This window comes from Pristiophorus japonicus, chromosome 15 (genome assembly GCF_044704955.1).
Source record: "Pristiophorus japonicus isolate sPriJap1 chromosome 15, sPriJap1.hap1, whole genome shotgun sequence".
Taxonomy (NCBI): Eukaryota; Metazoa; Chordata; class Chondrichthyes; family Pristiophoridae; genus Pristiophorus; species Pristiophorus japonicus.
Window position 1 is genome coordinate 74,843,735 of NC_091991.1, and position 66,322 is coordinate 74,910,056.

At 45.0% G+C, this 66,322-nt stretch overlaps 1 protein-coding gene across 1 annotated transcript; it reads left to right on the forward strand.

Moving 5' to 3' along the window:
- Nucleotides 1-5,446: 5,446 nt before the first annotated feature.
- Nucleotides 5,447-42,543, forward strand: LOC139281556 (cadherin-related family member 3-like). The gene is made up of 12 exons (XM_070901720.1): nt 5,447-5,512; nt 6,464-6,622; nt 8,264-8,366; nt 14,504-14,602; nt 17,474-17,712; nt 22,732-22,903; nt 24,066-24,313; nt 33,737-33,912; nt 35,437-35,450; nt 35,551-35,585; nt 37,189-37,237; nt 41,857-42,543. Exons 1-12 carry the CDS (start codon nt 5,447-5,449, stop codon nt 42,150-42,152), a joined length of 1,656 nt encoding a protein of 551 aa, XP_070757821.1. The 3' UTR covers nt 42,153-42,543.
- The last annotated feature ends 23,779 nt before the right edge of the window (nt 42,544-66,322 follow it).

A 66,322-nucleotide genomic window follows, 5' to 3' on the forward strand; every position in this document is an offset into this window, starting at 1 on the left:
CCTCTTTAACGGAGGGGAGAGAGCGTGGTGACATACACGCACTGTGACGTCACCACCGCTTCACCACTGACTGACAGTGGCAGAGTCCTGGTCCTGACCCGTATTCAGTCCCTCAGCCTGACTTCCTGTTGATCTCCTGCCCCCACTATGACCGACTTCCGGTCATACTTTGAAAAAATGTTGAAGTCCTGAAAATCGATCGGAAGGCCACCTAATGGATCCCAGTGCTAAAAACAGATAAAAAGTCATAGGTGCGCCAGCTTTCTGGCCTACCTGCATTTCAGCCCCATCATCTAATGCTCCAACGGTTCCCAGCAGGGATTGCTCTTGTTAATTTTCACAATGCCTTATTTCCAATACTGTTTAGAAGTTTATAAAGCAAATTATTATTCTAAGTGCATTGTGGTGGTTTTCTGCTCCAGTTACAGGTGAGCTGATTGTATCAGCAATAATTGACAGAGATAACGGACCTTTCAGGAATGTTCCAACTCAAGAGTTTGAAGTCACCGCTAAAGACAGCCCTTCTGGAGGGCATATGGCCTCGATGACTGTAATAGTTATCATAAGAGACATCAACGATAACCAGCCCTTCTGTTTCCCACATACACACAGGTACCTTGCAAATTAATTCCTTTGTTACTGCAAATGTTGCTAAAATTAGAAGAATTCAGCTAGGTGATGGTATTGCACAATGGGAAACTGGCCAATTACATGGGGAGATTTGTTGTGTGCGCGATGAGTGGCAAGACTGGAATGGACTTCCAGCTACAGTGTATGATTTTGTTTCATATGGTTCTTTACTATTTTTAAATTAAAATATTGAATGGGGCGGACTTGTATTGCAGGGCAAGATATAGAAGAACACTGATGGAAGCCTGTAACTGAATCACCTGTCTACCTGGCAGATGATGTGCAGCACAGGGACACCAAAAACAGAGTGAAAAACACACACATCCTTTACATTTAAATGGCTACAAAAAATTCTTCACAAATACCATAGCACATTGAGATAGTATCATACCATGGGGCACACTGGCAACGTGGATGCAAACTGGGGCAAATCACCCAGATTATTGGATGCTCAGGCTTGTTATGTGCCTCTTCGCATGGCATCGTGCGGTGCTGAGGAACTGTGCACCTGCTGTGTGCTAGGCTCTCATGAAGGCCACGGAAATTATTCAACTGAGAACTGCATAATGCCTTCAGAGTGTCTGAATGATGTTCCAATTGCTTAGCCCCCATATAAAATGGCACTGGCCGATAGCCTGTTCAGACATGTTGGGTCCTCGAAAAGGGGCAGCAATGCCAACTTATGTGCTGCCCTTTTAGGTTTCACATTGAGCAGTTCACGCCTCATTGAAGTTGCACCCTGTCTCCAATCTCTGAATGGTTATCAATGGAACCCCATTTGTCCAGAACCTCAAAAGCATCCACGGGTATCCAACCTGGCCTAAAAGTCTGCTGGTCCTGGAGGAAGAGGAGGTGGCAATAGAGAAATGCATGGCAGATGCATTCACATCCTAGGTGCCTAAGAAGTAGTATCCGTACACTGCCACCACGAATAATGGCCCTGGCAATTGTACCATGACATTTCCAAGGGAATCTGCGTGTGAAGACTATGGGAAGCAGTTACAGAACTTTGTAGTCACCTGGAGCCAGACCTTGAATCTATTGAATGAGAGATAGCTCTGTTAGAGGCTGTCCACTTGGGTTGCATTTTTTACCAGTAGTTCTTTCTAGGTAACAAGGCAATAATGTCAGTCAAGTCTCACAACCAGCATGTACGTGGCCTTATGGGCCTCTACCATGGGACAGAGAGGGTTTCCATTTCATGAATGTGCAGCTAGTCTGTGACCATTGATACAGAATCATGTCCCACTAATGCCCACTAACTTGACAGTTATCAAGATTCTTTTATTTTATGAAAATCGACAGTTTTACCATTATTTCAAGGGGTCTATGTGACCAAGGCTATCCTCTGACCCTTTTACATCGCCCACAGACATGACTTGAAAAGAGATGCAATAAGGTACATGGTGGAGCCGAGCATTAGATATTAAAGCAAAGGTTCCAAAGTCTTGGTCGATCTTGGAGAGCCTTGCAATATAGCCCAACAAAGACATCCAAGATTATCATAGCAACTTATACCTTGCACAACTCTATCCTGCAAAGAGACATTTCCATAAATCAAGTTGAAAAGTGGAGCCAGTGGCAGAAGAGAATCCTGAGGTGTTTGTAGAGCCAATTGGGAAAAACTCTTAAGGTGTACCTTAATAGACATTTATTTAAGTGGCTGCATCATCCAATGCACAAAAGTCATTGCACATATGCCCAATACACTGCTGGGAACCTGCCATTGCCTTAACCATACATTAAAACCCATGAAAAGCATGGCATTTCTCCACACATGCCTTATTTTATTTTGCCTCAAACCAAACTAAATGTCATGACACATTAGAGTATCTATTAACCCAAATATTATTAATCTGAATAGTGTATTTTATCTTGCTGCTTCCCCAATGTGGAAGTGTATAGTGCGCTTTTTCTACTTTCTAACCATTCGGCTTCTTCCAAGTATTTGCCAGTGGGAGGAGGAAGTAAGATGCATGCCTACTGTGTGTCGGTGTTTGCTTCTAGGGGTGGCAGTGGTCCAGTACCCTTCTGTGCTAGGTCAGTCTCATGTAGTAGGAACCATGGGTCTTTGCTGCTCATGAGCTATCTGACACATCTGGAGTCATGTGAGCAGGGTGGCACAGATCTGGCAGTATACCAAGAGACATCATTATCTTGCCAGCTCCAATATTTTGTTGCTGCTGGGCAGTCCCTCAGCATGTCCAGAGAGTAGGTTGCTGTGTAACAGCGAGGTTGCTGAAACCCTGTGTTATGGCTATCTAACTCTGATTCCCCAACACAGTGAAGATTGGAGTCCAATGTTACTATAGCTCCAATCAAGCCACTCTTAATGGAAACTATTCAGAGCTTAGAACTTCAGCCAAAGGGTGGGAATGGGCAGCTCTGCTGCAGAGGGCCATAGAGTACCCACACTCTCCTTGATGGTCTACAGCTCAGTCAGATGGTAATACAGCATTGCATAGATGCAGATTGTAGATCCCTTGATAGATGTCCCAGACTCTGCAGGCCACATGGCACAATCTGAAACAATTGCTTGAAATGCTGGTGCTAAGCCAGCAAATTGCATTTGTTGGTCACTTTTGACTCAACAGCTGCTGGATCCCACAAGTGGCATTGTGGCTAGCAGCGTGAGGCTTCACCAATGTTCACATCACTTGCTCCTCCTTATTTATGCTCAGTGCTTCACCTCATGCTCCCTCTTGAAATTTAACGTCAATATATCTACAGTGCTTGCCGTTGTTGGAGTGAGTGACACAGGATGCTGTTAGCTGTTCGGTTCCAGACAACCGATGGCCTCTGCCACCATATTCACTTACAGGATGAAGAAAAACATATTTTAGAATGTTGTCACTAAGCCAGCTGTTGAAACGTGTTGTGCTGCAGGACCACAGAGTATGCTTCTCACAGTGAGCGAGGTAGATCAAGAATTAAAAGAAAGGTTGGGTGCCAGTGTGAGGTTGGGGAGGCCTTTTCCACGACTCTCATTATCGTCTGCAGCTCTAGAATTTGGAGTCTCCTCTCCTCATAAGCAGCTAAAAAATCTGAAGTGTGTGGGACCCCTTTGCTCTGCATATGACGCCACCTGTTATGTTCTCTCCTACAACAAATGTTCCCGCTAAGCTGCATGGCTGTGCCACGGTCTGGAGGTCCCATGCAGGCTGCTCATCGGCTTTTCAACGGAAGAAACCGTGCACGCGGGAAAATTTGAATGGGCCGTGCAGTCAGTCCACGCAAAAAATAAATTTAAGGGGAACATTGCCTGCAAGTATACAAATAAAGAGAAATAAAAGCAGAAAGTACTAGAAGTATACATCAGGTCAGTCAGCATCTGTAAAGAGAAAAGACGGATTATGAGACTTCAGGTGTGTATCCTTCATCAGAATTGAGATAGGGTACTTCCCAGCAAAATCATAATCAGTCTTTTTGCTTTATATATGCTGACCGACCTGTGTACTTCCAACATTTTCTGTTTTATTTCAAATTGCCAGCATTTTTCCTTGTTCTTTAGTTTTTCCTTGTTCTTTAGTTAAAAAAGGGACATATGTGGGTGTAAGTAAAATAAGGTGTGTGTCACTCAAGTTGCCCAACCCACCGGCCAGCTTAAGCGAGTCTATGGACATCCAGCTTGCCAGCAGCTTGCTTCATGTTTGTAGCTTGTAAGATTTAACGGGCAGCAGTGCATGTGTATTTTTATGGCAGCAACATAGGGTGCCCTTCAAAAACATTGGCATGTCTGTGCCTATAGAAACCAGATGTTGCACCAAGATTACAGGGTAGTGCTGATGGCAGGCATTGTAGGGCAATATTGTAAAATCAGGCAAATAGGAGCACACTTTTAAAATTCTTTTATTTATTAATTCCTGGGATGTGGGCGTCGCTGGCAAGACCAGCATTTATTGCCCATCCCTAGTTTCCCTTTAGAAAGTGGTGCTGAGCCGTCTTCTTGAACCGCAGCAGTCCGTGTGGCGAAGGTGCTCCCACAATGCTGTCAGGGAGGGAGTTCCAGGATTTTGACCCAGCAACGATGAAAGAGCGCTGATATATGTCCAAGTCAGGATGGTGTGTGACTTGGAGGGGAACTTCGAGCTGGTGGTGTTCCCATGTGCCTGCTGCCCTTGTCCTTGTCCTTCTAGGTGGTAAAGGTCACGGGTTTGGGAGGTGTTTACCGTAGCATTCTTTCAGAAATCCGCAAACTTTGTCCTCAAATGCACTCACAATGGAACACAGTGGAGGCTACATTCACCCTTTCAGCAACTTCTATCCAGACTGATTGGGTGTGATTTTAAAAGTTCCTTCCACTCCAAATGGTAACCCCTCTCTGCGGGAGGACCACCTGTCGTGGAACCTCCAAAGCTATATCTTCAAGACAAACGATAGTTCTCCTTTGGCGGAGCCAATTCTCCATCTTCAATAGCAGGATTGCATCAAAGGCTATCATGAACCCTTTTACAGCTACTGATTTTGGATATCTCATCCCTTAACTCCTCAGCACATTGGACATGTGCCAGGAGCATTGCTAATGATGTTAATTTGTTGACCTCACTTTCTAGTGGGACATTAGCTAAGCACAAAGCACCGAAGGAACAGCAGCCCCACCAACCGCACGATGGAACCACAATATCGGCTCCCCCTCAAGAGAGGTGGCCAAGCTATCAGTTCTTTCAAGATCATACCTGCAGCACCATAATGGTTGCTGGACTTGTAGTTAGACTCATTATGAAAGATCTACAGCGCCTCAACGTACTATATTAAAACAACTTGGGCTGGATTTTCTGCTGTTGTCTGCCTCTGTTTTCACCCTGGAAGGGTGGCAATGGCGGCGGTGAGCTCTCCTGGGCAGGCGGCTGTTTCCAGCACCCCGCCGGGTTTTTGGGGCCAGGTTTGGTGGGGCACAGAGCATTACTACCCGGTAGAGGCAAGCCGGTGTGCAATGCCCCTGGTTGCGACACCGGCTCGATCTTTGACTCCCGCTCGACACATAGTGCTGCGTAGCGCCGCCTGGTGGGACCGCCTGTGAAAGCAGACGTTCCAAGCTGTAGCGGTTACAGTGAGATAATTAATGCCGACCTCAGGTAAGTGTAATTGTGTTTTCTTTTCTTTTTTTTGTGATTTATATTGTGGTGGCGGGGCTATGTATTGCAAATATTTTTCGGGGTTTTTTTACTCTCTAGACCTCTGTTAGAGTGCTCCTTGGCCAGCTCTTTATATCAGGACTTTCCCATGCTCAGCTGGCCGAGCACCCTAAGAGAGGTGTGCAACACTTCCCTTAACGCTCCACCCCACTCTCAGGGCCCAGCTGCCCAATTTTTATGACTGAGGCACAAACATTTTCCAGGCGGTATCAGGACCACCCTGCCGTCATTAACACCCCAAAATCCTAAAAGCCAAAAATCCAGCCCCTTACATTTATATAGAACCTTTAACGTAGTAAAGCATTATTACACATTAATAATGTATTATTAATACAAACCATTGAACCAAAAGATGAGCAATGAAATTTCTGCCTATGATATTCTGCCTCAGTCGATATTTTTGCCTGGGATTGCTTTCCTTGATATCCTGAGTTAACCATCATATGCTGTGGGAAATCTGATGGCCCTTGTACTCCAAGTCTTTTTGCACTTCCTTTGAACGCTATGATCCATTTTGTGAGATCCCTGCCCATGTTCCCTTGTGTCTGGCTGCACCGCACCCTGTTTTTAATGTCACCTACTATACAAGATTCGTAATGTCAGAGATACATATAAATCAAGGAAATTCATAAGGATCTTAAAATTTGGAATTCAGAAAAAGACAAAACTGCTTAATTTGTCCTTTGTTTAGCATTCAGGTACCAGAAACAACTGAAAAGGGTGCAACGATTGTTACCATATCCTGCAAAGATAATGACGCGGATGTTGCAAACAGCCAGTTCACTACTTCACTTCAGCCTGGTCTTAGGACTGGTGAAAGATTTGCTTTGGATGGGAAGAATAGTAGTACTATTGTGGTATGAGAGTTTCAATTTCTATACATACTGGATAAATGCTGAATCAGCCATTCTATCAAGTTAGTAAATAACAACTTCATAGCAAAAAAAGAACCACTTAAAAAAAACACAAATGAATTGCTATGACAACCCAGCAAAGCTTGCCTGATGGCTCACTGGCAAACGCACCTCCTGATGTGATACTGAGCCATGGTACACAGAAAAGGTCTTGGTACATTCTGTGTTAGCGAGTGTCAACCGAGATAGAGATTGGAACACCACATTTGGCAGCTGTGTACCAGCTTGGTGGGAGGCGTAATATATGCACCTGTGAGTAGGCCAATGGGGCACAGGTTCAAACTAGTAACTTTAGGATTGACATCAGGAGGTTGTTGACATTTATCCCATTGTTTTATGTATTAATTACTACTGTGCATTGACTGGACAGATTGAACGTTGAGTCTACTAAGATCCCAAGGACTCTTTCAACTTCATCCTTGGCTACCTCGTTCTATTCATCAATATTTCTGTTGGCAATTTTTCTTTTCCTATGTACAATATTTGAAACTTTCTGCATTTAATTTCATCTGCTATTGTTTGACCCACTCACATTCTGATTATCTCACTCTGTCATTTCTGGGCTACCTCTTTCAATTCCTTTCTAGTTTGGTTCCATCTGCTAATTTAACAAATTTTTATTGAGTCTCAGAATCCAAGTAATGGTCGCAACACACAGTCCTGAGTCACCCCAGTTAGAACTTCTCCCCACCTTACATTACCTAAACAGCACCTGTTTTTTCTACCTTTCACCCAGTTTCTTATCCATACCCAAGTATTGTCTTGTATCCTCGCAGCATTGACTTGATTAATAATAGTCTGTGAAACCTATCAAATGCCTTTTGGAACTCAAAGTATACAACATTGTAGAGTTTACTGGTTGCCACTCCTTCAAAGGTTGGTCATGCAGGATCTTTCCTGTGTCATCATCATCAGAGGCAGTCCCTTGAAATCGAGGAAGACTTGCTTCCAATTCAAAAGTGCGTTCTCATGTGACTGAATAGTTCAATATGGGAATTACGTCTCTGTCGCAGGTGGGACAGACAGTCATTGGAGGAAAGGGTGGGTGGGACTGGTTTGATGCACGCTCCTTCTGCTGCCTGCGCTTGATTTCTGCATGCTCTCGGTGACGAGACTCGAGTTGCTCAGCGGCCTCCTCGGATGCTCTTCCTCCACTTAGGGTGGTCTTTGACCAGGGACTCCCAGTATCGGTGGGGATGTTGCACGTTATCAAGGAGGCTTTGAGGGTGACCTTGTAACGTTTCCTCTGCCCACCTGGGGCTTGTTTGCCATGTAGGAGTTCCAAGTAGAGCGCTTGCTTTGGGAGTCGCGTGTCAGGCATGCGGACAATGTGGCCCGCCCAACGTGTAAAGCCATGTTGACTGCTGTTTACCAAGATGCTATTGCTCTTGTTCCCCAGCTTCACTCCTGATAATCATTTTCATTGTTTTACATGGAATTGAAATAAGACTAACATTTTGAACAGTATATATATGAAACTCAGAAATTCAAGCACAAATGCCAAGGCATTTTCATTTAGTTGTTCAGCTATTTCAGGGTACAGATGTCTCCATTACAACCAATGCCCTCATTCTGTTCTGGTAGGTTATTGGAGTCTTGGACTTTGAAACAATTACCAATCTTGAGGATGACAATGTCTATGTAATGTCGGTAGTTGTCACAGATATTGCACCGCCACATTACCAGGGTAAGTGACTACCTTAATGAAACAAAAGGAACACATTCCACGATTGGAATATTAATTCCACAATTCAGGAAAGAAATTCCACTAAAGGGAATTTATTAATTTTCAACAATTCTGTACAGATCTTCAATTTTGCTTTACAGTAGTTTTGAATTTTTTTGGAAAAGTTATTTTTATGTGGAGAGACGAGGGAAGTTGGGATTGTTCTCCTTAGTGCAGAGAAGGTTAAAGGGAGATTTAATAGAGGTGTTCAAAATGATGAATGGATTTGATAGAGATGGGGCGAAACTGATTCCTGAAAGGAGAGGAGGAGAATATTTTTTACTTAGTGAGTAATTATGATCTAGAATGCATTGCCTGAAAGGATGGTTGAAGCAAATTGACTTAAAATAAAACAATAGAGCATGGTTATAAATCAAATACTCTGGATGTCATGCATGTTATTAATTCATTTTTAAGACATTATGATTTTTCTTTTAAAATTACCTTTGGGCTGGGAAATCATCTGATAAGTCATTGATTCATTTATTCAACATTATTGGCAGAGTAAAGAATTTTAGGTTGTAAATGTTTGGAACCTTTATAAAATAGATAAACTATTAGATTTTAGTCATTCGCAGCCAAATCGTTTTAGTTTCTTTTAAAGTTGGTTTTCTAGGTATATTATTCTTTGAAGCAAACATTACAGTAATAACAAAATTAAAGACAGAAATGTTTTTAAATATAACCGTAATTTGTGGTCAATGGTGAAGCAAAGGCGTTTGCCAATGACCCCGAAGAAAGCTGCCCACAAAGATCTTGCGATCTCTGTGGTGAGAAATCTTGCTTTATCGATGTGCAATTGAGATGAGTGTAGGGGAATTCCCTAGTGCGAGCTGCTGTGATATCAAGAAGCTGTCTAAGCAGCCAATCGCAATGCAGAATTCTCATAGACAGTGAACCAGGAAGTGAAGAAGCTCCTTTTATTCTGACTTTTAAAGAATGTTACAGGAGAGAAAAACAGAGAATGGGGCTCTCACATGGGGAAACGATAAACCTGAAGTAAATATGAACAAACTTTAAAAAAATGTTAATTTTTAAAATTGTATGCAAAATTGGAATTTTTATTATAATGGAGAAATTTGCACAAAATTTAAATTAGTATATCAGGGCCATGGGGCTAGAACCTGCACTTTTTTTTACATGCTTAATGCCCACTTAACGCCCATTTTACTGCTGAAATGACATATAAAGCCCATTTATCACCCATTTTGGCACAAAATGGAAACTGACGGACATTTTTAGGAAATTTATTGCCGAGCATTACTTTTCCCATGTGCGCCAGGAAAAAGTATTCCTGCCCGCCCACTTTTTTGGAGCGGAATCATCAGAATGGGTGAAATCAACGGCCATAATATTGCCCAGCGTTACATTCCGCATGGATTTAGCACCGAGATTCAATATTAACGCCCGCCCACTTTTTTTTATCGTAAAGAGCATATTTACCGAAACTAGCGGCCATGAGATCGTCCAGCGTCAATTTCACCACCTCGCACACATATCGCCCACAATATTGCTTGCCCCAATAAAGTGGAACTAACCGGAACTAATCATAGCTTTATGGACGCCGTGTTCTAGATCACATGTCGTATCATTTCAAAGGCTGCCGTGCTTCAACCTCGGCGGAGTTTGGATGTACTCTGCAGGTCGTTGAAGTTGATGTGAACATCTCTAAAAACATCTTGACCACACTGTGACCGATTGGAATTGAACAGATGTCTTCGTCGGGACGTTCCTTGTTTGTGACCAATCGGTGGAAAACAGAGAGCTACTGCAAAGGGGCCTTTCCTTTCTCACCCTCTCTTGGTGACCAATTACATGCAGCAGACTCGACGTCGCCGAAGGAATGCTCCACTGCATTATTTGCCCAATGTAAGACATGACAGACAGATGAGGAGGACCAGACATTACACCCCCCGCAAGTACAAGGAGAAGCATTCTTACCTCAACTTGCCCGACACCACCTGCCTTCGGAGACTGCGCTTCCACAAAGAGGTTATCACTGAGATATGCCAGCTGATAAGGGCTGATCTGCAGCCTGCCAGCACCATCATTACTGCACTGTCCATTGAGGTCAAAGTCACCGCGGCACTGTCGTTCTACACCTCGGGTTCTTTTCAGGCCACAGCTGGCGACATTTGTGGATTTTCTCAGCATACCACACATTGCTGCATTAGGCAGGTCACTGAAGCCCTGTACGCATGCAGGAGGGACTTGATCAGCTTCCCTATGACCAGGGCGGCACAGAGTGAGAGGGCTCTAGGATTCTCCAGAATTGCAAACTTCCCCAAGGTGCAGGGAGCAATAGACTGTACGCACATCGCGATGCGGGCACCATTTCAGGATGCAGAGGTTTTCAGGAACCGCAAGGGATTCCACTCCCTGAATGTCCAACTGGTTGTCGACCACCAGCAAATTATACTGGCAGTGAATGCTCAATTTCCGTGCAGCATCCATGATGCTCACATCCTGCGTGAGAGCACTGTATCTGACTTGTTTAACAATCAGCCACAAGGTCAATGCTGGATGCTTGGTGACAAAGGATATGGCCTCGCCATCTGGCTGATGACCTCCCTGCGTGACACCCACAACAAAGCCGAGAGGCGATACAATGAGAGCCACAGAGCAACTCGAAATATCGTGGAGAAAATCATTGGAGTGTTGAAGCAGCGCTTTAGATGCATGGACCACTCAGGAGGTGAGTTCCAATACCACCCTGAGCAGGTAGTTCAATTCGTGGTGGTGTGCTCCATGATGCACAACTTGGCTGTCAGGAGGGGACAAGAATTGCCTCTTGAGTCTGACAGTCCACCTCACCAGAGAGAGGAAGAGGAGGATGAGGAGGCAAATGCTGACATTGGCCCAGACAATCAGGCTGACGCTGAAGCCATGCCCCTGCTCACCTGTAGACCGCATGGAAGGGCCCGTGGTGGCATGATAGCTGCAAGAGCCTTACGTCAGGAGCTTATCAATGATCGCGTCGCCTGAAAGAACGTTGGTGTTATTTACAAGGCTGACACACTGTTGGGTGTGCAGGTGATACATCAATGGTGGGCTTCACCTTGGTGACAGTTAAAGTTTAAGTTGATTGAAGTTAAGTGTGATTATACCCTTTGATGTTGAGGAATCACCAGCGTGTAACAGTGCAGCTATCTGAGCCAATGTGCTGCAAGGTTTTGTTAAATAAAAAACATTTAAACCGAACGGTAGTCTGAAATCATCAGTATTTCCGTACAAACCAACCCTTGCCCCCTGCTCCCCACTCCCCTGTTTCTCCTCCCCTCCTCTACCCCTTCCCCTTCCCCTTCTGACTCCAAGACTCCAATGTTTCATTGGGGGAGGGGTGGGGGAGGGCGGTGACGGACGAAACGCTGCTTGGACAGATACGGGAGAAGACGGTCCCAAGGTGGAACGTGCTCCGAGCCAGAAGCAAGATGTTGCTGCTGGTTCTCGTGTGGTTGGCAATGGGGGTGCGGCACCTTGGGGTGCAGTGCAGCACTCCGGGACCACTGGGAGCCCTCTGCCAGTGCTCCTGGCTACTAGCTCCAGGGCCTCCTCCATCCCTTCCATGTAATATATATTATTTGTTGGACAAAAACTTGGTGTCAACTATGTTCTTGGTGCTTAGTAGGCTTTTTGCTACTGGTGAATCTCCCTCGTGCCTCCCACAGTAGCCAGACAAGCACACTCCACAGCCACATATGCTTTCACTGCCTCTGAGCTGCCTCTCTCTCTGTCTCCTCTTCTGCGCATGTCATGATGACCCTTGACCTCCTGAATCGCGGGAATTGAGCGTTGCCATGCCGTTGCTAAGGATGGCCACACTTTATGACAGAAGGTCAAAAAAATTTAATGCTACCGCCCATTTCATATCGCCCGCGGTAACGCCCATTTTCAAAAATGGAGACTAGGTGCTTTGAGAATGGGTGAGAAGTCGCCGATCTGAAAACCCTTTTTGACCGCCTACGCCGGAAATAACGCCCATTTTTGGGCGATAAACACAAAAGTGGAGGTTCTAGCCCATTATGTTTGTTTAGCGGTTGTTAAAACCTCAGTTACACCTAATCCAACAAGGTCTAACTTTTAATAGGGTATTTAATAGCAATATTAATGCAGAAAAGCCCACATTTCCGTCACTGGTAATTAGAGGAAAACTCTCCACTGGCTGGAGTCATAACTAGCACAAAGGAAGATGGTTGTGGTGGTTGGAGGCCAATCATCTCAGCCCCAGGATGTCCATACAGGAGTTTCTCAGGGCAGTGTCCTCGGCCCAACCATCTTCAGCTGCTTCATCAATGACCTTCCCTCCATCATAAAGTGGGGAAATTCGCTGATGATTGCACACTGTTCAGTTCCATTCGCAACTCCTCAGATAATGGAGCAGTCCATGCCCGCATACAGCAAGACCTGGGTGACATTCAGGCTTGGGCTGATAAGTGGCAAGTAACATTCGCGCCACAAAGTGCCAGGCAAAGACTATATCCAACAAGACTATATCTAACTGCCGCCCCTTGATGTATTAATGTTACATCAGGATGTCAAGGCCTTAGAGAGGGTGCAGAGGAGATTTACTAGAATGGTACCAGGGATGAAAGACTTCTGTTACGTGGAGAGACTGGAGAAACTGGGGTTGTTCACCTTAGAGCAGTGACGGTTAAGGTGAGATTTCAGAATCGTGAAGGGTTTTGATCGAGTATGTAAGAAAAACCTGTTTCTAGTGGCAGAAGGGCCAGTAACCAGAGGGCACAGATTTAACGTAATTGGCAAAAGAACCAGAGGCAACATGAAGGGAAAGAAATGTATGCAGTGAGTTGTTGTGATCTGGAATGCACTGCCTGAAAGCAGATTCAATAATAACTTTCAAAAGAGAATTGGATAAATACTTGAAAAGGAAAAATATGCAGGGCCATGGGGAAAGTGCAGGACAGTGGGACTAGCTGGATCGCTCTTTCAAAAAGGTGGCACAGGCATGATGGGCAAAATGGCCTCCATCTGTGCTGTATCATTCTATGATTGACATTTAACAGCATCACCGAATCCCCCAAAATCAATATACTAGGGGGTCACCATTGACCAGAAACATAACTGGACCAGCCACATAAATACTGTGGTGACATGTGCGGGTCAGAGGCTGGGTATTCTGTGGCGAGTGTCTCACCTCCTGACTCCCCAAAGGCTTTCCACCATCTACAAGGCACAAGTCAGGAGTGTGATGGAATACTCTCCACTTGCCTGGATGAATGCAGCTCGAAAAATACTCAAGAAGCTCGACACCATCCAGGACAAAACAGCCCACTTGATTGACACCCCAACCACCACCTTAAACATTCACTCCCTCCACCACTGCCGCACTGTGGCTGCAGTGTGTACCGTTTACAAGATGCACTGCAGAAACTCGCCAAGGCTTCTTCGACAACACCTCCCAAACCCTGACCTCTGCCACCTAGAAGAACAAGGGTAGCAGGTACATGGGAACACCATCACCTCTAAGTTCCCCTCCAAGTCACACACCATCCTGACTTGGAAATATATCGCCGTTCCTTCATCGTTGCTGGGTCGAAGTGGTGGAACTCCCTCCCTAACAACACTGTGGGAGCACCTTCACCACATGGATTGCAGTGGTGCAAGAAGGCAGCTCACCACCACCTTCTCAAGGGCAATTAGGGATTGGCAATAAATGCTGGCCTTGCCAGCAACCCCACATCCCAAGAACGAATAAAACAAAGTTTTTCTGATTCCCCCGATTACACTGATTGCCAGATATGGGGCAGGGGGGGAGGGGGGGGGCTGGTAGCGGGTGGGGGAGCTGGGCGGGCCACAGCTCAGCCAATGTCGGAGCAGTGAACGACTGACCGTAACGTCAGGATTTCCGTGTTGGGATGTGCATGCAGTAAATACTGAAGTTGAGGTCAGTTTCACAGGGGTAACACGAGTGAATGCTGTCCATTTGCTGTTATTACCCAGGGCAAATTCAGGGCCAGTGACTTTAAGCAGCACTTTCCGATCATACACTGAAAGGTTTGTAGGTTTTATGTGAAATATTACGTCGGAAAATACTAATCTAATGGTCATTTTCTAAGTGTCTGATTTATCTCACCTAGATACAGTGACCGTGTACATCACAGTCACGTCAGTAAATGAATTTCATCCCTCCTTCACCCAGGTGTCTTATACTTTCAACGTTTCCGAATTCAGTGAAAGTAAGTGAGCATCCAGCGGCATTGAGGTAAAACCAGCTAGCACAGTTCTTTCTTTTCTGGTTAAGGTTTAAGTGAGAACATGAGACACTGATTCAACAGCCTGCTGATAAAAATTGGCATAAAACAAGCGGAAAATAAGCATAAACTAATCAGGACCTGCGGAAGGAGCAGAACAGAAACCATCTTCCTTCTTTAGATCCCTCTTTATCTTATTGATGTAAAGAAACTTGAAGTTTGAAGTCATCAAACGATCATTTATGTTCATTAAGCACAACGTGTTTGAGGAAATTCAACTGTGGAATTTTGGGGGGGGAGAAATTAGCCTCCTTTGGACCTCCCATTAGTGCCTCCAAGGGGCGATAACGGGATGGTAAAGGCTTACCGACCGGGTGTGACAAAATCACCGACGCCGCGAACATCCATGGCGCCTTGCGATAAAACTTACTGCCTCGATCTCCTGTGCCCCGGTGATTGTGACGTCATCCTGTGCGCAGCGCCACGTTACTGCCCCGGATGTAAAATTCTCTTCCGCCCCCTGCAGCATCGCCAGGCGTTAACAACGGCAGCTTCTGGAGGCATTGTCACCTCGGCTGGCCGCTTGGGGAGCACTAATTAAAGGCAGTGGTGGTCAGGTAGGCCAACATTTAATAATATCCCCAGTGTGCTTTGATGTTTTTACAGCACCGCGTATCGTAGGTGTCATCGATGACCATTCTCAACCTTAGCCTCCAATGAACACAGCATTAGCCCATCCCTTTAAAGGAGGGAAGGAGCCTGTAAGAACATTGTGCACGCTCTGCTGCTACCACCCCTCTTGCTCCCTCTAGCGCTCTAAGGGAAATGGCAGCACTTGATTTAGCGCTCCACCTCCCTCCTGGAGCGCTAAACCGGAAGTTCCCATCAGAATCGATTGTATAGCGCCTGGCGATACTTATGCGCTCCTGCAAAAGTTATTGCCCCAAATGGGCGCTGGGCAATTTCTAGCCCTTTATCTTTTTAATGTAACATTGTGATGCCATAAAAAAGCATAAAAATATATAGAAAATACAGTGCAGGTTTCAGTCAGGATAAATTTTTTCAAAACGTCAGGAACAGTGACTTTGGGTCCTGTTGCGCCTATGTTACTAGTTATGTTGATGAGGCAAGGGGATTTTGGCAGACGTAATTTGAGAGGGGGGCAAAATTCGCTGTAGCGATGGTTTGATGTAAAACAGTCATAAATCAGTTACACGTGAATTTCCTCAGGAAAGAAATGACACAACGCCACCCTTAGGTTACACCAAAACTTTCCAGGAAATTCCAAAACATTCTAACAAGTTTCCAGGTGGTGTTTTACCCAATTTATTTTCAACAAACCTGGGCTCTCTCTCCGTTATCATTCAGAAAATCGAGTGCCTCATTAGCTCCCAAGACGTGGTCAACCATGACTTCCTATCTCAAGGATAAAGCTCCTTTTTATTTTACAGTTTGCAGCCCGTAGCTAAAAAAAACAATAGAATACAATACCAAGGACAAGCCATAGATCCAGTTGACCACGTTTGATCTTTTTTTCTGCTTTCAAAGCTGTCTGCTCCTTTACTAAAACAAAAATTGTTTGAACAACTCACAAGTGTAAAATCATTGAGCAGTGCACAGTAACCAAATGCACATTGTAAGAATTTAATTTTAATAAATAAGGTTCTCTCTATACTCTAACAATTTATTTTATACTGGAGAAATGTTTCTTTTACATTCACAATATCCCAAGCTGCCAAATAATTTAGTTCTAATAATTTAATTGGTAACAAATCCAGAACCATCCAATCAGCTGACCAATTTAATACAAGCAGCAACAACTTGCATTTATATAGCGCCTTTAGCATAGTAAAACGTCCAAAGGTGCTTCACAGGGCCGCAGGTGAATATTACGCCAACAAACCTGCAATAAGTTATCACAAAGTACCAGAATGATTACATTAGATTACATAAAACAGTGTTGCTATGTTTGAACACAATCTTTGCTGCCATTGCAATTTGTTATTGAGTTGTAATTTGGCTGTTGTATTTAATCTTCTCTTAGTCTGTAGAGCTCCTTCAATTGCTGATATTTTCTAGTACTTTCACAAATGGAGAATGGAGTTTGTAAAACTAATAAGTTAGCATTGATTGTAGCACACCATGATTACAACATGCCATGCTGACAATGTTGCACTGTGTGTACACATATGAAATTGGACAAATTGGGAGCATAAAAACCTTCCAACAGAAAATGATGTGAGGGGAAGGTGTCACAATGTATCACACCACGGTTAATAATGACTGCTCCTCAGTAGTGAAAGACCCAGAACGTGGGAAAACCTTCTTAAGTGAAAAAAATGGGAATAACATGCATTCTCCATTGTGATATTCCACATTTTCTAGGGAAATCATTAACGTTTCCCTGAAGCACTGCTGATGTACATTTCAAAGCAGACAACAACAACTTGCATTTATATAGCACCTTTAACGTAGTAAAACGTCCCAAGGCTGCTTCACAGAAGTGTAATTAGACAAAAATTGACACCAGCCAAATAAGGAGGCATTACAATAGGTGACCAAAAGCTTGGTCAAAGAAGTAGGTTTCAAAGAGTGTATTAAAGGAGGAGAGAGATGGAGAGGTGAGAGGTTTAGGGAGGTCATTTCAGAGATTAGGGTCGAGATGGTAGAAGGCACAGTGAAGGAAGTGGAGAGATGGACTAAGGTTGGAAGAAAGTAGATTTCTTGGAGGGTTGCAGGACTAGAAGAGATTACAGAGATAGGCAGATTGAATGAAGCAAAATTAGCAACAGTGCCGACACAATAATGATACTGTACAATGTTATCTATTAACTTTTTCTGTTCTTTCCTTTCCAGTAGGAACAAAGGTGGGACAGGTGCTTGCAGAAGACCAAGATTTTCCAGGCCTTGAACTCATTTACTCACTTATAGGAGGAGGAAGCACACTGGGCTACATTCAATTGTTTTGGATTAACCCGACCTCAGGGGAAATACACCTGGTAGCCCAACCAGACTATGAGGCAACTGCCCATTATTTCCTCACAGTGCAGGCTGTTGATACAGATTCTGATAATCCAAAAGCTGCTACAACTACTGTAAGTGGTCTCTAATGCTAAAGGTCAGTTCACCTGTGAGACACATTGCAATAAACATTAAATAGCTATCAGGGTCATCGTTTTGATTTAACAAGAAATTAATCCAGCGCTCAAATATTCAGCAGAATATAAATATTTTTAAAAACCAGTTTCACTGTTAGATTTTCAATTTTCCCACAGTACCAGGCTGACATATTGTCACTCGAGCATTCTAAAATTGCATGGCACAGTAACGCACTCATTGACATTGGCTGACATTGTGGGGGCATTAATTAAGGAAGTTAAGTTTAATGCAACGCAGGAATTTGCCTGGCATATTTTCAACACACATTCTTGATTCCTGGCCAAACTGAAAGATGAAACTTGATGGAGCCAGAATGGGTCGGTCTTTTATCGCTTGGTCAAATCAAATCGCACGGGGTAGCCTGGAGGAGGAATTCATAGAATGCATACGGGATTGTTTCTTAGAACAGTGTGTTACAGAACCTACAAGGGAGCAAGCTATCTTTGATCTGGTCCTGTGTAATGAGACAGGAATAATAAACGATCTCCTAGTAAAAGATCCTCTCGGAATGAGTGATCACAGTATGGTTGAATTTGTAATACAGATTGAGGATGAGGAAGTAGTGTCTCAAACGAGCGTACTATGCTTAAACAAAGGGGACTACAGTGGGATGAGGGCAGAGTTGGCTAAAGTAGACTGGAAACACAGACTAAACAGTGGAACAATTGAGGAACAGTGGAGGACTTTTAAGGAGCTCTTTCATAGTGCTCAACAAAAATATATTCCAGTGAAAAAGAAGGGTGGTAAGAGAAGGGATAACCAGCCGTGGATAACCAAGAAAATAAAGGAGAGTATCAAATTAAAAACCAATGCGTATAAGGTGGCCAAGGTTAGTGGGAAACTAGAAGATTGGAAAAATTTTAAACGACAGTAAAGAATGACTAAGAAAGCAATAAAGAAAGAAAAGATAGATTACGAAGGTAAACTTGCGCAAAACATAAAAACGGATAGTAAAAGCTTTTACAGATATATAAAACGGAAAAGAGTGACTAAAGTAAATGTTGGTCCCTTAGAAGATGAGAAGGGGGATTTAATAATGGGAAATGTGGAAATGGCTGAGACCTTAAACAATTATTTTGCTTCAGTCTTCACAGTGGAAGACACAAAAACCATGCCAAAAATTGCTGGTCACGGGAATGTGGGAAGGGAGGACCTTGAGACAATCACTATCACTAGGGGATAGTGCTGGACAGGCTAATGGGACTCAAGGTAGACAAGTCTCCTGGTCCTGATGAAATGCATCCCAGGATATTAAAAGAGATGGCGGAAGTTATAGCAGATGCATTCGTTATAATCTACCAAAATTCTCTGGACTCTGGGGAGGTACCAGCGGATTGGAAAGCAGCTAATGTAACGTCTCTGTTTAAAAAAGGGAGCAAACAAAAGGCAGGTAACTATAGGCCGGTTAGTTTAACATCTGTAATGGGGAAAATGCTTGAAACTATCATTAAGGAAGAAATAGCGGGACATCTAGATAGGAATAGTGCAATCAAGCAGACGCAGCATGGATTCATGAAGGGGAAATCATGTTTAACTAATTTACTGGAATTCTTTGAGGATATAACGAGCATGGTGGATAGAGCTGTACCGATGGGCGTGGTATATTTAGATTTTCAAAAGGCATTCGATAAGGTGCCACACAAAAGGTTGCTGCAGAAGATAAAGGTATGCGTAATCAGAGGAAATGTATTAGCATGGATAGAGAATTGGCTGGCGAACAGATAGCAGAGAGTCGGGATAAATGGGTCCTTTTCGGGTTGGAAATCGGTGGTTAGTGGTGTGCCACAGGGATCGGTGCTGGGACCACAACTGTTTACAATATACATAGACGACCTGAAAGAGGGGACAGAGTGTAGTGTAACAAAATTTGCAGATGACACAAAGATTAGTGGGAAAGCGGGTTGTGTAGAGGACACAGAAAGGCTGCAAAGAGATTTAGATGGGTTAAGCGAATGGGCTAAGGTTTGGCAGGTGGAATACAATGTCGGAAAGTGTGAGGTCATCCACCTTGGGGAAAAAAAACAGTAAAAGGGAATATTATTTGAATGGGGAGAAATTACAACATGCTGCGGTGCAGAGGGACCTGGGGGTCCTTGTGCATGAATCCCAAAAAGTTAGTTTGCAGGTGCAGCAGGTAATCAGGAAGGCGAATGGAATGTTGGCCTTCATTGCAAGAGGGATGGAGTACAAAAGCAGGGAGGTCCTTCTGCAACTGTATAGGGTATTGCTGAGGCTGCACCTGGAGTACTGCGTGCAGTTTTGGTCACCTTACTTAAGGAAGGATATATTAGCTTTGGAGGGGGTACAGAGACGATTCACTAGGCTGATACCGGAGATGAGGGGGTTACCTTATGATGATAGATTGAGTAGACTGGGTCTTTACTCGTTGGAGTTCAGAAGGATGAGGGGTGATCTTATAGAAACATTTAAAATCATGAAAGGGATAGACAAGATAGAGGCAGAGAGGTTGTTTCCACTGGTCGGGGAGACTAGAACTAGGGGGCACAGCCTCAAAATACGGGGGAGCCAATTTAAAACCGAGTTGAGAAGGAATTTCTTCTCCCAGAGGGTTGTGAATCTGTGGAATTCTCTGCCCAAGTAAGCAGTTGAGGCTAGCTCATTGAATGTATTCAAGTCACAGATAGATAGATTTTTAACCAATAAGGGAATTAAGGGTTATGGAGAGCGGGCGGGTAAGTGGAGCTGAGTCCACGGCCAGATCAGCCATGATCTTGTTGAATGGCGGAGCAGGCTCGAGGGGCTAGATGGCCTACTCCTGTTCCTAATTCTTATGTTCTTATGTTTAAGACTGAGATGAGGCGAAATTTCTTCACTCAGAGGGTTATGAATCTTTGGAATTCTCTGCCCCAAAGTGCTATGGATTCTCAGTCGTTGAATATATTCACGGATGAGATAGATTTTTGGACTCCAGAGGAATCAAGGGAGATGGGGATAGGGCAGGAAAGTGGAGTTGATGCAGAAAATCAACCATGATCTTATTGAATAGCGATGCAGGCTCGAGGGGCCAAATGGCCCACTCCTGCTCCTTATTCTTATGTTCTTATGTAATGCTGCACTGCCAGAGAAGGGTTGCCAAACAAATCATCTCCCACCAATACAACTCCAACTGGGTTATAAAAGGAATGACACTGACAAGCCATTTTGCACCTCTCCCTGATCCAGCAACCCTTGTATGATTTTTCACCCATTCCCTCACCGATATGGGCTACTCATTGCTGTTTGTGGGGCCGTGCTGTGTGCAAATTGGTGGGTGTGTTTCCTATATTACAACAGTGACCACACTTCAAAAAGCACTTCATTGGCTGTAAACAGCTTTGGGATGCCTTGAGGTTGTGAAAAGCGCTTTTAAATCAAAGTTTTTTCTTTCGCCTGAATAAAATAGCAGATTAAAATCAACTGATCTCTGGAAAATCCCATGCAGGTGAAAGCAACAGGCACAAAACCTGCTGTCATAAGTCTCAACACTTCCGTGAAAAATCTTCCTTCCAGCATCCAAAATAATTCAACATACAAGGGAGTAAAATTAACCCACTAAATGAAACACCATGGGGGGTGAATTTTCATGGGATCGTCCTGTTGTAACTATGGCAGAGGAGCTGTAGAAACTTTGGAGAAACAGCATAAACAGGAGAACGCCCATGGAAATGCATGCCCATGTTTGATGAACTTTTTGAACTGATATTATGAAGGTTGCGCGGTCTTTTGTTAAGTTGCAGTTCCATCTGATATTTTAATTAATGGAGGAATTAATAGCTTCCTCAGTGGCTTGCTAGGTAATTCAACATTTTAAAAATTTGTTCCTGGGATGTGGACGTCGCTGGTAAGGCCAGCATTTATTGCCCATCCCTAATTGCCCTTGAGAAGGTGGTGGTGAGCCACCTTCTTGAACCACTGCAGTCCTTGTGGTAAAGGTACTCCCACAGTGCTATTAAGGAGGGAGCTCCAGGATTTTGACCCAGCGACTATGATGCAACGCAATATATTTCCACATCAGGATAGTGTGTGACTTGGAGGGGAACTTGGAGGTGATGGTGCTCCCATATGCCTACTGCCCTTGTCCTTCTCGGTGGTAGAGCTCGCGGGTTTGGGAGGTGCTGGCGAAGAATCCTTGGTGAGTTGCTGCAGTGCATCTTGTAGATGATACACACTGCAGCCACGGTGCGCCGATGGTGGAGGGGATGAATGTTTAAGGTGGTGGATGGGGAGCCAATCAAGCGAACTGCTTTGTCCTGGATGGTGTCGAGCTTCTTGAGTGTTGTTGGAGCTGCACTCATCCAGGCAAGTGGAGAGTATTCCATCACACTCCTGACTTGTGCCTTGTGATGATGGAAAAGCTTTGGGAAATTAGGATGTGAGACACTCTCCACAGAATACACAGCTTCTGACCTGCTATTATTGCCACAGCATTTATGTGGCTGTTCCAGTTAAGTTTCTGATCAATGGTGATCACCGTCCTTATTCCCCCACCTCCCTGCTCCAGGATGTTGATGGTGGGGGATTCGGCGATGGTAATGCCGCATGAACCATATCAAGAAGCAATGCCCCAAGTTCAATCCTTGCCCTGCGTTGAGTTGGCTGATCTTGGCCAGGGCAGTTGTATGGGTGCTACATTGACTTCATTTCTCTGGGCAGCAGAGGTGTTTAAAAAATTCAGCGAGGGTTCCCACTCCTGATCGCAATGCAGTGATCCCTTACCAGAAAGCTCACATGATAGACAATTGTGAGGACAAGTTTGGTGTCGGCTTTGATGACTTCTCATCAAACAGGTGCTCACAGTCTAAATTCAAAGTCGACCAGCCACGTGGCTGGGTTACTGAATGACACTTGACAGCTTGGCACTGTGCCTAAGCAGGAGGCAGCTCATGGGGGCAGTGTGAATTGATATTCGAGGAAGCTGTGTACGTTCTTGCTAATTAGACACTGTTGTGTTCTAGGTCACAGTTAATATTCTTCCAACCAATGATGAACCGCCTGACTGTGAGCCAAAGTTTTATTCACTGGCGATTCTTGTTGATACAGCTGTGGGAACAAACATTCAGGGATTTCAGTTATCCTGTACAGACCGCGATTCTTCCCCTCAGTCTTTCCGTTACTTCATAACTTCAGGTACGCCAATGCCATTTTGTTTTTTGAGCCTATCTGTCCCTCTGTAACTATTGTTTTCTTTCCTCTACAATCTGAACAGGTCTCATTTATTTTACTGCAGAAAAAAAGAAAATGTTTTGTGAAATGTAGCTTGATGGTGTAGTAAATAAAATGGCTGGTAGAACATTAGTCGAACACAAGCTTGATCCCATTTGTAGTTTGGCAGCTTATTTTTTTTTTCTCCTGGTCTTCTAGTGCTGGGTGTGTGTCAGTGATCTGGGGGGGTGGGGGGGCCGTCAGAGAGAGAACCGTTAAGCTTGTATTTAAGTCTTAGTGATTTAAATAACGGGGATAGAGATAACATGGTCACTTTGATTACACTTGTCCCTTGGTTATTGGGATTGATATCAAGCTTTTGATAATGAATATAAAAACATTTTAGGACCCACCAAACTGGAGGCTGAAACCCGGAAAAAAAATCAATCAATGACTTTAATTATATAATATGGAGATTCTGGTTCCAGCTTTACACAGATTCTTACAATCAAAAAGGAGCCTAAAATGGTTGAACTGTTTTTCAAAAGTCTCAGTCGAGAAGAATGCTTCTTTGCTGATCCACTCTGTTTGATGGGGTTACTATAGACTTGCTAATGACAGTGGTATCAACAATAGCTGATGTTAAGATAGCTTTTGTGAAAGAAAGTATTTAATAAGCTAATTATGTACATGTAGAATGATCAATTCATTGTTTTTGGGTAGCACAATTTCTACGTACGAACATTTTATTTTGGACCTATGTCTGTTTGTTTTCAAAAAATTTTGAAATGAAATGCTCATGTGCCTGTACAACATCACAAGTAAAGTTAGGAGCACTGAATCCTATCCCAACCTCAGTAGTATTAGGCCACCTGTTTCAGAATATTGGTTCTCAAAAGCATCGAGTTGTTAATGTTATTGTGTAGTGTGCAGAGCTTTGTTTTTCTGTTTAAAACTTTAAAAAGTGTCAGAAGTACTGATTGAAAAAATGTTGTAGAAAATGATCGTTTTCGATTATGAGTACCATATCACAAATGTGCCACTTAAAAGTGTAGGATAGGTAACGTTTTGGAATACAAGCTTTAAAGAGATTTTGTAACTGTTGGTTGTCAGTAAATGACTTTAATCAGGTCAATTTCTGTACCAGGTAACATCAACAACCACTTTAAACTCTCTCCCAGTGCTGGATCCAACATCACTAAGCTGATACTCGCACTTCCCTTTGATTATACGCATGGTGTTGACAAAGTCACAGATTATAAACTCATTGTTCAAATAACTGATGACAACTTACTGGCTGGAAGCGCAGAGAGGAAAGTCGTACAAACAGGGAGAGTAACGATAAACATCAGAGTTATTATCCCTACAGCCAGTACGCAAGAAACAACCACAACTGTAAGTACAGCTGTGAATCCAGAGTGGGCTACCTTTTGAGAGTGATGCATCTATAGCAAAACAAAAACACACATACAAAGTTACGCTTCCTTTAGTCGTGTATCTGTCTCTGACTCAGAATCACAACTCCTTGCCTTAACTAAGAAAGAATTGCGTTCAATATAAATAAGTTCACAATGTAGTAACAAACAGCCATAGTCTCAAGGACAGGATCTCCAAAATTGCAGCATTTCATTAGTACTGCACTTTCTTGGGCTGGATTTTCATTTGCACCACATTTAGCACCTCAGCAGGGCACAAAGATAAATCTTTGGGCGTGAAACGAGGCACTCAAGGTTTTGCACCTGGGCAGAACTTTCGGCAATAGTTTTGCAGTGGTGCTAAAACTTACCGCCCCGCCGCTGTTTTGACCGTTGGGATGACAGTAATCGTCGGGCATCGCTGCGCTAGCGCCCCGGGCAGAACTTTCAAGCATTTCGCCCGACTTAGCGTTCACCTGAGGACCCGCCCAGAAAAAACATACGGACACTGGGCGCCATGTTGAAAGTGGAGGAGAAAGGCGCAGCTGTGAGTGATTAAAAGGATTGGGAGAAGAATGCTGCGTTACTGCATAATTTTGAATGTGAAGTTTATGTGAATATCTAGTTTGTTTTATAAAGAACATTTAAGGCCATGCTAGGTCAGGAGCCAGTAATCCTGGCTGCTATATTCATATGGCTTTGAGTTGGAAGAAGGCTTATAGTTAATTATTTGCAACGTATTCGAAGAGGTCGCAGACGTATGGGGAAGAGGCCTTAGCCCCCACAAGTTTACAGGGAACATTGCTCATACCTCCAGCTCTCTGATGCACAGTGCATTAGAAGACTGTGCTTCCGAAAAGAGGTGGTCACAGAGGTACGCCAGCTTCTACAGGCAGACCTACAGCCTACCAGCGGCAACAGGGCTGCACTGCCCGTCGAGGTGAAGGTGACTGTGGCACTTGCCTTCTATGCCTCCGGCTCCTTTCAGGCATCAACGGGGGACATATGCTCCATCTCGCAGCACGCTACACATTGCTGCATTCACCAGGTGACTACTGCACTGTACGCACACAGAATGGACTTCATAAACTTCCCAATGACCAGTGAGATCCAAAATGAGAGGGCTGTAGGTTTTGGATGATTTTCTGGCTTCCCCAAGGTTCAGGATGCCCTTGACTGTACGCCAATCACCCTGCGAGCATCTTTACAGAATGCAGAGGTTTTCCGAAAACGAAAGGGATTCCATTCCATGAACGTACAGATCATCTGCGACCATACTCAGCACATCATGGCAGTCAACACTTCCCCCCAATATCCAGGGAGCATCCATGATGCTTTCATCTTGCTTGAGAGCAGTGTCTTATGCATGTTCCAGCACCAACCACAAGGCCAGAGCTGGATGCTGGGGGACAAAAGTTACGGCCTCGTCACCTGGCTCATGACCCCATTCTGGAACCCTCAGACAGAAGCCGAGCATCGCTATAATGAGAGCCATGCAGCCACATGCAACATCGCCCATGTAAAGTCCTGTCCCCTCAGTACAGATTCACACAAGGCATGTAGTGAAGTCAAGGTCACTCTGGACCTGCACCTTTATTTCACAGCTCTGGAATGCTGCACTTGCCTGAGACCTGTCCTTATATACCTGTCTCTTGCAAGTGCACCCCTGGTGGTAAGGTATGCTGGTGGTTACAGGTCATATCTTATTACAGTCATGTATAGCATGTTAGGATACAGTTATATATAATAATGTAAGATACATGACATCACCCTCCCCCAAGGTCTTATTGTCTTTATAGGTTCAGTCTCTCAGGCGGTCTACGCTCTTGCGTGGAGCATCTGAGTTGTGGTTCCGTTGTTTGCCTTGGTGTCTGTTTTTATTTGGGTGTGGTTGCTGGTATCTCGCCTGGGCTGTCTGTTTCAATTGGTGTGATTGTTGTTGACTCACCTGGGCTGTCTGTTGGGATTGCCCTTTCCTCAGGTTGTTCCCTCTGTCTGTCCACCAGGTGTGGTGCGAGTTCCACATTGTAGTCTGCCTCTGGTTCCGCAATGTTGTTGGTAAATCTGCTTTTGACTTGGTCCACATGCCTCCGGCAGGTTTTGCCATTGTCCATTTGTACTACCAGTAGCCTGTTTCCTTCCTTGCCCGTTACTGTTCCTGCAAGCCATTTGGGACCCCTGCCATAGTTTAATACAAACACTTTGTCCCCTATCTCATTCCATCTCCCCCTCGAATTTCTGTCATGGTACTCAGTCAGCTTACGGCGCTTTGCCTCAACAATTTTGTGCATGTCTGGGAGGCTTAATGAGAGCCTTGTTTTTAAAGTCCTTTTCATCAACAGTTGCGCAGGGGGGATCCCAGTCAGTGAGTGCGGACGAGATCTGTATGCCAGCAGCAGTCGCGACAGGCGACCCTGCAGCGTGGGACCTTGGATTTTAAGCATGCCTTGTTTAATGATTTGCACTTCTCTCTGCGCCTGGCCGTTGGAGACCGGCTTGAACGGTGCCGTCTTGACGTGATTTATGCCGTGGTCAATTATAAAGTCTTGGAATTCTGCGCTGGTGAAGCACGGACCATTGTCACTGACCAATATGTCAGGGATTCCGTGCGTTGCAAACATGGTTGCGAAGCTCTCCACAGTGGTGGAGGTTGTGCTCGAGTTTAAAATGGTGCATTCGATCCACTTTGAAAATGCATCTACAACTACAAGGAACATTTTGCCCATGAATGGGCCCGCATAGTCTACGTGCACCTGCGACCACGGTTTGGTAGGCCAGGGCCAGGGGCTCAGTGGAGCCTCCCTGGGGGCATTGCTGAGTTGGGCACAAATGGTGCATCTTCGGACGCAGAGCTCCAAGTCCGCGTCAATACCAGGCCACCAGACGTGGGATCTGGCTATGGCCTTCATGAGAACGATCACCGGGTGCTAGCGGTGGAGCTCCCGGACAAATGCCTCTCTGCCTCGCAGAGGCATGACTATTCGGCTGCCCCACATGCATGCGCCTGTGAAAGGGTTTTAATTCCTCGGGGCTGGCATCACGAGCCTTTGCCCAGTCACCGGTTAGGACACATCTTTTTACTCAGGATAACGTGGGGTCGCTGGCCATCCAGGCTCTGATTTGGCGAGCCGTCATGGGCGAACCTGTGGACTCAAAGACATTGATTGCCATGACTATTTCACAGTCCTGTTCGTCAGACCCTTCCGTGGTTGCCAGGGGTAGCTTGCTGAGTGCATCGGCACAGTTGTCTGTGCCTGGTCTGTGCCTTATTGTGTAGTCGTAGGACGCCAGTATGTGTGCCCACCGTTGAATTCACGCCGAGGCGTTGGCGTTTATTGCCTTGCTCTCAGATAGGAGGGACGTGAGGGGCTTGTGGTCGGTTTCTAACGCGAACTTGGCCCCGAAAAGGTATTGGTGCATCTTTTTGACACCGTACACGTACGCGAGCGCCTCCTTCTCTACCATTCTGTATCCGCGCTCCGCCCGCGAAAGTGACCTGGAGGCATAAGCTATGGTTGTAATTTGCCCGCACTATTGACATGTTGCAAAACGCACCCGACCCCATACGCGGACGCATCGCATGTGAGAACTAGCTTTTTACCTGGGTTAAAGAATGTCAAAACACTGTTGGAACACAGAAGGTTGCGTGCCTTATTGAAGGCGCATTCCTGGGCGTCCCCCCAAAACCAATCGCCCTTCCTGAGTAGCACGTGGAGAGGCTCCAGCAGCGTGCTTAAGTTCTGTATAAAGTTCCCAAAGTAATTGAGTAGCCCGAGAAAGACGCGCAGTTCTGAGACATTCCGGGGCCTGGGTGCCAGGTGAATTGCTTCTGTTTTGGACTCTGTTGGGTGGATTCCATCAGTGGCAATCCTTTTGCCCAAAAATTCAACCTCGGGTGTGAGAAACAGGCACTTGGATTTCTTGACTCGTAGGCCTACCCTATCCAACCGCTTTTGTATTGCTTCAAATTACGGAGATGGGAGCCAGTGTCCCTGCCCGTGATAAGTATGTCGTCTTGAAATACAACTGTCCCCGGGATGACTTGAGCAGACTCTCCATGTTGCGCTGGAATATGGTAGCTGCCGACCTGATGCCGAATGGGCATCGATTGTACATGAACAGGCCTCGATGTGTGTTGATGGTGGTGAGTAGCTTGGATTCCTCAGTCAATTCTTGCGTCATATACGCAGATGTGAGGTCTAATTTTGAGAAAAATTTATCTCCAGCCAATATGGCAAATAAGTCCTCCGCTCTGGGCAGCAGTTACTGGTCCTGCAGGGAGACTCTGTTTATGGTAGATTTGTAGTCCCCACAGATTCGTACGGATCCATCAGGCTTCATGACTGGGACGATGGGACTTGCCCAATCGCTAAATTCCACAGGTGAAATAATGCCTTCCCGCAGAAGCCTGTCTAGTTTGTGTTCAATCTTTTCCTTCATCACAGAGGGTACAGCTCTGGCCTTGTGATGGATCGGTCTAGCATCCTGTGTGATGTAGATTTTGACTTTGGCCCCTTTGAAAGTGCCCACACCTGGCTGAAAGAGATGTTCAAATCGCTTTATAATTGTTGAGCAGGAGGTCCGTTCCTCTAATGACATGGCATGGACATCATCCCATTTCCAATTTAGTTTTGCCAGCCAGCTTCTCCCCAGCAGTGCTAGGGGGTCTCCGGGGACAATCCACAGGGGAAGTCGGTTCACTGTCCCTTTGTGTGTGACAGAGAGCATGGCGCTGCTGAGGACTGGTACGATTTCTTTGGTATAGATCCTTAGTTTGGTGTCGACCCTTGTGAGTTTTGGTCTGTCTCTTTTATGTGGCCACAGTTGTTCAAATTGTTGAGCGCCCATGAGAGATTGACTCGCTCCCCTATCCAGCTCCATGTTGACAGATATCCCGTTGAGTAGGACCCTCATCATTATAGGAGACGTCCTGTTGTAGGAGCAGCGGCCATTGATCGTGTTGACCTGCTGTACATCGGTGTCCCGGGTACTGTCCCCACCATCTTCTGGTCCGCTTTCCGACCCATCCGATTCGTATACCAGCCGAGCTGCCGTTTTTTTGCACATGCAGGCCAAATGCCCTGTATATTCACAATTTCGGCAAACAGCCTGCTGAAATCGACATCCCCTTGATGAGTGCCCACTCCCACACCTCCAGCACAGACCTGTTCTATTGTTTAAAGTGTTCCCAAAGAATGAGCTGCATCTAGCTGATCTCTCTTGAGCTTCTCTCAGTTTGTAGTTGATTGCTCGCATTGTGGGTTGATGAGGTGTGAACAGCCCTTCCTATGGCCCTTGATGGTTTCTGCCTGCTGTCAAGAGCCTGTTCTCCGGGTTTTGTCTGTGTGTGGGGGTAGCAGCTTGTTTAGTGCTGTGAACTTCTTGTTCCGATATTTCGTTAGTTGTCGTACCTGCATTGTAAATCAACCTCGTTTCTTCTTCCTCTACCAAGAATGTCTGTGCAACCAATGCTGCTGCCTCTAAGGTCAGGTTCTTGGTCTCTATGAGCTTTCGGAATATGCCTGTGTGGCCTATTCCTTCAATGAAAAAAATCTCTCAGCATTTCTCTCCTCAGTTCATCGGAGCACTCACATAAACTAGCCAACCTCCGAAGTTCCGCCACGAAGTCGGGTTTGCTCTGGCCCACGCAGCGTCTGTAGTTGTAGAACCTGTGTCTGGCCATGTGTAGGCTGCTCGCTGGCTTCAGGTGGTCTCTTACCAGTGTGCTCAAATCTTCAAACGACTTGCTTGCTGGTTTCTCGGGTGCCAACAGATCCTTCATTAAAGCGTATGTTTTCGAGCCACAGCTGGTCAAGAGATGGGCTCTTCTCTTGTCTGCCTTATCGATGCCTAACCAGTCTTTGGTTACAAAGCTTTGCTGGAGCCTTTCTATAAAATCCTTCCAATTGTCTCCCGCATTGTACTTTTCATCTGATCCGTTGTTCGCCATTCTGTGGATTCTGTAATCCCGTAACCCGTCGCCACTGTAAAGTCCTGTCCCCTCAGTACAGATTCACACGAGGCATGTAGTGAAGTCAAGGTCACTCTGGACCTGCACCTTTATGTCACAGCTCTGGAATGCTGCACTTGCCTGAGGCCTGTCCTTATATACCTGCCTCTTGCAAGTGCACCCCTGGTGGTAGGGTATGCTGGTGGTTACAGGTCATAACTTATTACAGTCATGTATAGTATGTTAGGATACAGTTATATATAATAATGTAAGATACATGACAGCCCAACAGATAATTGGAGTGCACAAGCAGCGCTACTGATTCCTGGGCCACTCTGGAGGCTGCCTGCAATGCTCCAGTCAGCAGGTCTCTGAGATCATTGTGGTGTGCTGCATGCTACACAACTTAGCCATTATGAGGGGACAGGAATTGCCAAAGGGGATTGCAGGACCACCTCAGGAGAAAGGTCGGGGGGAGGGTGGAGGAGGGGGAAAACGAGGAAGGGGAACACATGCCACTACCACCACCACCATAACCACAGAGGACACATCGTGAAGATTTCGCCGCTGCAAAAGCCTTATGTCGGCAGCTCATAATTGAACGCTTTGCTTGAAGAGTGAAAGGCACGTTTGAGCATTGCCTGGCCACTCTATCCCATCATGTTGACTATTCCCGCTCTTGTTCTGCAAATGACACACTACACAGGAAAGGTTAAAGTGAACAAAAAAATGTATTAAACATTTGTAATCTTTATTATGCGAGTTAAATAAAATAAAATGAGCTGCATCCAGCAGTGTGATAATTCAACATTATCAGAACGTAATCCACTGTGTTACTGTAACATAATCTGTAACATAATAATATCGTAATATAAAACACAAGATGCATCCAGCATCAACAACATAATGCAGCAACATCATACCCTGCCCCACTATTTTTTCCCACCGTCTTTTGCCCCCATTCTCTTTATCACCCTCCCTTGCCTGCTGCTCCTACCCAAAGTGGCGCCAAGATGGCGTGTAGTAAGGCTGCCAGAGCACTGTTGAGTTGGGGGAAGAGACAATGGAGACGCCGTCTGGAGACGCACTGGACCAGCTCGTGGCGTGAAAGGCGTGGCTTCTGACTGGCGAGCCTCTTCAGTGGCGTCGACAGTCACAGGTGGTTTGGGTGTGATGGTGGGGAACGCAGAGAGTATGGTGGCAGGCACGGACTGCATCACCTGCCCAAGCTGAAGCAGAGCTTGTGCCTGTGATATGCCATATTCTGCAAGGGTTCGTGCCACACTCTCAGGGACTCCACTGTCACTGCTAGGAGCAGCCAGCCTCAAGGAGGCATTGATGGCTTCGCTGGTATCACAGCTCACACTGACAATCTGCGACTCTACCTCCGTAATGGCCGCATTCAGACTGTCGATGCTAACGGGAATCCTACCCAAGACATCAAGGAACTGACCTGGATGCTCTCTCTGGACAGTCCCACCATGTCCAGTTCCATGTCTGCCTGTCTGTCAACAGACCGACTTTGCCGACTCAACCTCCGGAGATGGCCTGCGGGTTTCAACCCCAGCACTGCTCATCAGTATCCTTCTCCTCCTCCTCCTCTAGACGATGGCCTGACGTGGCTTGAGGGATTCTGCGCCTGTGACTGGTCATCTGGAAGTAGAAAGCAACAGATGAGTGGTTAGCAGCAGGCGAGAGGGCAGTGTGACATGAGGAAGGTCGCATAGCACAGGCTCATTTGAAGGACCGCCGCTACTCCAGAGGCACTGCAGGACATTGCCCCAATCTATCCCAAGGAGTGTGCAGGACTTATCCTCAGTATCTGAGCGGGGGGCAGCACCCCCAGTGGCAGCTGCCCAACCTGTGATGCTGATGAGGCCTGCCATTCTCTCCACACTGCCCGTGAGTGGCAGGGTCTGAGGCGGACCGCCGCCTGTCCGCACCTGCTCGCGGCGATTATGAAACTTCTTTGCCTGCAAAGATGAAAATGGGAATGGTTACAAGAAGGTTCATCTGCTCTTGTGGCACAGATAGCCACCAAGGTACTTATACCACACTGTCTGAATGTAATAGAGTCCTCTGCTTAATGATCTTAAAAGTTGCATGTGGTTCATCAGGAGGACACCAAAGTGGAGAGCCATCTTATGAGATCTCAGAAAGCAATCTTAATAATGTGTAAAGATCATTCATGGCAAATAGGGTGCCGAACTAAGCCTACCTATGTGTCATGCATTTTAGGAGGCAACCCACAGAGTTCTAAGAGGCACCAACAGCATGAGAACAAATAGTGTGTCAGATTTATAATTGAAGTAATGAAGGAGTGCATGAATTAAAATTGTACTCACTCTGATGACCCTTGTCAGATCATTAAACGTCTTTCGGCACTATGTGCCAGTCCTGATCACAGTGTCTGAGGCAGAGACTTCTTCTGCTATCACCCTCCAAATCCTTTTAAATATCGATGGCAGTGGTCAAGAACCACCCCAAAGATGCAACTCTTGCCATCTTCTTTCCACAACCCCCACGAGAGCTTCGTTCGCTTCATGGCTGAATCGCCTGGCATGCCGTCTGCAATCCTCCTCCTCCATCATCAAAATCCAAATGTAAAATGGCTGATTTAGCCCTGGTGTACTGCGCATCTGCGCGACCACGCCCTGCATTAGTGTTTGCGACAGGAAACCAGAACAGAAGCGCGGGAAAAAAACCCAAAGAAATTGCGCATGCACAGAACGGCCAATTTTTTTTTAGCGGCGGAACTTTCGGCTCCGGCGCACAAAATCTGTGGTGCAATGCCGGAGTTAATGCTAACGCTCCTTGTCATCTTTCATTCGCTGAAAGTTCCTTCCTCTGGCGCTAGTGTTAACCCAGCGCTAAATTTTTGGCTCCAATGTGAATTGCGTCCGAAAGTGGCTGAAAACGCAAAAAGCCGAAAATCCAGTCAGCTTAGATTACGATTTGAAGTTGGAGAGGGGACTTAAATGTATAACTTTTTGCCACAGATAGGCAAATACTACCAACAGAATTCAACTTATATATAGTTTCTAAATGTTGTATTTGCACAATCTGTCTTAGAATGTTTATTCACAATTCACATACTGTAAATTAAAACTAAAATACACAGCTGATCGACCCCAACACAAACCCAAAATCAATGAAATAAAACTGAAAGTATCTAATCGAACAGTTGAAACCTACAACTTAATAGTTAGGTTCACACTTATGATTGGTGCAATCAGATGTTCATGATTAAATATAACACTCCCTCTTATATTGTGCTGCTTCATAGGAAACTTTCAGCTCCTGCTTCATGCTTGTGTGTCAACCATTTAATCACCATGGCTACAATCTCACACTGAACATGAAGGATTCAAACACAATGAGAGAATAAACAAACCATCTACTTCAAGTCATTGGTGGTTTCTCAGTAACAGTTTATTTTCTGTTTGTTCGCAGCCCAATATAACCTACATCAAGCTATCGCAAAACACCTATCAAGCAGATGCTTGGTACATACCATTCATTATCACCTTGGGTTCTTTATTGTTGCTCGGAATGCTGGGATATTTAGCGTACCTTTTGGCTAAGTATATACGTTCCATCCCAAAGTCAAAAATCAAGAAAAAGCCACTGTAAGTTACAATCATCACTCTGTTCATTTCAGTAATCAGCTTACGACTTATCCTTTGACAGCTGTTTATTTACAGTTCTCTGGGTTTAATTTCCTCTGGTAGCACGCTGGTTAACACGTTTATGTAAACATACTACCATACTGCAGTAAACCGTTGAACAGTAAATAAAGGAACCCCTTAGTCTAAAATTTCACACTACACCAATTTCCATTAAAATTAGTAAGCGCAAAATTAAATCGTTTATACTAAGCCATCTTAATTAGCCAAGCTTTTATCCAGTTATGAAAGGGAGACTCTCCTCAGATCTAGATGGGCGCATTGAAGTCATGCTGTGCAATGTTAATAATGAAACACTAACACAAAATTCCTTTCACTACCAAAGGTCTTTGTTAAACTATCTGACAATGACATTTCAAATAAATATGTTAACAAATTGATTACGGATATCATGCTACCTTCCCACTTTCTCTAGTCAGGTTGCACCACATTACAATCCATTTGAGATGATTGATAAAAATCTTTTTTTTTTCCCCCGCTGTTATGGAAATCAGAAATAGTTCAACGTATCCATCTAAAGTTATGGTTAAAACTTGCTGGGATAGAGTAGAGGAAACTCAATACTGTGTCTAATTCTGGTTATACTTGACCCAAGAGTTTGTGATGCTAACACTGGGTACTCAAAGTGAAAGTTTCACTCTTTTTAAATTAACAAATGCAATAATTTAAAAAAGAAAGACTTGCTTTTATATAGTGCCTTTCATAACCTCAGGATGTCCCAAAGTGCTTTACAGTCAATGAAGTACTTTTGAAGTGTAGCCACTGTTATAATGTAGGAAATGTGGCAGTCAATTTATGCATAGCAAGGTTCCACAAACAGCAATGAAATAAAAGATCACAACTGTTTTAATAATGTTGTTTGAGGGATAAATGAGGGAGAACTCCCCTGCTCTTCTTCGAAATAGTGCCATGGGATCTTTTACGTCCAACTGAGAGGGCAGACAGGGCCTTGGTTTAATATCTCATCTGAAAGAGAGAGCCTCTAATAGTGCAGCACTCCATCAGTACTGCACTGGAGTGTCAGTCTGGATTATGTACTCAAGTCTCTGGAGTGAGACTTAAACCCACGATCTTCTGACTTCGAGGCGAGAGTGCTACCACTGAGCCAGGGCTGCTGCTAAGATAGCTGATAAATCACTGCTTATTGGCTTATTAAACATGTCTAGTTGTTTAGCTGATGGTGCTGGAGCATCACAGGGTATCTTAACCTGCAAATTTTACATAATTTCTCCTTGCAAATCAGGAATATGGAATATGCATCCTTTTGTTGTAGGGTTGCACAACAGACGTCAGAATCATGCAATCCCAACAAATGTTTTCTTTCTATTGAACTATGTATTTGAATATTAACATAATAAGTTACGGCTCTTATGTACAAAGAGGTAATTGCACCCAAAATGAAAAGAATGGGCATTGATCAAATATTTGAAAGTGATAGAAGTTAATTCAAACAATTTTCTTTTCCAGGCTGGAAGTACAAGGTGAGTGCTTTAACTTTCTTGATGTTTTTTCAATGTGAACATAGTTATAGTTTTCTCTCATTGCAATGGAGTAAGTGAACTTTTCCCTTGTTAAATATAGAACCCAAGAAGAAGAAGCAGCACAATGTGATTGTGGTAAGTTTCCAAACAACCAGCAGAGAATCTATTTTGTTTAAACCAATATTTTTTGTACATGTGTGTTCAAAAAACTGGCTGCTTTACATTTCCTCCTGTGACCATTTCCTCTGGGAATCTCTTGGCTAGTTTAGAGCTCCAAATGATAACTTGATTTACGAGTGAGACCATGTCCGCTCTGGAGCTCTGGCGTTCTCAGTATTTGAATCCAACATACCCGTGAATTTACCTACACATGTCTGAAACCTGGGTGAATTCAAACCCTGCATGCCAAGTAGCTAAATACAGCTCCAATTCTAAATATGTGCCTAAAATATCTGCCCTTTCCCTCCACCTTCCAGTTTGCAGTTGTGCAGAGAAGGACCACTGAAACCAAGCAAGACACCACACACTGCATTAATTTCCTTTGTTAGTGGTTTATTCAGCATCACAATAAAATCTTGGAGCATTTATGACTTGATTTTTAAAATTCCAGTTCCCAAAGTCTTTGAGCATGTACTCGGTTCCCTCTCAATATAGCATTGCATTCACACCAATTGTTATACACACCAAACACTTCCACTCATTTCCATTCTCCTTCTGCTAAAAAAAAGACTTGCATTTCTATAGTGCCTTTCATGACCTCAGGACATCCCAAAGCGCTTTACAGCCAATGAAGTGGTTTTGAAGTGTAATCACGGTTGTAATGAAGGAAACGCGGCAGCCAATTTGACACAGCAAGGTTCCACAAACAATAATGACCAGATAATCCCTTCTAATGATGTTGGTTGAGGGATAAATATTTGCCACGACACCGGACAAATATTTATTCCCGCTCTTCATCGAATAATGCCATGGGATCTTTTACATCCACCTGAGAGGGAAGACTTGGTTTAGCATCTCATCTGAAAGATGGCATCTCCGACAGTACAGCACTTCTTCAGTACTACACTGGAGTGCCAGCCTAGATTTTGTGCTCAAGTCCCTGGAGTGGGACTTAAACCCACATCCTTCTGACTCCGAGATGAGAAAGTCACAACTGAATGTTCTTTAAACAAAGTACAATACCGGAAGATGTGGTTTTGTGATTATTTTCTGAGGGAGCACATCCCTAGACCAGAGCTGTCCAACCTACAGCTCCAGGATAATCTGTCGTCCCCAATTCCTAGCAGTGGAGCCAATGCAAAATCAGTCACTTTCATGCATATATTTGTTCTTTGATGGTTTGTCCTTTTTGCATTTTGTAGGCTCAGAAGATCGGAAAGGCTATTTTTAAGCACGGTTGTTTCATTGATTACTAACTCAGAACACCACGATTTGTTACATCTATGCAAATTAATGAGATGAATCATTCTATATATGTTAATTAATAGGAACATGGATTTGAACTTTATATGTGGCCCTGAGATTCCACGGTACAAACCTATGTAGAACCCCTTGCCCTCGGCCTTCCTATACAGGGTATAACTTCCCATATTTTGAATATAAATGGTGCCAAGTTGAGATGTACATTTTCAGAGCCTCTCTATTTCTGCCCCAATCACCGTGATTGATCAGCCACAGGCTACAGCATGAGAGATTAACACACAAAATATGAGCCGGCTGAATGTTTTGTGCATTTCAGGAAATGACCATGCGCAATACAATCTTCGATGGAGAAGCTGTCGATCCAGGTAAATGAACACCTTTAACACCTTTTTCAGGGTTATAAATGTATATGGGCCAGGGCATGTTGTGATTGAAACATTATCAGCTGGTTTCCTCCATGCCTTTCCTCCCTTTTTTATGCTGGGGCCCATCTTGGTTTCTCCCACTGTTCCTGCGCTTTCGCATTGCTAATTGTTTCTCTCATTGTTGTTTCTGCCTTCATTGCAAGCACTCTTGCCATTGATGTTCTTCTCCGAGAACTTCTCCCTCTAATGAGGCTTTCTCTTTCCTCTATAGTTACAAGACTCCCCCCTTCAAATTATCCTCCACAACTGTGGAAGCAAAGCCTAACTAAGACGTAAATCAACATTTGATTTCCTTCGAGCCGCACTCCCTCCATATACACAACCTCAGCTCCTCTCAATGCAATGGCTGAATCATGCCACCTTGATCTAATCCATGACCTTCAATGGTGCAATTAAAATCTTGCTCCCTCAACTTAGTAGCAGGACTGTTTCCTTGACATTAAAGCTGACATTAACTTCCTTCCACCATCATACGATTCTGGCAACTAAACAAATCTGAAATATGTTGGGTTCCTTCTGAAAATTTTGACCAGAAAAGATGCGTAGCAAAAAAAAAAATCAAACAATACAGTTGTCACAGAATTAAATATCACGCCTTGACATTTTGGGCTCTTGGAAGTGAATTTTCAGACCGTTTGCGTACGGCTTGAAGTTTGACTGTGTGTGTCTGCACTGTGTGACATGTTCCAACAATGTGCCTACTATCCTTTATTGCTCCTGTTGGTAGTTCAGGTTATTAGGGGAGGGCTGGTGGCAGAGTTGGAGGTCGATATTTAGCACCTGCTCCCAATGATTTTCAGAATTAGAAAGTGAGGTGGTGAGTAGAATAAATTAAACTATTTTGATGCCCAATAAAGGGAGCAATACCCTCCTCCCAGCTGGATTGCCATAATCTGAGGCAAGACCTCTATTTTAAATTTGCTTCTAGTCCAGGTTCTGATCATTATACTTAACCTTTCTACTAGCACTGCACCTTATTTCAGGTTTAAATATGCCTAAATACCACTATAATGTGAAAGCAGAGGGCCCGAAATTCACCGTCCACGGATACCGCGGAGTTTGGTCGGTCGATCGAAAAAGTCGGGTACTTTTCCCTCCCCGAGCCATAAACAACTTGGTGAGGATTTGAGCGGTGTTCACTTCCACCGGAAACGGCGCGGTGAAGCCGCTGTAAAGGAGGGTTTCCAGCGGTGAGCTCTGTAGCGTGCGGGCCGCTGAAAAGCCACCAGGACAGTAAAATTCACCGAGGAAAAGGTAGGACTTTTCCCAGCAGTGCCCCCACGAGGTTTTCAATGCAGTGCTCGAACGCAACACCGCTGGGGCCCTTTGGTAGGTAAAAAGTTTTGTTACTTATTCGTGTTTTTATTTCATTTTCCAGCATCCACAGTATTTAGCTTTTCATATAGTTTTATTAATTGTTTTGGCTCTATTAAACCTGCTGAGTGCTGCTCAGAGATTTGCACACACCTCTGTACTTTTGTACAACTTTCAGGTCTGACTCTTTAGTGGAGTCCTGTGGGCTGCAGAGACCTGCTTGGCAGGGTTCACCCTGAGGATGGGAGGAATGCTGGGATGGCGACACCTGGTACACCTGGTCAGAAGCAGGACAGCATGCAGGAGAAGGCGTTGCCGTCAGTCATCATCATCATAGGCAGTCCCTTGGAATCGACGAAGACTTGCTTCCGCTCTTAGCATGAGTTCTTAGATGGCTGTACAGTCCAATATGAGAACCACAGTCTCTGTCACAGGTGGGACAGATAGTCGTTGAGGGAAATGGTGGGCAGAGAGCTTGGTTTGCTGCATGCTCCTTCCGCTGCCTGCGCTTGATTTCTGCATGCTCTCGGCGACGATACTCGAGGAGCTCAGAGCCCTCCCGACTGCCCTTCCTCCACTTAGAGCAGTCTATGGCTTGGGACTCCCAGGTGTCAGTGGGGATGTCGCACTTTATCAGGGAGGATTTGAGGGTGTCCTTGTAACGTTTCCTCTGCCCGCCTTTGGCTCGTTTGCCGTGGATGAGTTCAGAGTAGAGCGCTTGCTTTGGGAGTCTCGTGTCTGGCATGTGAACTATGTGGCCTGCCCAGCGGAGCTGATAAAATGTGGTCAGTGCTTCAATGCTGGGAATGTTGGCCTGGACGAGGACGTTAATGTTTGTGCGTCCGACCTCCCAGGGGATTTGCAGGATCTTGCGGAGACATCGCTGGTGTTATTTCTCCAATGACTTGAGGTGTCTACTGTACATGGTCCACGTCTCTGAGCCATATAGAAGTGCGGGTATTACTATGACCCTGTAGATCATGAGCTTGCTGATAATTTTGAGGGACTGGTCTTCAAACACTCTTTTCCTCAGGTGGCCGAAGGCTGCACTGGCGAACTAGAGGTGGTGTTGGATCTCGTCGTCAATGCCTGCTCTTGTTGATAGGAGGCTCCTGAGATAGGGAAAGTGGTCCACGTTATCCAGGGCCACACTGTGGATCTTGATGTCTGGGGGGCAGTGCTGTGCGGCGAGGACAAGCTGGTGGAGGACCTTTGTCTTACTGATGTTTAGCATAAGGTCCATGCTTTCATACGCCTCGGTAAATACGTCGACTATGTCCTGGAGTTCAGCCTTGGTGTGTGCACAGATGCAGGCATCGTCTGCATACTGTAGCTCGACGACAGAGGTTGGAGTGGTCTTGGACCTGGCCTAGAGACGGCGAAGGTTGAACAGCTTCCCACTGGTTTTGTAGTTTAGTTCCACTCCAGCGGGGAGCTTATCAACTGTGAGGTGGAGCATGGCAGCGAGGAAGATTGAGAAGAGGGTTGGGGCGATGACGCAGCCCTGCTTGACCCTGGTCCGGACGTGGATTGGGTCTGCGATGGATCCGTTGGTAAGGATCACGGCTTGCATGTCGTCGTGGAGCAGGCAGAGGATGGTGACGTACTTTTGGGGGCATCCAAAATGGAGGAGGACGCTCCATAGACCCTCCCGGTTGACAGTTTCAAAGGCCTTTGTAAGGTCGCCATCAGTACTGTCCAGGCAGACAGCGGGCAAGGGAGGCAACAGCCATGATTCGTTCATTCTGCACCAGACCAGTGTGCCCGCCATCTTCACCGGCCCGAATCAGGATTGTGGTTGGCTGCTTGGGGACAAGGGATATCCCCTGTCCACTTGGCTGCTCACTCCTCTGCGGAACCCCAGGGCAGCACCAGAGCATGCATACAATGACGCTCATTGTGGCACCAGGTGCATCATCGAGCAGTGCATAGGCATCCTTAAGCAAAGGTTCCAGTGCCTGGACCGCTCTGGTGGCACCTTGCAGTACTCTCAACGGGTCTCCATAATCGTCGTGGCCTGCTGCACAACCCGGCCATCATGAGGGGACAGCCGCTGGAGGTCGAGCCAGCAGTACCATCAGAGGAGGAGGAGGCGCACAAGGAGGAGGAGGGGGAGGATCCCCATCGCTCCAGAGCTAGGAGGCGTCGACCCTGGGGGCCAGGTGCAGACTGGCCAGCACCCTCCTGGGAGGGTGCGTTCTCACAGATATGGAGACGCCTGACACATCCCCTGCAATCTCCCTCCATGCATTATGTACTGGCAGTCTGCCAGGTCTCCCCACATCAGGAAACAGTATTATTCTTCTGTCCTCCACACCATCCATCAGTGTCTCCAGCTCCATATCAGTGAACATGTTGACTCTCCTTGCACCTCTTACACCAGCCATCCTTCCAGACCCCTTGCAACTTCCTTTCCCCCTCAGGGCCTTGCTGCAAACCCTGGTCTTTAAAAAGGCCAGGGAGCAGCTGGTTCATTAGAAACCCTTACCTGCATGCTGAATTTCTCAGTGGTGATAACGCTCAAATTAAGACAACCACTCCGCTGAAAACTCCACTTTGGAAGGGTTCATTAGCGCTGGAACCCATTTGTTCACTTTTGGAGCTGAATATGGGGTGGCCCAGCCACTCTCAAATTTCAGTGCTAATGGCCACAAAAAGGTGGGGGGAGCACCAGCTTTCCAGTGATACTGAATTTCAGGCCGATAACATTTAAATTCTAAAGCTCTTGTCCAGGTAGGATAAATAGCCTTTACAGAACAGAAATGCCGGCCTTTATATCTGACTTCCTAAAACTGTTCTCCGATATTATTTGAAATCTAGAGGCCCATTTTACCACCCTTCATAAATAGGATTTAATCCTGATTTGTGTACCCGAAATAAAAATCCATTCAAGGAAGGATGACATGGTCACGGAACAAGCCCCACATCAACGTGGTTGACACTTAACTGTCACTCTGAATGGGCCTAGCAAGCCACTCCACCGTATTAAACTTCTGCAGGGCAGCCCACCAACGCCTTCTCGGAGCAACTGGGAATGGGTAATAAATACCAGCGATGTCCACATCCCGTGAATAAATAAAATAAAATTGACATAATATTTTCAAACCAGGTAAATTAGAATCAGTTGAACATTTAAGGAGTTATTTGGTTTTAGTGCACAACCCACAAAAAGTAATTCATGCATTCAGTAGCATTCATGGCCTTTTAAAAATCTGCTCATATTGAATGTTTACTTAATGTTTCAGTCACAGGCACTGTGTATCAATATAACTCAAAATCTGGAGCCAGACGTTGGAAGGATACAAAGTTGCCCATGAAAGGGAATGTTGGAGATGCAACTGCTAATTTTACAGACAAAATCACCAAGACAACTTTTACACAAAACAACATGAAGAATGTCCATGCGACCCAGAATGCAATGCAGGAGACACCCAATGGCCAACCTTCTTCAAAACCTCCTTCAAAGCTTGGAAAACAGACCAAAGTTGTACCTCAAATACCAGAGCCAGCTCAAACTCAAAATTCGTTGGCTAATATATAAGTTTAGCTGAAACAAGAGTAAAGTGAACAAAGTATTTTGCAAATTAAATTAAAATTGTGTGGCCATCTATGCTTGGTTGTGTTGTAGAGCATTTAAAGTCACATCAAGAAATGAGACTGAAATCGCTCACATCTTTGAAAAGGGCACAGAGGAAAAGAGTAAAATGACCTGAAAATCTGCATAATCTAGTCAGAAGCTGTTAGTGGTTTTAGCAAGCTAGGTTTTATTTTTTCAAGCACAAAGTTAGAAATCAGTCAGAAGTTAGAAGCTTAGAGGAGATTCAAACCAGGGAGCAAATGTCTAATACTTGATCGGACAAACTTCACCGTTACTCTATACTTCAACTGAAGAGAAGTAACAGGTATTAGCCAATGACAACTTACATTTACACAGCACATTTAACATAGTAAAAGTATGCTAACTGATTATCAAATTTTCTACCATGTCCCAGATACATCTCTTAGCAATATTTCAAAGTCTTAAATTATCAATAGTTAGTGGGAGAAAAGCTCAATGCCACATCAATGGCACAACAGCCTCCATAAACATCATCCTGTGCAATCTGCACTATATAACCATTCTCCTTTTTGTATTAATTCCTTATTTTTGTCTTAAGCACTGCTAAATTGATATGCTACTAATTTATTTTGTGTTTGTCAAGGTTAGTCATGTACCTGGGTGAGAATTTTAATTCTTCCTCCCCCCCACCCCACACCCGGTGGAAACCAGACACAGCGGGTGGGGGCAATTAAAATGGAGCAGGGAACTTGCCCACTGGCTTCCCAACCCAATCTGGCTGACTGCAATTTTAAATTATTTCTGATTATGCCTCTCGAAGTGGACTGCCAATTGGTGCCCAACTAGGGACGGTTCTGTACCCATTTGGAATTGGATTGAAACTGCCCAGGTTCCATTCATATTGAACCCTTACAGCCACATCCGTGCGCATCTGTGCTGAATTTGAATCCAGCTTCCAAAGGTTAAAAAGTCAGATCTAAAAATTCGTTATAGCTCGGTTTGAGGCAGTGACACTGACTGGGGGCTAACTTTAGTGCCGGGCGATGTCTACCGCTTCCAACTGGGATATTCCTTTTTAGCGCCCCAAGAGGGGAGTGGAGTGCTAAGAGAAGTGTTCCACAATCTCCTTAGGGTGCTAAAGGCCCATCGCGGGGCGGTAGCGCAGGATCACTACTCAAGTTGAGGCACTAGGATACCGGCATCCTAGTGTCTAAAGAGGAGGTGAGGTTGACCATCTGAAACCTGCAAAAATATGGAATGGAGGCTACCAACAGCCTTCCACAGGTAAGAGAGGTAAGTAAATTGTTAAAAATTTGTCTCTCAACATGAGACCGATCAATTTGACCATATCTCTGAAGTGATTCTGTGCCCTTTTCCCTCATTCATAAAATGCAGGCTCGGCCTCAAATCCGAAGCCAAAATTTGAAAGGCTAAGAAGACATAGGCATATTGCCCTGGGATCCTCTGTGCATCATCTGCTTCCTGCTGTCGGGGGTAGCACCGGCGCTATGGCAGGTGAAAGCTGTCAATTTCGGAAACGCGTCGCAAAGGGGTGGCGCTAGAATGTGCAGCGCTAAATGACAGCGCCGCCACTAAACCACCAGTGAAGTTTGCAACAGGCTGTCATAACGCGGCACCCAGGCGGTAGGTGCTTAGCGGCCCGTTAGCACCCCTCTCAGGCACTAACGGAACTCACATAAGTATGAATGGGGATCCCCCTCCTCTGAGGTTGGGCCGGCCCACGTGATCCCAGTGATGCGTACGAAGCCCGTACACTCCTTGGATACGTGGGCCTCTACGGAGGCCTTTGCATAGAGACCCAGGACCGCAAGTCTCCAAACCTCCTGGACCATCAGGTACTTTCGTAGACATTTTTGCGGTCGGAAGCATCTGCCCGCTGGAAGCCTCCGACTGCAAATTTTGGATTATCTTTACCAATGTACACTGCATGTATGGAAGTTGCAGTTGCTTTTCATTTTTTTTTAAATCCTGAGCTGTTGCTCATTCCTTGAATTAATTTCCAACAGATCACTGCAGTATTTAAATTTCCTCTGGTAACTTAATCTTAAATAATATTGGACTATTATGTAATATGTCTACCCAAGTATGATCTATACATATCTTCTTATCCTTTCAAGTTTTGCCTTAGGTTTTGAGGCCGAGCCTGCATTTTAAGAATGAGGGAAAAGGCACAGAATCACTTCAGAGATATGGTCAAATTGATCCGTCTCGTGATCAGAGATCTGGAGTGGGGACATGCTTGGAGAAGGTGGGATAAGACAGCTTGTGATCAATTGTCTTTTCTGCATAATATGTATATTATAGTCTCACACTTCAAAAGTGTTGGAGAGGGTCTTTCTTCAGTAGTTGTTTCAGACAAATCCATCCAATACAAAATGGCACAAGGGCTAATTAATGGCTAGCAAGCCAACAATTTTGGTGTCCATATTGCATAACAACAGACCAACAATAATGTACATTTTTTTCTATTATACAGCGAAGTTTGTTTGAAGTGTAACTCAGTTTCACATTGTCTCCTGCAGGACTGATTGTTGTAAATGTCAAAATGTCCTCTTCACAAATTGAACAGAATGTTTAAGTAACAATTGAGCATCAATAAAATCAAGAAACTATTAGGTTTCATGACTTCTGAATAGTATTCAGTGTACATATTAAAAGAGTTAATGTGACTTTGCTGGAACACTCTCTTATTTTATGCAGTTCCTGATATTTAAGTCTCCTGGTTTCCTTCAGTTCTTCACAAAAAGTCCCTCATTTGCTTTTCTCAAGGCACTTTAAAATCAATCAATCATTTAAAAAGTTTCATACACAATTCACAACTGCATTTGTAGGTCTGACACAGTTGCTATAACATCCCGAACCACTGTTTGTGGGTCAGTGAAACAGAGGTAGGCATGAACCATGCATACAATGCCATCAGGTTGCCTGGAAAGTACAAAAAAAAATTTCCTGTAAAATAAAATTAGCTAAAAATGGTTGTGTTGCCATAATGCATTTTAACATGGTAGGGCAGAAAATTTCGGCAATATGTTTCGTCTCCCCGACAGTCATTGAAAAATATAATTTATATGTATGTACCCCAATATTTGTATCTAACCCCAACACCTGATCTCTAAATAGAATGTCATTGGGCTGGATTTTCGGCTTTTGTGATTTCGGAGAGTTAATGGTGATGGGGCGGTTCTGGTACCGCCTGGGAAAAGTTTGTGGCCTCGTCTGAAAAATTTGGCAAAAAATGAGGTTCGATGATCGGGGGCGCAAATTCAGGCGTCACACAAGGAAGTTTTTGTGTCCCAGCCGAAAATCGTGGCAGTAAAAACGTTTCAAAATTCATGCATGCACAGACGCGTTTTAATTTTCCTGGGCACGGCGGTTTCCTTCGCACATGCGCAGATGACTCGGCCCACTTCCAACACGGCGGGAGAGATGGTGCAGCAAGAGGACAGGCAGTGTGCACAGCGATTCTCTCCAGTGGCTGCTGAGGCGTTAGTCCAGGCCATTGAGAGGAGGTGATCTGCATTGCATCTGGTTGGTGGAAGGAGGCCCGTGCCCAGCATCTTTCGGAGAATTTGAAGGCAGATGGCCCAGGAGGTCACAGCAGCAGACACGGTGGCCAAAACAGGCACACAATGCCGCAAAAAGTTCAACGACCTCATGAGGGTCGTCAGGGTGAGTACCCTTCACATTCACATGAATCTAGCAGAAAGCTGGAGGCTCACTTCTCTTGCCATTCTCTCTCCATTCAGGATGCATGTACCTTCTTGTCCCCTACTCATTGTCAAGGCTCCTCGCACTCCACTCCCACCGTTGATGTGCATTTTCCAAACATAACTCTGAGACCCTATGCATACCTGCCTCTCACCTCCTTCCACTCATTGAAAAACCTTAGTCAACAGCCACACCGATTGAACTGAACACATCTGCACATCCACACAGCGGCAGCTATTGAACTATGGAAGGCACATGTGGCACAAGAGAAGGTGGGTGATTACTGAATCCTTCTTCGTGCTCGTATTGTAAGCCAGGCTATTGCATAATAGACTGGAGCAACGGCGAAGAGGAGTCGGACCACCAGATCTGCTGGAGCTCACCGAGTGTCGGCCCGCATGGACACCCCAGTTCGCAAAGTGTCTGGTGCGATGCGGAGCCCCTTCGGGTAGTGAGGGTATGTGAATGGAACTTGTGACTGATGTGACTTTCTTGACCCCTAATATGAAGTGGCATAGCCCCTTTACATATACATATCTAATGCCACCTTCTTGCTATCCCCCTGCCCATCTCCCCTGCTAACCACACATCTGTTGTTTTGTGCTTACAGATAGCTAGCCAGAGGCGCGCCAGCCTTCCTGTGGGCCATCTACATCTGGCCACGGGGGAAATGATGAGGGAGGGGATGAGAGCCTGCTGCCCACCTGTCGCACCATCAGGGGTCACAACATCGGGGGATGAAGACGACTTCCAGGGGTTTGTCGACTCTGAGGCTCCTGGCCACAGTGTCCTACGAGCGAGAGGGGAAGCTCGGAGGCTAGCTCCCTGGAGGGTGAGTCAGCACAGTGGTCCTGCTGAAGAACAGGCAGATGTGGACCGGGAATTGGAAGCAATGTCCCGGGAAAAGACAGAGATGCACCGCGAGCTCATGGGGGCATTGGGTAGGATCCCGGAGAGCATAGACAAGCTGTTGTGGAGGCTGCGTCACGCATTGTCCGTGTCTTTGAGGACTCCAGCAAGCCCATCCTTGCCCACTCACAGAGGCAGGTGACAGTGGCATTACAGAGTGTGTGGCGCGTGCCATGGGTGACATCGCAGCAGCGACCGCAGGCACAAGCTACGCTCCAGCTTGGTGATGTCATGCAGTTGCTGACTGGTGCCTTCCTCTCTGTCTTCCCCACTGTCCAACGGGGATGTGACGGTGCCGAAGCAGGCCAGCAAGTTGTGGAGACACATCGTGCTCCAGATGCTGAACTCCAGCCCCGTCTGGGTGTCATTGGTCCCCAGGCAATGGAAGGTGCTGTCCTTCATCAAGATGACAGCATTCCAGCTCCCACCACTGACTCTCCCACCATGCATCTTATGCAGTCCACACTTGAGCCATAAGAGACTGCTGCCACCGATGCTGAGGTGCAGCAGTCCGCAACCGGGCCTTCCAGGCCCAGAGCTGTTCAGGGCATCCTCCTAGGCTGTCTGCACTGTCTGGCCCACCAACACAGCAACCCTCAAGCAGCCTTGCTGTAGGCACTGAGGCCTCATTGAGGAGGAGCAGCAGTCCTGGGAGGGGTTGAAAGGAAGGGTGGGAAAGCTCAGGGCAAGTTCCTTTAAGGGGTGTGAGAACATTGAGCTGCCCTCATGTATTTTGATGAATCTTGTAAATTGTTCAGTTGAAGTAATCAAATGCATTGTTCCTGAGTGCCTTTCAGTAGAAGGCTGTTTATTGAACTGTTTTTGTTGTGTTGAGGGGGGACAGTTTGTTACTTTGTGGGAATAAATTTTCACTTTGACCGTTTGCCATTGGTGTCATGTGTATCATTCCAAAGTTCACCGGGGATGTGCCTTCATTGTGACACATAGCGCGGCCAGCTTTAGCTGCATCCCTCAGCTTCCACCATTCAAGCAAAGTGGTCCATTATGAGCTGCGATGTGCGGCTCTTGGTCCGGCAGAATCTGGATGAGGCCTCCCCTGTGGATGGGGTGGCTGTACAATCGGGGCCTCGCCAGGCTCCTCTTCATCATCCTCCTCCTCATGAGGTAGGTCTTCAATCCCCACTGGCAATGCCTGGTCCCTCATGATGGCCAAGTTGTGCAGCCTGCAGCACACCACAATGAATTCGGTGACCTGTTGAGAGAAGTATTGAAGGCTACCTCCAGATCGGTCCAGGCATTGGAAGCGCTGCTTGAGCACCCCAATTTTCTGTTTGATGATATTGCGGATAGCTCTCATTGTAGCGATGTTCGGCTTCTGTGGTGGGGTTGCAAAGGGGGATCATGAGCCAGGTGACTAAGCCATATCTTTTGTCCCCGATCAGCCAGCCGTGCCCTTTCCTTTGTCGCTGAAACATTTGTGAAACACTGCTCTCACGCAAGATGAAAACATAATGTGCGCTCCCTATATAGCGGGCATTCACTGCGAGGATGTGCTGAGTGTGGTCGCACACCAGCTGAATGTTTAGAGAGTGGTATCCCTTTTGGTTTCTGAATACCTCTGCATTGCGGAATGGTGCTCGCAAAGCCACGTGTGTGCAGTCAATGGCTCCTTGAACCTTTGGGAAGCCTGTAATCCTGCCAAACCCAAATACCCGCTCATTCTGGCAGTCCCTGCTCATTAGGACTTTATGAAGTCCATTCTGTGGGCGTACAAAGCATTTGTGATGTGCTGAATGCAGCGATGTGTAGCGTATTCAGAGATGCTGCATATGTCCCCTGCTGCAGCCTGGAAGGAGCCGGAGGCACAGAAGGCCAACACCACAATCACCTTCACTGCGACGTGCAGCGCAGTCCTGTTGGCGCTGGAAGGCTGTAGTCTGCCTATAGGAGATAGCATCTTTGCCAGTACTTCCTTTCCGAAGCGTTCTCACACCTGTTCCTCAGAGAGCTGGAGGTATGAGCGTTGGTGCTTGTAAAGCCATGGGGCTAAGCCCTCCTCCTCTGACGTCTTTGGCCTCTCCTCATCCCTGATCCGACATGGGCAAGAGGCCTTCTTCTAGTTTGACGCCGCCTGGCAATAGCATGGTGCATGATACGCTGACAAACTAGTAATGCCCCCATTAAATTCTCATTGAAGTTGTAAGGAGACTGTAATTGCAGATAAAACTATAGATTTCAAGTTGGAGCGTCACGCAGTGTACTGTGCGCAACCGTTGCAGTCGATGTGACCTGCGATGTAAGATCCTCCTCACTCCATTTAAATATCCGCCAATATGCTTGTTGCACCCTGGGAATGCCTTTTTTTAGGCATTTCCTGGGGCGGGCGTATAGTGAGGCGTTAGGGCCTAATTTTGCATCCGGGGTACAAGCGGAGCATTGCATGATGATTGACATCATGATCTGATTGAAACTAGACGGCAGGGTGGTAAGTTTTGGCGCTGCGCAAACCATGAGCTGAATTTGCCAACCAGGCGGTAAAAGCTGGACACCCACCGTAACGCCTAGAAATATCTTTTACCGCTCCTCCAGGGCGCTAACACAGGCGCAAGGGAGCCGAAAATCCAGCCTAAAATTGACTTCTTTCTATGGCTATGCCTATTGTTTAACCCCACACAACTTGCAACAACTAGTTTATGTTTACACTGTCTGTTATAAAATGAAACAAATCATCGCACAATTTACACGACATTGCAGCTCGATTATGTGCACATTGTAAATACTGCAGAGGAACTGTCTTCTCACGGTCACTATCCTTGTACTATCTGCCATGTCAGAAGTCCATGGTCCCAGTCCTAGCTTGGATGGTTACCAGCATTAGGGATTTTGTGAAGAACACCAAGCTGCTGAAGCTTTAGGCCATGGACAACAAGATCCATTTTCAATCATTTTATTTGCACGTAGGTTTTACATTAAAATGTATGATGGAATAATGTTTGGAGACTGTTTTCAAAATTGTGCTTTGTGACATATTATAATGAACACACTAACATATTTGTATTCATTTTTCCCCCCGCTATTATAACAAAGACGGTAAAAAAATATTCAAACGGGTTCATGTTGAGACCTTGGATAAACATAGAAACATAGAAACATAGAAAATAGGTGCAGGAGCAGGCCATTCAGCCCTTCTAGCCTGCACCGCCATTCAATGAGTTCATGGCTGAACATGAAACTTCAGTACCCCCTTCCTGCTTTCTCGCCATAACCCTTGATCCCCCGAGTAGTAAGGACTTCATCTAACTCCCTTTTGAATATATTTAGTGAATTGGCCTCAACTACTTTCTGTGGTAGAGAATTCCACAGGTTCACCACTCTCTGGGTGAAGAAGTTTCTCCTCATCTCGGTCCTAAATGGCTTACCCCTTATCCTCAGACTGTGACCCCTGGTTCTGGACTTCCCCAACATTGGGAACATTCTTTCTGCATCTAACCTGTCTAAACCCGTCAGAATTTTAAACGTTTCTATGAGGTCCCCTCTCATTCTTCTGAACTCCAGTGAATACAAGCCCAATTGATCCAATCTTTCTTGATAGGTCAGTCCCGCCATCCCGGGAATCAGTCTGGTGAACCTTCGCTGCACTCCCTCAATAGCAAGAATGTCCTTCCTCAAGTTAGGAGACCAAAACTGTACACAATACTCCAGGTGTGGCCTCACCAAGGCCCTGTACAACTGTAGCAACACCTCCCTGCCCCTGTATTCAAATCCCCTCGCTATGAAGGCCAACATGCCATTTGCTTTCTTAACCGCCTGCTGTACCTGCATGCCAACCTTCAATGACTGATGTACCATGACACCCAGGTCTCGTTGCACCTTCCCTTTTCCTAATCTGTCACCATTCAGATAATAGTCTGTCTCTCTGTTTTTACCACCAAAGTGGATAACCTCACATTTATCCACATTATACTTCATCTGCCATGCATTTGCCCACTCACCTAACCTATCCAAGTCACTCTGCAGCCTAATAGCATCCTCCTCGCAGCTCACACTGCCACCCAACTTAGTATCATCCGCAAATTTGGAGATACTGCATTTAATCCCCTCGTCTAAATCATTAATGTACAATGTAAACAGCTGGGGCCCCAGCACAGAACCTTGCGGCACTCCACTAGTCACTGCCTGCCATTCTGAAAAGTACCCGTTTACTCCTACTCTTTGCTTCCTGTCTGCCAACCAGTTCTCAATCCACGTCAGCACACTACCCCCAATCCCATGTGCTTTAACTTTGCACATTAATCTGAAGTTCTAGTTTATGGCAAATAGCTCTGCAAATTGCTGGGGCTTCATCTTGGGAGTTAGGTCTCAATCAAGTTTACAAATTCCATCTGGCAATTCACTAAAGGTGCAGAAATTGCGGTCGGAATCTTCCCGCGGGCAGAAGCCTCCGACCTGACATAAATCGACAAACTTACCTGGTGGTCCGGGAAGTTTAGCGACTTGCGATTCTGGGTCTCAACGCATAGGTCTGTGTCGAGGCCCATGTATCTCAGGGGCGCATGCATTTCGCAAGTGTTCCTGGGATCACGTGGGCCGGCCCAACCAATCAAAGTAGGGGTATTCCCATTCATACTTAGGGTGAGTTCCGTATGTACGGAATCATCATAAGTATGAATGGGAATACCCCCAAAAGTACACAAACACTTAACATATATATATTTTTAAATCACATATTTAAATTAATCAAAATGGAATTTAATCAATTATTTAAAATAAAAATAGGTTCTTAATTGTTTAAATTATTGAAATAAATGTATTTTTCTGTCCTTTGCTGTCTTATGCTGTTAAAAGCAGGCCTTACACCTGCTTTTATTTGGCGTAAGAATTTCACGAGCATTCGCTGGGCAGAAGTTGGCCAAATAGCCCATTTCTGTCAGATTCGTATGATCTGGATATCGGCACATGCACTTCGTAAGCCTAAACCCGGAACTTGCGGGGCCCCTATGGTTGTGTGCGCACCTCTTGTGTTCTGAAAAGCATGTTAGAAACATAGAAACATAGAAAATAGGTGCAGGAGTAGGCCATTCGGCCCTTCTAGCCTGCACCACCATTCAATGAGTTCATGGCTGAACATGCAACTTCAGTACCCCATTCCTGCTTTCTCGCCATACCCCTTGATCCCCCTAGTAGTAAGGACTTCATCTAACTCCCTCTTGAATATATTTAGTGAATTGGCCTCAACAACTTTCTGTGGTACAGAATTCCACAGGTTCACACTCTCTGGGTGAAGAAGTTTCTCCTCATCTCGGTCCTAAATGGCTTACCCCTTATCCTTAGACTGTGACCCCTGGTTCTGGACTTCCCCAACATTGGGAACATTCTTCCTGCATCTAACCTGTCTAAACCCATCAGAATTTTAAACGTTTCTATGAGGTCCCCTCTCATTCTTCTGAACTCCAGTGAATACAAGCCCAGTTGATCCAGTCTTTCTTGATAGGTCAGTCCCGCCATCCCGGGAATCAGTCTGGTGAACCTTCGCTGCACTCCCTCAATAGCAAGAATGTCCTTCCTCAGGTTAGGAGACCAAAACTGTACACAATACTTCAGATGTGGCCTCACCAAGGCCCTGTACAACTGTAGCAACACCTCCCTGCCCCTGTACTCAAATCCCCTCGTTATGAAGGCCAACATGCCATTTGCTTTCTTAACCGCCTGCTGTACCTGCATGCCAACCTTCAATGACTGATGTACCATGACACCCAGGTCTCGTTGCACCTCCCCTTTTCCTAATCTGTCACCATTCAGATAATAATCTGTTCTCTCTGTTTTTAACCACCAAAGTGGATAACCTCACATTTATCCACATTATACTTCATCTGCCATGCATTTGCCCACTCACCTAACCTATCCAAGTCGCTCTGCAGCCTCATAGCATCCTCCTCGCAGCTCACACTGCCACCCAACTTAGTGTCATCCGCAAATTTGGAGATACTACATTTAATCCCCTCGTCTAAATCATTAATGTACAATGTAAACAGCTGGGGCCCCAGCACAGAACCTTGCGGTACCCCACTAGTCACTGCCTGCCATTCTGAAAAGTACCCATTTACTCCTACTCTTTGCTTCCTGTCTGACAACCAGTTCTCAATCCATGTCAGCACACTACCCCCAATCCCATGTGCTTTAACTTTGCACATTAATCTCTTGTGTGGGACCTTGTCGAAAGTCTTCTGAAAGTCCAAATATACCACATCAACTGGTTCTCCCTTGTCCACTCTACTGGAAACATCCTCAAAAAATTCCAGAAGATTTGTCAAGCATGATTTCCCTTTCACAAATCCATGCTGACTTGGACCTATCATATCACCTCTTTCCAAATGCGCTGCTATGACATCCTTAATAATTGATTCCATCATTTTACCCACTACTGATGTCAGGCTGACCGGCCTATAATTCCCTGTTTTCTCTCTCCCTCCTTTTTTTAAAAGTGGGGTTACATTGGCTACCCTCCACTCGATAGGATGTTAACTGAGTGAAATGTCTGTAGTGAATAAAAATGTTCCACTTGCTGTTTTGTATGGACTTCCTGCCAAGTGCTCTGTGGCAGCAATTGTAAAAAAGTGAACACCGTAACATACCATATCTATTAAGTAAAGTTTTCCCCGTTTAAATTTAGTGGCAGCTGGCATCAAAGGAATCACCTGAGTCTCTCACCATGCCTATGGACTGGAGAATCCAGCTCGTTGTGTCATTTCTATACTGGTAATATGGCTATAACCATAGGATTGCAAAGAGTTTACACATCTAAACAAATCAAAATAATGAACAAACATCTTAACACTGAAGAAATCCACAATTTATTGATATTTTCAATGTATTATAAATCTTCTCGACAAGAACTTTTGGGTGATCAAAGCAACTTCCTATTACAGTATAATAGTGAATGCATGTCATTCAGAGAAGCGGTGACAGGGACTGTGCTACAAGGCTCCATTCTTGCAGATTATGAACATCATACCATCATAGCGTCCCACCCTGAAAGGGGTGCTGTAAACTTATATATATTTCAATATGCTGTTGTTTCAATTTCCAAAAACAAATCTGGACATTTCTTATCATTCAAGTAGTTGTCAATGGAGTCATTTGGTAGGTTGATTACCAGATAACATTTGGATAAATGGAAACAGCACACCAATGGCTGAAGTCGACAGATTTTGGATCCATGGATTCTAGGGCCTTTGAGCATTCCATAATATTAAACATCAATCCTGTCAATATATGTTTTTACAATCACACCTGGGACTGCAATACTGAGTTGGAATGGAAGTGCAAGAACTGAAAGGAGTCAACACTTTCCTTGAAATCACCAAATTAAAGCAAATTCAACTCAAAATTAAATTACAGGTGAGGGAATATAGCTTCCTCTTCTTGGCCATTTCCTGCTGTCAGTGAAAAACAATTTGTGCAATGCCTCCCTCTCTCTCTCTCTTGGGCAGTCCCCCGGAGTCAAGGATGGCTTGCTTCCACACCAAAATGTGTTCTAAGGTGACACATGCAGGCCAGGTCACGAATAAATTTACAGCAAATCCATTGTACAAACCACTCGGGTGAAGGAATGGCAGAGAAGCTTCATAAGTATTTCAGTTTTACAGAGGAAGCGGAACTGTAAGATTACCTAAGGAACACTTTTATGTTTGTGCAGCAAGCAATAGACCCCTCCACTGCCTCTGTGTTGTCAAACTGCTTGTCCGACATCCAGTCCAGGATGAGCTGAAATTCCCTCAAATTAAACACTGGGAAAAATTAAGCAATTGTCTTCAGCACTGCCGCAGTATCCATTCCCCAGCCACTGATTCCATCCTCCTCCCTGGCCACTGTCTTGAGCTGAACCAGATTGTTTGCAATGTCGCTGTCCTATTTGACCCTGTGCTGAGCTTCTGACTCCACATCCTCGCCATCACATAGGCTGTCCACTTCCATCTACATAATGTCGCCCATCTCCACCCCTGCCTCAGTTGATCTGCTGCTGAAACTCTCATCCATGCTTTTGTTTCCTTCAAACTTGACTACCCCTGTGCTCTCCTCACCGGTCACCCATCTTCCACCCTCCATAAACTTGAGCTGATCCAACACTCTGTTGCCTGTATCGTAACTCGCACCAAGTCCCGCTCACCCATCACCCCTGTGTTCACTGGATACCTGTCCAGCAATGCCTTGATTTTAAAATTCTCATCCTCGTGTTTAAATCCTCTATGGCCTCATCCCTCCCAATCTCTGTAGCTTCCTCCAGCCCTCCAACCCTCCAAGAACTCTGTGTTCGCCAACTCTGGACTCTAGTGCATCCTCCACTTCCTTTACCCCAACATTGGCGGCTGTGCCTTCAGCTGTCTTGGCCCTGAGCTCGAGGCCCTAAGGTCTGGAATTCCCTCACTAAACCACTCCACCTCCTTTAAGACGCTCCTTAAAACCTATCTCTTTGACCAAGCTTTTGGCCACCTGACCTGATGCCTCCTTCTTTGGCTCGATGTCAAATTTTGTCTGATTATGCCCCTGTAATGCATCTTAGGGTGATTTAGTTTGTTAACTGCGATATATAAATGCAAGTTGTTCTCATTGTTGTTGTGGTTGTTGAAAGATAAACTATTTAGTTGCCCTTGAGGTGATCAGACTTCTTTGAATATATTCCATATCGTGTGGGTAATGTGGCCAAACCAGGAAATTTAATCTTGTACTGTGAATTTTGCTTCTTATGAACACTCCCACTCCTCTCTTTAATTATTTTGGTAACAGACTTCTGATGTTCACTTGAGTAATAATGAATTCAGTCTTATGGTTATAATCACTTTAGTTTTTCTACTTTAACATTAAAAACAATCTAAAAGTGGAGTATAATTTCTTTCGAGTATAACACAATTTCCGAGCAGAGTTTGTCAGCAGATTTGAGCACGGCATGCGCTCATCCTCGTATGTTTCTTTCTTCTCAAAATTAACATGGAGCTTCTTTTTTAATACAATGATTTCTTTATCAAATTGGAAGTGGCCTTGCCTTATTTGGTAGTCTCCTGTCAATGTACCGCCCTTCAGCCGATTCTTACGCACACAAGTTTACATTTCTCTATAACATACATACATCAACAATCTTTTGCAATGTACATCAATATCCTTTAGCTTAAGTTGCAATGCCCTTGTTGAACATCCCTTTGGCAGGAATCCCAGTTTCAGTCCCAAGGTCCTGAAACTGGTCACTTGAACAAACTAACTTTCACTAAGTGAAATCAGTATCTCTTTCTTTCATTCTTCAATGATGCCAATCATTATTTTTGCTCTATATTGAACAAGCTAAACATGAACACCTTTCAGAAGCCAATTAGCTGAGTTCCATGTACCAACAGTTGAAACGGTTCACATGTATTTTTCTGATGATGAAAGAAGCAGAGGGACATTTCTGACAACTTAAAACAAAAACAAACCTTAAGCACATCCCATCACAAGATGAAGGGTATGATAGAACACCCAATGTAGTTGGCCTATTCACAAAACAGTTCTGCTTAAACCCTCAAGGAGCTGAATTTTTTCAGCACTGCATGGTAAATAAAAAATTAGTAATAGACACTATGGTTGGGCCTGTGATCTCAGTACTCATATTTGCATTGCATATGCACATGAATTTTAACTTTTTTGTGCGTTCCTTGGTAAAATGGTAAGATGAAAATCAGAGTGGTGATTGATTTTGGATCTTTGTGTGTGCTTTATTGCCTTGGTTACTGCTTATTGGTAATCTGCTAAAATGGTGTGTAACACAACTAAAAATGTCAGACTTCAACACCATGGAAATACCAACAACATGGTATGGAGATGGAAGCTGTCATTGTGGTCAGCTTGACCCATAACCGCTCCAGGCCAGCAGAAGAAAACCAGCCCAACCAATAATAAGTAGTTCCAACAGGCCTCATCGTGGCAATGAGCAAGCTGCATGCAACCATATTTTGGATGAAAAGCAGGGCATATCCTGTTGCGTAGGTCAATATTCTCAGCAATCGCTCTGATGACGTCAAGTACCGCTCGTAAGTGCTGGACAAAAACCTAGAAGCTGCACTAAGTTGTGCCGTGTCTGATAAACTCATGCCAAAATTCCAAACTTTGGTAAAAGAGAAAGACTGCAAAGTTTTGTAATCAATGGCGGTTGATGTGTGTTAAGTAAATATACACGTGAAGTATATTTACCTGATTTACATGCAAAGCATTTTCTACTAAAATGTGATTAAAATGATGTCGCCGTAGTCGCACTTGAAGCTAGTGAACGATGATCTATTGGACAACATTGGGCTAGATGGACAGAACGTCTTCTCCAGTCTGACACTATTTCTATGTTGTTATTATCAGAAGAATGAAAGTAAAGATCGAGGGGGGAAAATTTGTCCCCTTAGCGCCTCCGTTAGCACCAGCAGCTGGAGCATTATCGCCGGGCGAAGCAAATCTCGCAGCGCATGCCAAATCCAGGCCCCCCGTAACACCGCTGGTAATAGTTATCGCCGGAAGCATCAACGTCAGGTGAATCATGATGTCAGTGAGTGTGCACTCACTGACTGCCTGATCAGTGAAATTGATTGTCTCCACCTACCTTAGCACTTGGAGGAACCAGCGCCAGGGAGAGCTGGCGTGAAGCACCAAAAAGGACGGCTCCAGGTATGTTATATAAAGGGATCATCAGTAATGAGTCGCAGGTGTCAGGTTACTGCCATTTCAGTGGTTTCTTGTCAGTTTCATATAATCCAACAGTTTCATTCAGTAATTTAAAGGTTCTTTTGTATCAGGAGTGTTGTGGCAACTAAAAAGTGGCTACATTTATTCTTCAAAGAATCAAACTGTTGCACTTGGTTACATTGATGGGCGCTGTACTTCCAGTCGACCTCGCCCTCCAGGATCTATGGTGGCAGGAGTGGAGGCAGCAAGAAAGTCTGGAACATGTGGCCAGAGGGAGGAAGAGGGCCATCAGGGCTCTCAACAGGAGGCCTTACCCTCCAAGGGTATTCTGAGTGCATTTCTCCTACCTCCAATTAAGTGAGGAGTGGTATATTAGGAGGCTCCGCTTCACCAAGGAGGTGGTCACAGAACTCTGCCACCTCCTGCAACCAGACCTCCAGCCTCAGATCAGGGTGACCACGGCTCTCTCAATTGCAGTCAAGGTCACCATCACCCTTTCTTCACCAGAGGATCCTTCCAGTCTGCAACAGGAGACATAGCTAACATCTTGCAGTTCACCGTCCATCGCTGCATCCAGAAGGTCACAGAGACTCTCTACAGTAGGAGAAGAGACTATATTTCCTTCCCCATCACCAGAGAGAAGCATGCCATGCGCGCATGTGGCTTTGCCAGGAGAGCAGGCTTCCCCATGGTGCAGGGTGCCATTGACTGCACTCATATGGCTTTATGGGCACTGCATAACAATCCTGAGATCTTCCATAACTGCAAAGGCTACTACTCACTTAATGTGCAGTTGGTACACGACCACAGACAGTGTCAATGTCAATGCCCATTATCGTGGCAGCAGCCACGATGCGTTCATCCTGCGCCAGACCAATGTGCCAGCACTATTCCAGCCATCATGTCAAGCTCACAGCTGGCTGGTCAGAGACAAGGGCTACCCGCTCTACACCTGGCTCATGACTCCCCTCCACAACCCAACTCTCCTGACCCGCACTCATATAATGAGAGCCATGCTGCCATCAGGAGCATCATCAAGCAGACCATCGGGCTACTGAGGCAACGCTTCCACTGCTTTGACAGCTCGGGAGGAACCCTCCAGTATTCGGTTGAGCAGGTGTCCCATTTCATGGTGGTCTGCTGCATGCTCCACAACTTGGCCATCATGAGGGCCCAGCCATTGCCACCAGGGATTGCGGGACCACCTCCGGAGGAGGAAGAGGTAAAGGAGGAGGAGGACGATGAGGAGGAAGTCGAGGAGGTGGGGGGAGGCAGCCTCTCAATCAGCCTTCCAGAAGGGCGGTGCATGATTGTCTCAACAGACTGCGGTTCGAATGAATTAAAGACCAAGTCCCAGTTGCTCACCACATCCCGATCATTCCAAACTAATGGGACTCAAGGTGGACAAATCCCCTGGACTTGATGGCCCACATCCTAGGGTCTTAAAAGAAATGGCTGCAGAGATAGTGGATGCATTGATTGTAATCAATCAAAATTCCCTTGACTCTGGAAAGGTCACAGCAGATTGGAAAACTACAACTGTAACGCCCCTATTTAAGAAAGGAGGGAGACAGAAAGCAGGAAACTATAGACAGTTAGCCTAACATCTGTCATTGGGAAAATGTTGGAGTTCATTATTAAGGAAGTAGGAGCAGGACATTTAGAACATCATAATGCAGTCAAGCAGGGTCAGCATGGTTTTATGAAAGGGAAATCATGTTTGACAAATTTGCTAGAGTTCTTTGAGGAGGTAACAAGCAGGTTGGATAAAGGGGGACCAGTAGATGTATTGTATTTGGATTTCCAGAATGGAATTGGATAAGATGCCACATAAAAAGTTACTGCACAAGAGCTCACGGGGTTGGGGATAATATATTAGCATGGATAGAGGATTGGCTAACTAACAGAAAACAGAGAATCGGGATAAATGGGTCATTGGGGTGCCACGGAGATCAGTGCTGGGGCCTCAACTATTTACAATCTATAGTAATGACTTGGATGATAGGACCGAGTGTAATGTAGCCAAATGTGCTGATGATACAAAGATAGGTGGGAAAGCAAGTTGTGAAGAGGACATTAAAAGAGTCTGCATGCATTGGGAATTTGGAAAGAGTGGGAATTTGTAAGGGGAAGGAGTTGTTGCTTTCTGCCTACACTACTTGTAGTGCTTTGTGTTAGAAGTAGATATTTAATTTCATTACCATAACATAATCAAGGTCAATTAAGTAGTCAAGGAACTAAACTGTAAACTAAATTACTTAAATACAAATTTAATTACATTGAATTAAATAGAACAAGGTCATATCGGTAAGGCAGTGCAGGTGGTGTGCCGCAACTGCAGCATGTGGGAGTTTGTGGAGAGCATTGTGATCCCAGACAACCACATTTGTGTAAGTGCCTACAGCTTGCCGAACTTCAGCTCAGGATTTTTGAGCTGGAGTCTGAGGTGCAGACATTGTGGAGCTTCAGGGAGGGAGAGAGTTACCTGGACCCTTTGATCCAGGAGGCAGTCACACCCCTTGGTTTAGGTAGTGGCACAGATCTAGTTGATGATCAGGGACAGGAGGGTGTGACTGCAACTCAGGCAGATAAGGGTACCCCAGGTGCAGTGCTGCAGGAGCCTCAGCCTTTGCCCTTATCCAACAGATATGAGTTTTTTGCTGCCTGTGTGGATGAGGGAAAAGCCTGCAGGATGGTTGAGCAGGCTGACATGGCACCATGGTGCAGGAGGCCTTTCGAGTGGGGTGAATGAAAGGGAATATAGTTGTGGTAGGGGACAGTATAGTCAGAGGGATTGATACTGTTCTTTGCAGCCGGGACCAGGAGTTCCGAAGGTTGTGTTGCCTGCCTGGTGCTAGGGTTAAAGACATCTCCTCACGGCTGGAGAAAAACCTGAAGTGGGAAGGGGTGGATCCAGTTGTCATGGTCCATGTAGGAACCAACGACATAGGTAGAAGTAGAAATGAGGTTCTGCTGAGCGAGTTTGAGGAGTTGGGGTCCAAATTAAAAAGCAGAACCTCAAAGTTAGCCATCTCTGGATTGTTACCTGAGCCATGTGCCAATTAGCATAGGGATAAGCAGATTAGAAGTTTAAAGAGTAGTGTGGGAGACAGGGGTTTTGCTTCATGGGGCACTGGCACCAATACTGAGGAAAGAGGGAGCTGTTCTTTTGGGATGTGCTCCACTTGAATGATTTTATACACCTCAATAAGGTCTCCCCTTAGCCTCCTCTGTTCCAAAGAAAACAGACCCAGAATTTTGAGGGGCCTGGATAGAGTGAATAGGAAGGACCTGTTTCCTTTGGCAGATGGGTCAACAACCAGGGGGCATAGGTTTAAAGTAATTGGGGGGAGGTTTAGAGGAGATATGAAATGAAATTGCTTCACCCAGGGGGTTCTGGGGGTCTGGAACTCAGTACCTGAAAAGGTGGTAGAGGCAGAAATCCTCACCACATTTAAAAGATACTTGGATGTGCACTTAAAGTGCCGTAACCTACAGGGCTACGAATCAAGAGCTCGAAAGTGGGATTAGGCTAGATAGCTCTTGGTCGGCCGGCGCAGACATGATGGACCGAAATGATGGTCCGTGCTGTAAGTTTCTATGATTCTATGAAACCAAATTTGCAATATTAGTGTGGAGGACAAATTCAAGGAATGTATACAAGATAGTTTTCGAGATCAGTATGTTGAGTAATCAACGAGGAAACAGCTTATTTTCAATCTGGTATTGTGCAATGAGAAAGTGTTAGTTAATAACTTTGTAGTAAAGGGGCCTTTAGGGAAGAGTAACCATAATTTAGTGTTTTCTTTAGAAGAATCACTCAACACTCAGAGTCGGTTCCAATGCTGATGCAGCTTTTATTACGCTCAGCGGGGAGGAAAAACTCAGGACCGTATCCAGGTTTCTCTCCACAGAACAAAGGATTACATGCACCTTTATATGTTTCACAACAGTTACAAAACAGTTTACTACAGCTACACAGCCCATCACGGCTGGACACAAGCCAATCACAATGATTATAGATTACATATAGGTTATTTTAACCCAATAGAATTCCCCTCGTATCCAGGGAACCATATGTTCGGTTATTGTCAGCTTGGGCTGATCGATGACTTTATAGGTTCTCTCCCTAATTCTTTCATCTGGGAGAAATAATTGGTTTATAACCTTGTTTACAGGAGATGGTTTCCCTCTTATCTTTCTTCCTGGGGAATTAATTGGTTTATGACCTTGTTCACAGGAGATGGTTTCCTTCTTATCTCTGTCTTCCCGCATCCCAGGCATTCCTACAGTGGGCCTCACAGGGTTATTGCTTGGTCATTGAACGTTCAACAGTTCACAGCTTGACTACCTGATTTCCCATCATGCCTGGGCAGCCATTTTATGTGTGTGTCCATTTTAAGCTTATGTGAGTTTTGATATATCTAGCAGGTGCCTAATGCCTAGTATTCTGGTATAATCTAAAGGTGCCTACCTCCTACAACAACTCCCCCTTTCGGTAAAGGGACTAGTCCTAGTCCCCTTTTAACCGACCATTCGACCTTTATTAGATTTTGTGCACGGCCCGGTACTCCCTGCCTCAACGTGCTGGCCAGTCACGCGGTTTCAGGAGTCCCGGTTGCTTAAATCGAATTGACAAAGGCCAAATCCTCCTGCCCCCTTACAAAACAGGCTTGTTTAGTATCCGGGGAACGGTGATTTGTCCGTCTTCGTTGTGCGTGGTGTCTGCATGCCTGGCAGGCCATTACGCCCCATGTTATTGCTAAGATCAATTGTATCCCGACCAGTATATGTGAAATTATTCGAATCCATGGGTGGATGTTTACATTTATTCCCCAGTCCCAGACCTTTCTCCACCAACTCTGACTTTGTAAGTCTACCTCGGTATCTTCTTCCAGTACTTTGATTTTAGTTTGCAGTTGGTGATATAGTTTTACAGATTGACCCACTCTGAGCCTCAACTCTCGTAATACTTCGGTTAGATGTGGGATAAGGACCTGCTCTGGCTTGTCATAATCCTGTAAATGATCATGGAGCTGATCGGTTACCTCGATAACTTCGGACTTCCGGCGCCTAACCTGGGTGATATGCGCTTGCCCGATCGCGACAAGTCGTAGTGGTGTAAAGCAAAAGTTTGGCTGCGGTATAGGGCACTGCAGGTCATTATACCGGTATGAACGCTCTGTGGTAGAGACGCAGTATCTTCCCCTCCCTCCGTAGCCTGCCCTCGCGAAGTGCATGTGTGTGGGCACTATTTCTAGTACACACCCGTCGGTTCGGTTAAACCCGCACTCGTCTCGCTCCCCTCTGCCCACCGGGTGAGGACATACTGTGATTTCCCCCTTTTGCTTGCAATCTGCTAGGGAAATCCCGGTAAGTATGTTGTTTCGACGAATGGCAGAGGTGGTGGTCAGGTAGTAGCGTATGGAGACATTTTCCCGGATTATTCCGATATTCTCTCGTTGGTTTAGGGGGAACGGCCCTGAGTCCGGCGTGGCTATAGGGATCATCAGGACTATCCCTATCCCGGTAGTCCTACCCATCTGGCAATCTGGAATTGCTGGGTATACTCTGGTCAGTCCCTTCAGAGTACAATTATCCAGTGTCCCCCTTTGGTTATCCAACTGAGCTAAATGTGAACTGTCTATCCAATCAGGTACTTCCCCGTGTTGGATCTGGTCGAGATTGTGGCGGATCTGTCCCACCATCCACAGACCATAAGCGTGACAGAGTTGCCCCTGTCTTTGCTTTCCCTGTATCTTCCTGTTCTCTATCAATGAGGTGATTGATGGTTCTGGCTTGAGCTTCCAGGACTGAGATGCCATCCAGCTGGATTTTGGCACCCTCCTTTCCTAGGTTGGCTTGGTCTTCCTGGTTTTGCTCCACCCTCTCCAATAACCCCTTCATCACCTCTCTAAGCTGTTCCACCCTCTCATTTAATCCTTGTATGTCTGTCGAGTTCACTACGGAGGTCCCTGTATTGAAAACGGTAGCAACATCATTAACTATTTCCCTCTTCATCCTGGGGGCTAACCCCTGTCCCCGGAACCTACTGGCACCCATTGCATCGGCAGCCTGCTGCATTACAACTTAACTTAATACATTGTACATCTTCCTTGACTGTTCTGTACAGTATTCCGGCATCTGGATGCCTGAAATATTGATCAGAACAGGCACAATTTCATGTTTAACATTATCATACAACAGTTCCCCCTCGTTGTACATTACAATCCCATTCTCTGGTCCCTTCGTAGTTATGGGGCAAGGCAGTTCCTCGGGCAATGTAGTGATTCTTATGGGGTGCGGTGTCGGAGGGGGTGAGAAACATACATACAATGATATTGCAGCCGCCCCCGCCTCCTCGTAATACCCACACAGCCCCATTCCCTTCTTGCGGATGACTGATTGCTGGGATTGTCCCGGAGGCGCGCAAATTATGCCGAAAGTACATTCATCAGGCCCTTTGACATCCCTCCGTTTAATGCATCTGCTCCTTATACCCGTGGAGCACTGTACACATACTCTTATTCTTATTAGGATTCTTATTAGGATTCACTTGTAACCATGCATTAAAATAAGTCCTGTCCTTGCTCCAGTCCTTGGCTGCTGGGATGCACATTCCGTCCGTTAAATTAAACAAGACTCCATAGTTCATTGTTTATTTCCAGCGTGCTCTGCTGTCCGTCGGTGTTGCCCAGGGTACGTGCATGTCGCAGGGCTATCCATATTACGAGTAGCGCCTTTCGTATTCCCATTCCGGTAAGTATTATCTGTAATTTTAAACAGACGGCCTGGTCGTCACCAGGGGTTAAGTTTTTTGCTCTACGAGTGTCCCTGTCACCCTGCAAAATCAGAAGCACAAGGTTATAATCGAACCATTTCGAGCTGAATCTGTAGGGCGTGCGCCCGTGTCTTTACCCACTTAAATATTACCCAAACTCCTATGACCAAGGCCAAAGCTATTCCTCCAAACATTGCTGTCTGCTTTACCGTTAGGTTGGGTTTGTGGACTACACCTACCCACCGTGGGGTACATTGGCTCTATTGCCAGAGGTGATGGTGCTATGGCTGCGCACTGCACTATCCGTCTAGTCCTGTTATCTCTTCCAGCCTGTTTATCTTAGCTTTTAACTCTTCAATTTGTTTTATTGAATATCTATTTCTTTATTGTATCAGGCAAGTATTATTACATAAGCTAGTTCTGTTTTTATTTTTGTTTCCTCTGTTAGGTGAGTCTTTTTTTTCCTATTAAGAAATCCAAATTAATAATGTTCAGTATAAAACGGCTGTCAATGGAAAGGGTTAACTCCTTTCCAGGTTTGTAAGAAGACCTGATGTCATTACGTGACTTCACGTAATCATCTGAAAAAAAAGTCTTTGTGCCTTCAAAACTGGCTTCGAAATTAGGAATCCGTTAAAAACAGCATAAATCATTAGAGTAAACTCCAATGTTTTCTTAACTTCTAATTCAAGTACTTGCCAAAGAATTTTTTTTTTTTAATTGTTTTAAAACAAGACCACACATACAATAGCAATTTTGTTTACTGAAATTCAATTCTGTTTTTTTTTTTATTTCTCTCTTTCTCCTCGTTATCTTCAAAACCCTCCTGCTTGTTTAGACTGTTCGGGACATTTTTGATAAACACTGTCCATTTTGGAAATCTTTTCAAACTGCATTGAAACTTTTTCATAATTGAAAATTCGAATCCATGCAGAGTGTTTTTTACTTATTCCAATTTTTTTTTTCTCTTCTAATTAAACCAATATCTTTTTCACAGCAAACATCAACTAGTATTTAGTAAGTTATGTCTTTTTCCATTTAGTCCGTTACATCTTTTTTTCCTTTCTTCAAATTAGGTTTTGTATTTTACACGGAGGGTTCGTAACTCCATAAAGTTGTTAATTTAAAATCATTTGTTTACTTTCAAAGTGGCGTCTTTATCTTTTTCTTTTTCTCCATAACTGGAATGGAGTCCAGCTTTGAGAGTTTGAGTGCTGCCTTTCGTTATCTCAAAATGCTCCAGTTTCAAAGTCGTTACTAAAGCTTGCTGTTTTTTAACATTTTCCAAAAGTTCCTTTTACACCTTCGCAGATAGCTCGCCACTTGCCCAGGAGTTTGACCTGATCAGATTTAATTTAATCTTTTTCTTTTTTTTAAATCCACCTCAGTATTTCCTGTGCCTTCTCTGAATATCTCAAAATCCCAATTCAAACTTTGTAATTTCAATCTTTATTTAAAACTTTTTTTTTAAAGCATTCTTTATCTCATTCCGAGACTAAATTTATGTCTTTCAACCCAATCAATCATTGCATGTTTTCTTTCGGCAAGTAAGTGAGCGTGTCAAATAAATATTTTGCTCAACAAACCTATCCTTTATTTGTTTATTTTCCTAGCTCCGTAACTTATCATCCGAATAAATCCACACCTGCGTTTCTAACTTAAATGTCTTAAAACTTCCCACATACAGGACAACATTACAAAGGGTTAAAAAAAGACTTTCACTCTGTTTCTAAAATAAACAGACACTTGCATTCCTCTTCCAACCAGGCTTTCGGAACATGAAAACATAAAAAAATTCATTCTGCAGTCAAAAATCACACAGACACTTCTCACTCAACGATCAGACATTTACAACAGTCTCTCTTCTTGTTTTGGCCGGCTCTATTTTTGGATCCATGACCTTTCAGGGAATTCGTAGTTTTATCTAAATAATTCCTCACATAACTAGTTCCTGAGGATTCCACCCTGCTTTAATCATTTTTTCAATTAGCTTCTTTTGTTTTTCCGCCAGGTGGCGGGTAAGCGACCCTTCTGGTCCCCACTCGAGTTTACTTGTTTTCATGGCCATTCCTGG

Excerpts from the sequence above, each read along its gene's own strand:
- LOC139281556 (XM_070901720.1), top strand. The coding sequence starts at position 5,447 with ATGGCGGCGGTGAGCTCTCCTGGGCAGGCGGCTGTTTCCAGCACCCCG. Across the intron at positions 6,623-8,263 it reads AGAATAGTAGTACTATTGTG|GTTATTGGAGTCTTGGACTT; the intron begins GTATGAGAGTTT and ends CTGTTCTGGTAG. Across the intron at positions 8,367-14,503 it reads TGCACCGCCACATTACCAGG|ATACAGTGACCGTGTACATC; the intron begins GTAAGTGACTAC and ends TATCTCACCTAG.